The sequence below is a fragment of the Thermobia domestica genome, chromosome 6, assembly GCF_964235325.1.
Source record: "Thermobia domestica chromosome 6, izTheDome1.hap1.1, whole genome shotgun sequence".
In the NCBI taxonomy this organism is placed as follows: domain Eukaryota; kingdom Metazoa; phylum Arthropoda; class Insecta; order Zygentoma; family Lepismatidae; genus Thermobia; species Thermobia domestica.
The window spans coordinates 195,509,972-195,582,060 of record NC_137459.1 but is presented as its reverse complement, the minus strand read 5'-3'; the positions used below and the strand labels follow the sequence as shown (position 1 = coordinate 195,582,060).

The 72,089-nt window shown below is 36.5% G+C and overlaps 1 protein-coding gene across 3 annotated transcripts; it reads left to right on the top strand.

Moving 5' to 3' along the window:
• The first annotated feature begins 14,879 nt into the window (after nt 1–14,879).
• Nucleotides 14,880–69,231, top strand: Dbct (Dihydrolipoamide branched chain transacylase E2). Of its 3 annotated transcripts, none has more exons than XM_081762547.1 (8): nt 14,880–15,066; nt 19,423–19,628; nt 25,403–25,674; nt 30,353–30,429; nt 35,373–35,663; nt 48,544–48,930; nt 54,548–54,619; nt 64,885–69,231. In XM_081762547.1, exons 1-8 carry the CDS (start codon nt 14,995–14,997, stop codon nt 65,050–65,052), a joined length of 1,545 nt encoding a protein of 514 aa, XP_081618673.1. In that variant the 5' UTR covers nt 14,880–14,994; the 3' UTR covers nt 65,053–69,231. The 3 variants fall into 3 exon arrangements, with proteins under 3 accessions (XP_081618673.1, XP_081618671.1, XP_081618672.1); XM_081762545.1 differs by having other exon boundaries at nt 30,350–30,429; XM_081762546.1 differs by lacking the exon at nt 64,885–69,231 and adding an exon at nt 63,820–64,286 and having other exon boundaries at nt 30,350–30,429.
• Nucleotides 69,232–72,089: the final 2,858 nt, after the last annotated feature.

The following is a 72,089-nucleotide window of genomic DNA, read 5'->3' as shown; positions in this document are numbered from 1 at the left end:
TTCCAGAACGTTGGCAGAAGATCATCGAAGCTGATGGGGACTATTTTTGATCTTCCAGGTACGTCTGAGGTGACATATCGATGTTCGAATGTGGTGGGTGAAAAAGCGACAGAACTTTCTTGGTTACCTTTATACTAAATCAAAATGTAGTTTTTCCGGTATCAGTGTTTACAATTAAAATGTAACATTAATTTATTAAAATTTCAACGTAGCTACATGGAAAGACACATGACATTTAGGACGCGCAGGAGGTAGGTTCTGGGGGTTAAAACTCCCCCTCCCTTGAAATTCCGACTTTTCTGTAAAGTTTACCTAATTTTAGGTTCGATTTTACAAATGCTAATACAATTTGTCCTCATATTGAATTTGGACTACTCCTAAAAGCTTTGGACCCAGTACCGCGAAATAAATTTCTGCTTACGCCTCTGCATAACACCATTGAAATTCTATGGTTAATCAGAGGAGAAAGAAATATATTTCATTTTTAAAACTCTTTTATTCTTCACATAAACTACTGCGAAGAATAGAATGAAGAGTAAAACAAGATATTTCCAAAAGGAAACAAATTAGTATTTTGTTCTACTTAGTTGAGTAACAATAATAACTTAAGTCACTGGGCCCCCAATGGGCAGAGGAGGTGTGGCGAAACAGTGACGTATGACTTCACGATTTTGTTGTATTGGCAGATCCTCTATTTTATAACATCCTTGTGTTTCATGTTCTTTGTAAACGTCCCATAGACTTACGAAGAACATACCAACTCTGTAAATTTAAGACCGTGCATGCTTCGTCCAGATAAATTAATCATCATTCCCTTATATGTTAAATATACATTTCTTCTTTGCATATACGATAAAAATCATAATTGTCTCCTTCTAATTCTTGAGTACAGCGTCGTGGTAAAATCACTTTTTGGCCTTCTTCAAATGTCACACATATTTTCGTTCCATATATCGTTGTAATTATCTCACAGTTTACAATACGAAATGGTACGCCAATTTCTAAATCACGCATCTTTGTAAAGGTTTCCGATGATGACATATTAAGATTAATTAATAGATTCATTTGCGATGCCATAATTATTTCGATGTTTCTTACTTCACAACAGCTTACATTTCAGCACGTGATCTTACTACTTCATGTATATGACGTCATACACACACACATCACGTGACTCGATACTTCCGTCAAAAATAGTCACGAAACGCTATATCCCCATAGCAACAAATCAATTTCACGTGGGAACCCAAGGCCAAACTCGATGGAATCTGTTAACAAATCCAGTTCCCATGTGAACTTCTAGTCTTCGAAGGTTACAGGCGTTTACGAGTATGTGTGTGTATACCTCTTAGCAACAAACTGGTTTACGATTACTCTAAAGGTCCAAAGGTCAAATTAGGCCAAGCGCGGGGCTCTACTCCACGTGGGTCATCCTATCCAAGTGGGGCTTAGTGTTGTCCTGTAGCATTAGGACCCCTTTGCGATTCGGAATTGCTGGCTCCAGGTTTTGAGCTTTTCTTGAATACGGCTCAACTACTGACAGTACACAGCTGCATTGATGTTCTCACCAGTTGGTAGCAGTTCCCGATGCACGATGGGAGCAGTCCACCAAACACACCGGAGGACCTTCTTGTGGTGCAGTGCTGGTTTCGGCTGTTTTGGAACCCGTTCATGGGATGCTATCCAATGATGTCGGCGCCGTGGAGCTTGGTACAGGACCCATTTCTCATCACATGTGAACACTTTGTCCAGAAATGGCTCTTTCCTCAGAAGAGACAGCAAAGAAACACAAGTGTCTGCTCGCGTTGCTTTCTGGCCCGGAGTCAAATCATGTGGGACCCATCGACCCAACTTGTAGTGGTTCCCAAGTTGATTGAGGTACTACCGAATGGTTTCTCCACTCAGAGTGAATTGTAGTCCCAGTTTCCCACATGTCTGGCCACTGTTCACCTCAATTGCTGCCTGAAGAACTTCATTTCTCACATGTTGATCTTCCGGCAAGGGTGAGTCTTGGAGTGTTTCATCACCGTCCGGAAACTGGTTAAACCACCGCTACACTGTCCACAAGTCATGACACCCTCACGAAAGATCTGGCATATCTTCCGCCCCGGCACCAGCGTTTGACTCCAGTTTAAACTCGTACAGTATACACGCCCTTATGACGCTCTGTGAAGGTTGCATATTCCCTCTGTCTTTACGCAAGTTCACGGTGTAACTGAACTGCCACAATCAGGTAGTATGTTGGTTACACCCATAGCAACAACTGACCTTCGCTTTATCTCTATTCCCATTCAACTCACGGTGTGAGGGCCAATGGAACACAGACCTCCACAAAAAGCGGCAGAACTTTCTTGGTTACCTATATGTATGTTTGATTCTTTCCATTTATTTATGATACAAAAATATGAGAGGGGGGCCTCATGTTGTTAATTAGTTCCAGGGTCTCAACTACCTACGGTACGGCACTGTATATATACTTTTTCTTGCGCCTAACGATATGAATAGTTAAAAATTGCTTTCGTGTTTGTAGTGGAGCAAACTGGACCTACTATAATTTTGGATATAATTACCAAGATTATGCTAAATAATAAAAAGAAAGAAAATAAATTTTAAACATGAAAATTGTGTCTGTTATTACTTAAGCATTTTTTCTTTGTTTTCCGTTCAACATTAACTGGCTTTGTATTATCTACGTAAAGCAGAAATGTCTTTTGTCTTCCATCATGTGAGCAGTTATAGAAAAACAAGAAATCTTAAAAATTAAGAGTATATTTCTTTAAATAATTAATGAGCTGTGTAACAAAATAATCTTGGAAAATGTAGAAATTAAAAAAAAAAAAAACACTAGTAGTTAGGTTTTACTTTTCGAATTGAAAGTTACAGTTTTAAATCATTTATTTCGAAGAACTTTATAATAATAATAATAATAATAATAATAATAATAATAATAATAATAATAATTATTATTATTATTATTATTATTATTATTATTATTATTATTATTATTATTATTATTATTATTATTAGCGGCTTTAGCATAACCGTTCGACGTTAAACTAAAACAATCCAAACCAAATCAACACCTTGTTTATTACTAATCGTAAGTATTATTAGTTTATCATTAATTGTATTACAAATAATTGTATATACCTATATGATATGAATCGAGTTTGAGGTGGTTAAACTAAAACAAATGAAATGTAATTAGGATGTAATAGAACTTTTAATTAAGCATGGTTAATCTAAAGTGTACACCAGGCCTAAGGCTTAGGGGGAACAACTAGTGTTACTGAAAAGTTGTGAGTTAAAAATAATTTCAGTTACAATTTGCATTTACATGTATTGCTGGAACGGAAACGTTGACATTAACATTATAAGTAGCCCAAAGACTATGAAAAACGTCGTCTTTTGAAAACATTCTTGCACTATAAAACAAATTACAATTTTTAAAATATTTTGCAGTATAACTATGTTATTTGTACTATATTTAGAATAATATTTAGCAATTTATTTAACTTGGCAACATTGCTAAAAATAATGTAACTGCAACTTCTTGTTATTAAAACCATCAAAAACTATTGTTGTGATGTTATAGAAACAATGGAAAGTAACAATCATTATAAAAATTTAACACAAATACATCATTTTAAGCAGTATAACAATCACTACCCATATGTTTGGTATCTCTGAAACAGTTTGAAATAACAATTGTTGCTAATTGCATTATGATCGTTTAAGTCTTTTGGAAGCATCTACATGATGAGACGTGATATATCAGCACGTTTTCAAAGTAAATGTTTATAAAAAGTTAAATTTTCAATTTCTTGTATCTTTGTTCTTTCATTCATTCGAAATACATTATACCATGATCATAGTATTTGACGCTAAGATACAATTGATGCACATTGCACCGTTCATGCCATCTGAGTTATTAGAGATCTCCAAAATGTTGATGTTAGTGATACTGTATTGTACTTTGTTACACTAAATACTGTAGCAGGTGGTATTGTGGTTTTATATAATATCTAAATTAGAAATATATAATACCTTACGCAATTTGAGAAAATACAACTTCATGTTGCGTTGGTAACACTCTTTGTTTCCCCAGTGGTATTGTAATCTAGAAGAATTTCTCCTTGAATATTTCACACAACATGGTATAAAATTTCAGCATTTTTAATATATGTGCAGGGACGGATCTCTGGGGAGGCTATAGGGGCTATAGCCCCCCTTGATTCTCAGGTATACACATGATAAAATGGGCTTCAATCCTACTTTCTTTTCACTGGATAAAGCGGAAAACTATGTTTTAGCCCCTCCCTTGATCATATCCTGGACCCGCGGCTGCATATATATATAGTGGCGGCGTAAGGCAAACTGGGGCCCGGGGCCAGTGAAGTAGATGGGGGACCCCTTTTCGAACAATCGCGATTTATACACTTCTAATGTTGACATTCATTTACATAATCATTTTTTGTGTTTACTCCTCCCCCTTTCCCGTTGGTGTGTGTGTTTAGGTCATTTTAATTTGATTATATATATATATATATACATATATATATATATATATATATATATATATATATATATATATATATATATTAAACAAATAGGGTGACATTCAGCATCCCTGTCTATTTTTTTAATACTTAGAACCGTCTTCAGGCTGGTATCTAAAAATAAAACTGGGCCAGGACTATCATTCCATATTGTTTTCTTTTTTATTCATTTTTAAACAAAGGACACAATAGAAATATGATTAGGGATACAAGTGTAACGGAAACTACAACCGACGACAGAAATAACATCATCTTAAGAACAAACAAAACTTAACAATCAAGAATCCAGAATTTATCCTACACCTATACTATCTTACAACGCGTACTGTAAGATATCACTGTTAGTTAGACTGTTAGTATCAACGCGTACTATAATTAGATAGAATATTGGGAGTAATGCTCCTATTAATACATTTAGAGACAAATTTACCTACAAAATGTAACAATGAGCTGATATTGCAAAAATTGCAAATACTAATATAATTGATGCGATTTCTAAATGTAAGCTCTATGTTTTCTAGAATTCTTTGTTCGGTTCTCGCCTTTTGTGTTTCTCCTGTGCAATTTCTCATATGAGTCAGTTTATTCATAGATTCTCCCTGTCTGAATTTGCGCTACATGGGTTTTATTTGATTAGATTTTTCTTGAACAATTAGCCCCATTCACTTTAACATTAGGTTTCTTTCCAGTGATCATACACAATACTTAAACACTTTTTTTCTTTACCGAACTATCAGTAAATAAGGGCTAGAATAGATTTCTCTCCTGTGTGTCTTCATTTATCTTTCACTAGGTTTCTCTCCAGTGATAATGTACGATCTATTTAGTCCCACTACTTTTGCCGAAGTATCAAAGAATAGTTAAGGACTAGAATATTTCTCTCCTGCTTGTCTATTCTACTATTTTTTCCAGATTTCACATTTGTTTTATGATTATATTATTTTGTATTTAATAATTCAGTCATGTTTATATTCTGTCACTTATGACTATTTCCATTATCTCTTACTAACATAGTATTAGAATATATTATAACAAAAAAATCCTGAATGTATTGAATAATTGGGGATATATTATAGATTAAATATGTAAACACAGAATTCTACTACGGGTTATACCATCCTACTTTCCATTACCACCTATCACCAGTCAATTGACAGATCTTGACGGCTTTTTATTACTCTTTTGGTACTTTTGTATTTTTATTGCCTTTACTTGAAACATGAAACAACTTTCGACAGTAGTTTCACTACCATATTAACCTGTGATCCACCAACATTCAGAATGATACCTTCCTTGCTTTGATAGCAGCGAAAGTCTCAACTATATTATCAAAATCCAAAGTGTATACTAGTTCATTTTCGATAGAAAGAATGTCCAGATTCGTGAGTCTTTCTTGACTCATTGTGGGACCAAGTATGATTTTATCAATTTCATTTTGCTGAAAGACCTTTCACGCGATGCGACACAGTGCAGTGTTATCAAAATCTGAAGAGCGGTTGGCAAACTCTGAGCCACGAGGAAGCTCTGCCTATATTTATATACCTAAGTAATATTAACGAAGGTGTTAAATGTGAACTTTCAATAGAAGCTACGGGAAAAACGGAGAAAATCTTTAGGAATATTGTGATGATTATGACGAGAAGAATATCATATGAGTTACTGAATGAAGAGTTACAGAAAGGACTCAGATGAAGAGTATCGTATTGTACGAAGCAGAAACATGGCATTCCGTGAAGACATAAAAAAATCGTTCTCGAAACTTCTACTTTGAGATGAACATAAAACTTGGAACAATGAACCAATGAGAGACACTGAGAATAATGAATTAAATGAATATATTTGCAAATAATTTAGAAAGATATGAATACATTGTATGAGAAGAAATTATATTCCGAATGACTTGTAGAAGGTATGATAGAAGGAAAACAAGGGTGGTAAAAAATATTAAACTAATGGATAGTATTAAAAGTATAATTCCTATGTCAAGGAGAAGAATGTAATAACTATATTTTATGTAAACTTAAATTTATGGTAAGTAGCCTATAATGGAAGAAAATTACGGCGAATTCTATTGGTAGAGGTAGGAGGAGGATCCCGTTAGCTCATAATTCAAGTAGATTCTCATGTGCTTATCGTTTGGACGTAAATTTATTTCAGGTTTACTAAAATTCTAGTCGTCCCCCCAATTTTAATATACCAGGGACACCCATGGTCTTAGGGAACTATTTAAAATAAGAACAGTCAAAGTTTTTTTTTTTTAATTCATAAACCATTTATTTCCATACATTATTTAGGTCTAACAATTATGGCCATACAGGTATCGCAACTCGAAATATTTTTCAGGGCGTAAATTTCTTGAAGACTGGTAGGGAATTACCCTTTTATGCTAACAAAAAGGCAAAACGATGGACATGCTGCGGGTGCTGCGTCTGTCTAATATCAAGCATGCCAATGATGGCAAGGCCTTACCCAGTTGTGCTATTCAGCCAGTTCGCACCGGTTCGCTAGAACCGGTTGTTAAAATATTTCGAGTTCACAAAACCGTTTGTTATATCCAGACATAAACACACATACACATGACCTAACCAAGAGTGAAAGAAAGAAACCAAACAAATTACTGAAAACACTTCTGTACTTTTCCCGCTCGTTTGTATTGTGGCGAAAACAAGCAACTTTCAATTGTTTCAATGGGCTGACAGAAATTTCAAAGGGCAGATAGAAATTTGAATATGAATTCCGGGATTTTGTCCGGGATATGGAGATCTGAGAGCGTAATGAATGTGATACGCATCTAAGGGGTCATCCACATATTAAGTAACGCGGCAAAAAGAAAGCGGTTCGGTCTTGCGTTACAAAGTATGACACGAGGGAGGAGCGGATTAACGTCTTCGTTACGTAACGTGTTTTTTTTCTGTAATCTTTATTTTATTATCAGGTTTATGTGCAATCTTTTAAACAAATAATTTCATTCAGTTCTTTTCATTTTTATAAATAAATATTGCTATTGTTTTGGAAAATTGAGAGCATACAGCCAGTATAATTTGAATCATGCAGAAGGGATTTGAAGACGCTACTAGACACCAGCATGATTGGTGACGAAGCCGGAGTGTATTACAATATAACAAAGCTCTGTTTTGTAGCTATCGCCACAATGCATTTACGGTATACGCTTTTCTGAAGTTAGTTGTTAGCGATCGTAACTACCGCTTTAAAATGCCCTCGCGTTCCCATTCGTATCGCTAGTTCTGAGAATAGATATAAAACTTTTGATTTGAATCATTACCTACTCTATTCTTCCAAGGTGTTTCGCATGTGAAACCGAGGAATCTCTTTTTCGTGAAATAGTATTTTTCGCGACAGAACGATGCAAGCAAAATAAGATATTAAAAACCGAACTCGTCATATATTCATCTCATGCTGATTTTTTTATCTTTAGATTTGAATTTTACAAGAGAAATCGAGTTTATTTGCATTCTGGCACTGATTTAGGACAAGAAGAATTTGAAAAAGTGTAAACTGAAGTCCAAAGAAGATGGCCGAAAACTTGTTCACAAACTTCTCCTTCTCCTGTGCAGCCACATCGAAACTGTGATCTACGGGCAAGAGAACTCCTTTGTATCGTCGACACTGGGAAATTTCAAATACAAGAAGCATCTTGGATTCCAGAAAAAAGAGGTTAATGCCCTGTTTCACCTGCATCTTCCTGCAGCACTTCTTCCTTGCCAATCATCGGTGAGCTAAGTTGTTGGGTACGATCTTCTTGGGAAAACGACAGTATGGAATTTCGAAGAATTAAGACTGGTTAATTAAACAAACTTATGGGGTTAAAATATTACTACGGTACTACCATTTTCTAATACTTTGATTTGTTGGCGAAAAACACTACAAAAATATTCAGAATACAAGTAATTTGCAATAAAAAGTCCTGCCATAAATATTTTTTATTGTGATAACTCCCAAAGTAAGCAAAATTGATGAAAAAAAAAAACAAAAATCAAAAAGCGTTTCGTAATAAAGGGGAGGGGTTTAGCCTTGTATTACGAAGTGGGACAAGAAAGAGGGAGGGGGTAAAATTGATTAAAAACAACGTTATGTAATATGTGAATGGCCCCTAATGCCTTTTACGTGTGCTACCTATCTGCAACATGTTTTTGAATGACTCCAATGTCTTCATTAGTTCTCGAGATATGTACTTTCGAAGGAATGTATACAAAATAAAGTAGTCTTTTCATCAATATCTCTATCGATTGTTTATCATAACCAATGCTATCAATCCTCAAAATATGGCACTTTCCTGGTGAAACACCCTACACACACACACACACACACACACACACACACACACACATATATATATATATATATATATATATATATATATATATATATATATATATATATATATATATATATATATGTATGTATGTATGTATAGAGAGAGAAAGAGAGAGAGAGAGAGAACCGGTTGTTAAAATATTAGAATTGCACCACTGGCCTTACCAGAAGAACTGAAAGTTAAGAATATAATTCAATGGATCTTATTACTTGTCACCAATAAGGAGCTCATTCCGTACCAGTCTTCTCAAAAGTGTGTTCCTATTATTGGAAACTAAAGGCCTTATCCAGAGTCGTTTTGACGTATGATTAGCGTCATACTAAAGACCTGACTACTGCAGGAAACATATGTTAGGCGAGCTCTTTAGTATGGTTCTAATCATGGGCGGCGATTAGGGGGGGGCAAGAGGGGGCAGTTTCCCCCCACTTTTTTGAAGTGACCACTTAACTCTTTTAAATTAGGGTCTATATCATCTATTTTTCGGTGATAGGCTAGAATATTCATTATTCGATTTTTAAAAATACCAAAAAACTTTTTACTTCTTTTTTCTCAAGTCTGGGGGCACTGTAGAACACGTTACATATGCTTTCACGCCTTTCTGCGTCTAGACGTAGAGTGTGGTGACGTGTGATATATTTTTTGTTATGACTTTTTTATTACTTTTTGCAGGGCTTACTTTTGTACCTAGAAGATTGAAATTTTGCCCACACATTCAGTGCACCCCTTGATATTTTCCAGATTCTTTTCAGATTTCTGCGATAAAACAGGGGAGTCCAGAGGAGCAAAAAGATGGGGGGGGAAAAGGATATCTTTTAACAAAGATCCCTTTTTTCGCGATTTTCCCTCCTCAGATACATGATGGAGACATGTGAATGGTATCGTTTGAAAGGCTGTTCTGTTGTAAAAAGAATGATGTACGAACCATGATTTTAGTATAAATAGGGATGTCCCATGGAATTTTTACCTGACAAGTAACACTTCACATCGTTGCTGCCGGTCTGACGCTAAACTATACATTTTCGGAAAGCACTAGTCCTAAATAGGATAACTACACAGTGCGACGGTCAGACGTTGCCGCGTTCAGGACTTATGGAGCGTCAAACATTAACATGGGGTTTATGAGAGTTACAGGAAACGAAGAAGAACACAAGGTTTGTGACGTTTGAATCGACGTTGTCTGATTGAGCACTTGTTTGCGTAAGTTAAAGGGTACAATCAATGTGCAAATCGTCGAACAGAGCATGAGAGATGCAAAGAGTGCGCTCACAGTGTGCACACTTGACGAACGGTAGTTCGCCGCACGTGAAGCACACGTCACCTTCGTCGAGGGAGTCAAAGCAGTACTCGTGCGGAGAGATCCACATTCCCGGCTCCTCGTCCAGATAGCCAGCCTTGTGGAAAGCGTACCGGATCAGGTTCTTGAATCGGGGTGCGCTGAACTGGTAGAGTGAAAACGACTGTAGTGCCAGGAATCGATCGCGATGCCAGATATCCATGACACTGTCCATGGCCAGTGTGTCGGTCACAAAGCGTACAAAGGACTTGTACTGACGGAAGAAATGCACATCTAAAGGCTGAATCTTTCCAGTGCAACCACCAGGAATCAGTCTCTTGTGCAACGCAACGTCGGCAGGCTTCAGTGCGTTCGATAGATTGTCGTCCTTGTTCAGAGTCCACGAGTCCAATAGCAAAACGATCTTCTTCCGATCATCAGGCATGCTTGGCCAGAACACTTGCTCGTAGAAGTCCTTAAGGTCGTCCCTGTTCATGTTGGACGTTTTGCCAGCAAATGATTTGATGTTCGGTGGATCTGCAGGCTTGTTTCCCGGAAACTTTCCACTTGGTTCCGACACCAGTACATACATCGGCCGCAGAATCTCTCCGGCCATGGTGATCACGGGCATGATCATGTAGCTGTGGGTTGTTGCGCTCATGGATCCCACAACCGCTCGCACGACTGTTGTTCCTTTGGTACGGAGAGTGCGAGTACTCTGCAACAACTTCTTGAAGCTACTCTGATCTGCATTGGCAACCTGCGTTGGTGGGATGCTTTCGCTTGCAATGAGCTCGCGAGTCGCTAATACGAAAGCATCAGCCTGCTGCTGCAAGTCCAACTCTTTCAGTTGCCAGGTCCTGCCGACCCTGTGGGTGATTGCACGGTCCACGATGTTGTTGCGCTTCTTGAATCTGTACACCCACGACGGTGATGCCTTGAACTTGAGACTCTTGTTAGGGTCCAGTTCATTAGCTGTTTGCCTAGCCCAAATTCGCAACGTTCGATCGTGAATGATAGCAGTGTGCTGTTTCTCCGCGAACATGCCCCGAACTGCCTCATTGATCTCTGCCATCAGCGTCTTCTTGTCATCTTTGCCTTGTGTTGCCCCAAAGTGACGTAGCACGCCAATGTTCCGAATATACCTGAACTGATTCTGCAGAGTCGAGTGGGTAGCACGACCGGTCTTTGTGTTCCAAGGCCTACCTGTTTTTGGATTTACCGTCCAGTAGGCATAGGCTTTTGCCTTGTACTCGCGCCACTGCTCTGGTGTCATTTTGGAGTCTTCTGGAGGCTGATCCTGGAACTTCGGCTTCTTCACAGGAGAGGGCAGGTATTCTGACGCTGATGAGCCAGATGCGGAAGACGTATGAGACTGCTGCGATGACGAAGGCATCTCTGCATCCTCCTGCTCTTGGTCTTCCTCGTCTCCAAAATCCATGTCTCCGTCCCCCTGGTCACCATCACTGTCACCGAAGCCGAGCGTACGAATCTCTTCAACGACTTCCATCCCGCTGGTCAAAAGAGACTTGATGTGTGCCACCATCCTTTGCTCTTCCAAATTTGGATTGCGCTCATTTGTCCCGATCTCGGCCACCAGAGCCCAAACGACCACTTTCGGATCCATCTTACAACGCATACCTAAAAAACACAAAAACAACACAAATGTTAGCACAGAGTACAAATGCAAGACGAATTAGCATGAAATAATACGACTGCTACAACACAAATGTTAGCACAGAGTTCAAATGCAAGACGAATTAGCATGAAATAATACGACTGCTATGGTTACTCTCATAAACCCCATGTTAATGTTTGACGCTCCATAAGTCCTGAACGCGGCAACGTCTGACCGTCGCACTGTGTAGTTATCCTATTTAGGACTAGTGCTTTCCGAAAATGTATAGTTTAGCGTCAGACCGGCAGCAACGATGTGAAGTGTTACTTGTGAGATCCTTTTTTAAACAGGAATCTGGAGTATTGTAGAGATATTATTTTTGACGGGCTTACTTTTGCACCTAGAAGATTGAAATTTTGCACACACATTTAGTACACCCTTTAGTATTTTTCAGATTTGTTTCAGATCTCTGCGTTAAAACAGGGGGTACAGAGGGGCAAAAAAGTACAAAGAAGGAATATTTTTTAAACAAATAATCCAATTTTTCATGATTTTCCCACCTCAGGTACACGATGGAGACATGTGAGTTGTACCATTTCCAGGGATGCGCACGAGACAAGATTTGAGACTGTCTCGACTCGAAAATGTGCTGTAAAAGTGATGTCTCGACTCGAAAAATATATATTTTTCTATTGGAAGAGCTGTGTCTCGACTCGAATTTTGTCAGGAAAATTCTGACTCGACTCGACTCGAACGCATCCCTAACCATTTCAAAGTATTTTCTATTCTAAAGGGAATGATGAACGAGCAATGATCATAGGATAAATAGGGATGTTTCAGAAAAATTTTATATTACATTCGGGTCATCTGGTGCATTGTGGGAATGTTTTTAGCTCATTGGTAAACATTTTCCCGCACTTAGTTTTCAAGATAGAAGCTTGAAATTTTTTATACACATTTAGTACACCCCTTCGTATTTTTCAGTTGATTTTGAGATCTGTGTGTTAACAAAGGGAATCCAGAGGGGATCAAAGTTTGAAAAAAATCCAAATTTCTCTCAAAATTTCCCCTTCTTTGGGATACGATAGGAAAAAGTAAATGGAACCGTTTGAAAGTTGTTCTATTCTGAAGAAAATGAGGTACTAACCATGATCCTAGGATAAATAGGGATGATGCTGTAGCTGGTTGACTGAAATTCAATAAATTTACATTTAAAAAGCCATAATTTAAGAAGTTAGTATACAGGGTTTTCATAAAGTATGGACGGATTTAATTCGCTTATAATTTACATAAAAATGCTCATATTGAAATCAAATAAAGTGCAAACGGTAGCGGAAGGATTAAATTTTTACCTGTAATCTGCACCAGTTCAATTCATTCACAACCATACCTCCAACTGGGCGCCATTTACGTCCACACATTCGCGTAGGCGGCGCTGGAATCCACTCACAGCGTTCCGCCGTGTTTGATCCGAAATGGCAGCCACAGACGCCCTGATTTTGTCCTTTAAGTTCTCCAAACCACTTGGCTTCTTTGCATAAACTTCCGTTTTCACATGACCCCAAAGCCAGAAGTCGCAGGGGGTAAAGTCGGGTGATCTTGGCGGCCAAGCGGTCGTTCCACCGCGGCCAATCCATCGGTTAGGGAATTTCTCGTCAAGGAACTGTCTCACCTTGATTGCATAGTGAGGGGGTGCCCAGTCCTGTTGGAACACGATGTCGATCTGGATTCCACGTGGATTCCACGAACTTTCGACACACCAGAATTGGTGATTTTAGCTCTGCGTACCACAGAACACATTGCGCTTTCTCTTTCACCGACGCCATCTTTGATACGGTAAAAAAAATAGTCTTCTCAGAGGAGTTTTTCATTTATTTACTTCTTTAAAAGGCACACACACCAATACAGCTTACAATTTACTTTTAACAGTCAACATTGAAACAACAATGGATGGAATTTGGTAAGAAACTGACCCTTGCTCTCCCTCTCCCTCTCTCAACGTGTTCAGAATTGCCGCTTATCTAACAGTGTTGCCAACTAAAAATTTAATCCTTCCGCTACCGTTTGCACTTTATTTGATTTCATTATGAGCATTTTTATGAAAATTATAAGCAAATTAAATCCGTCCAGACTTTATGAAAACCCTGTATATAGTTTCATTTGGAAATGTAAAGTTTTTGCATATATTACTGGTTCATAGAAAAAAAATGGTACCATATAATATTTGTCGTTGCGTAAGTGTGTATTGGTTATTTGTCTTTCCGTGGAGTTAAGACAGCTACAGGAATTGCGTTTTAATTGAAATTCAAAGGAATTAATATTACAATTGTGTCGTAGCATATGCTTGTAGTATTTACTGTCTTTCATTTTCTAAGAGTAATAAGATACATTTAATGGCAAGTGTGGTATTAAAAATGTAAGTTGTTCATTAATCCCCAGTTTCAATATAACTTCTACAAAACAAACCTCATTATTTATTAGGGTGATTAATAATATCCTTTCTATTTATTTGTTGTACAAATAAGTTATTAAATAATTTGATCACACAATTTTCCTGACAGAATTTTAAGATGTTCATGAGCAAGGAATCAAGGGTTAGTACCTATGTGCGTTGCTCTTGTCAATTTACCTAATTAAATATGAAACACGATATACGGTATTTTAACTGAAAAATATAGTATTCTATTAGTTATACAACCTTTCCTCAAACAAAGTGTTAGAAACAACCAGTAACAGTAACATTGATATACACATATTCAGATCATATCTTGCCCCCCCCCCCACTTTTAACGTCCAAACGCCGCCACTGGTTGTAATCACGCTTCAGAACGACTCTTCATAAGGCCCTAAGAGGCTGAAATAGCGTTGCTTTGACGCAAACAGTTACGGAATTGGGCCGTGAGGGAGCAAAATATATTTCTCTAAATATTTTAAGTATGTGATTTGAAAATATCAGGAATAACATTTCAATAAAATTGAAGATAGTACATAAATCTTAAAACTATACTTTTAGTTGTTTAGTTATTTTAGCAAGCGTATACTCTGGGTCGTTCTGCTACTTTGCTACTTTCTGAATGCATCTGCTGGCAACAATGCTCCAGTGCATCATGGGAGTTTAGATGTTCTGCTTTTGAGTAGTGCAAGTTGTAGAATTCGTTATAGTTGTATTTATAAGTGAAATTTGGAATGCCAGTTTTCAAATATTAAAATGAATCTATTTAATGCGGGAAGATTATCCAGAAACGTTATCAAAATCATTGAAAGCTATTCCATATCGAAGGTACGATATATCATGAATTGACTCTATACTGACCTCCGAAGAATGATGACTAGTCTTAAGCAAAGTATTAAAAGCATGCTGATCAAATTATCTGTCTATTCGGCACTGATCAGAATGCACAAATAGTTGAATTAAATACAATGTTATCTCCTTTTCATTGTACTTCAACCTATCTAAATTCCGCCATATTAATAGATTTGATTCTATTACATGTTCTTATGGTTTGTTGTATGCCTAATTTTACTTTTTATTAATACTTCCTTCCATACCTAACCTAATCAGAATGAAACTAGTGATTGTTATCAATAATGGAAGATTTATGTATATTTATACCTTTAAAGTTCTACATATCTATACCATTGCTGACTGGACTTTTGTTGCTCCAAGTAACTTCATTCCATCCCGATGACGATTTTTAGTTATTTCTACGTGCACGTTGAGAATGGATTTGTCAGTATATTAAAACAAATAGAGCGTGGCTGTTAAATTTTAAATACATCACTATGAGTAATTGTTTAAAAGAAGCTGTCGTGTTTTAGATCCTCATAAATATACTAAATTTACGCTTCTATCGTGCCTATGTGGATAGCATACGCGCCCTTCGCATAGGAGACGTGGGTTCTGCAGATTCCACGTAAGCAGGTCCACGTCTCATAAAGCCTTGCTGCTGAACGGGACGCAAAACTTCAATCCAGTAATACGTTTTATTTCAGAAGATGTCTAGGTAATAAAAATATATGGCAATTTTAACACTTTAACTGCTCCCTACTGCTGAGGCGCCTGCTGTTTGCGCACCTCCATACCAGTCTTTCCGCTGCTGTTGTGCCTTGACTCAGTGGTATAGCATTTGTGCCTTTAAGTAGCCACATAGCATATGTTGGTTTGTGTTTTTCGCAGTCATTTTAGTGGCATACTTCCAAACGCTTATTTATACACATAAAAGTTAGTCCTTCTAAGGTGAATCTGCACCCAGTAATGCAACTCGCACCTTAAGAAATTCTGAGTTGTTAAGATTGAATTTCCTGATCAAAGGAGCGGGCGTGAGATGAATTTAAGTATGGAAACCTAAAACAGAACAGCACGCAAAGATTCTTACAGCAATTATATAATGTCTTTGCAGAAAAATTTGCATGACATGACATTACCCCTATTAGGTATAGAATAAATTGAAGGAGCTACCACAGACTTTGTTATAAATACGTAGTCTTTTTTTCTTTTTCGCACAAAATCGTCAGTTACTACATTGAAAGTTTATGTTTTATAGTGATTGCTCATTTTGTTGATGAAATATATTTGCAAAAACATAATAATTTCGAATCCCATCAGAGGTTGATGTTCCGCTGTAAAAAGTACCAGTGTTTTGCGAATGTGTATACGAGATCGTGTTTTGTCTAATCCGTGTCTGGGCATGATGAAGCTGGAGTGCCCTTGTGAACATGTGTCAGAAAGGAGCTGGCACATTAGTGACAGCGAGTATGTTTCGGAAAAATTGTTTCATTATTTTGTAGTATGGCAGTTTGTTCTCGTAGATGAAGGCACTGCCATTTTCATGGCTGCATAAGGATTCCAACCCTTTGATGCTAATGTAAACTGATTCGATGAAGCTACATTTAGGCCTAGCACTATGAACATAACTGTTACTTTAAAAGAAAGTTGGATGCAATGTAGCAGAGACGTTCCCACTGCACTTGTTAACAATCTGCGATATATATAACACAGCCAATACGCGACCAAGAACGAAATTCTTGTTTTAGCTTAGTAATATATGCCATGTAGAGTGGAAGGAAAGTTTTTGTAGAATGTGCAACTCGAGAAATTGTTTCTCAACTAGAAGCAGTTTCTTTGTTCCTTTTTATTTTTGTACGGTTTGCAGAGTACCTAGTACGGCAGGTTTTTAGTTTGATTTTCCCATTTATACTCAAAGCACTTTCATTTTTCAGTCCTTGCACGCTTACCAGCCGAGTTACCTATCTACGTTATATGTAATTTTAACGTTCATTATTTTGGAATGAATTGATTTGTTAGTAGGAACTCATGTGGTTTGCTGTCCCACCTTGAAATGTAGGTCCATGTATACCTTCTGTGCTTGAAAGGGACGCTAAAAGCCAAAACAACAACAACGAAAAGAAATAGATCGATTTAAACAGTTTCTATGTTCTCAAACTTTGAGTGATGATCTCTATGCTTAAAAAGAACCTGTTCGTTCCAGTGTAATTGGCAAAAGAATGTATGGATGTATCTTTGCTTGATGCAGTCTGCAAGGGAGTATTGTTTACTTTGATTACGTACATAATAACTTGTACTAGTACTCGTGCGTTGGATATCTTTCTCTTGCTTTCTGACGGACGTGAAACATAATATTTCAGAAAGTCTTGGCTATCGACCTTCACCGAACAACGTAAGAAACAAAAAGCAATACATTTAAATTATAAATATTTATTCTCTTTAAAGCAGTCCTTACGTCTGTAATTGAGGGTATATTTGGAAATGAGAGCTGTACTAATTCCGTGGATATTATTGAAGTAACCGTAAGGAGTCTTCGCCTTCCGACACATGAATTGTGTTCTAGGAACCTTTGTTGTATGACTGAGTATGAATTCTGAGCCAAATATTCAAAGGAATGGTGCAACAGAGATTAAGTACTGTCTTGTTTTACGTAATGAGATCTTTAAAATTTATAGAAGAAATATCTAATGTTATTTCAAATATAGAATATACACGTAATAAAAATATATGGAGATCTTATGTTTGACATGCGTAATAATGTAAAAATCTTTGTTCTAAACGTATGCTTCAAACCCTGTAACAGTCCATAAGAAAGCAATGGTGCACTGAATTTGTATGTGAATGCGGTGTGTCAAGTCATGATCCGGTAAAGCTGTCTGACAGGTAAGGCATCAAGTAACATTAGGAACTGTGCATTTCTACTATCCTTGCTTGCGCGCCTGCTCCTTACGGACGCAACACTGCTTAGGTCAACTAGCTTCGCTCTTCACTGACTCAGTTAGATACACTTTTTGCTTTTAGTGGACACCTAGCACAGGTTTGTGCGTGTTTTTGCGCTGTCATTTTTATGGTATATATCCACACGCTATGTTAGTACCCTTAACTGTCTAGTCCTCTTAAAATGAATCTGCACCTAGGAATGCAACTTCTGCCATAAAAAGCAAATTGTAAGGCACTATGAGTCGATTTCCTGGTGAAAGAAGTATTTAAATCATTAATTCATGTATGATTCTGTAAAATAGAATAGTAAGCAGAGAATAGTATACGATGAGGAGTTTTAGTGAATACCAAAAGATACAGGTTTGTACTCGTTGCATTTGGAAAGACTAAGGGAATTATTTTACATTACCACAGGCAAGTATATTCACTGTAATGCATTATGAAAGTTCAATGTTGTAGTATTTCTTGTTAAATACTGTGGTTCAAATGTTAGTTTGATCGGTGCCAATATGCATTGAATACTGTTCGACATTGTGTTTTAAAGAGAGTCGTTTATTATATATTTTTAGACCGATTATGTTTTTAGAGTTGATTGATTTCTCATCAATTTTCGTGGAACACTTCTTTTACCTACGTTTCTCCGGTACTGTAAGGTACAGGCATATATTAAACTGAAAAACGTTATAGAATTAATACTGCTTTTGTAAGGAATCTTTGAGGAAATGTAATCTCTCTCTACTGGAATGATCATCTTCAGAACTTAAACGAAGGATATCTGTAACAGATCTTACATAATTCATATGCATTTTTTAGAGCCAGAATCACGTCTTATCATATCATAATTCAAGCATACTTTACGATTTATCTTAGACATATGAACACTTCATTTATTTTTTTTTTTTATTTTTATTCTTTTAATTAAAGACTATGAGGTAGCAGACACATTTTCCTTAAAATTAGAATTTAACATTTGTTGCGTTTGCACTCTTGACCATTCGTACACACAGTAACATCATCGTTCTTTTTCAGTATTACACTTTACATGACATACAACCAGTGCCCTTCAAAATAACATGTAGCAATGACTGTATATTCACATCATTTAGGGTGTTCATTTCTATTATTATTCTTTCCTGTAAAGTATTGATTTTAAGATTTTGATTTGAGATTATGAGGCTTCAATGTACAAAGTTGTAAGGTTATTATGAATTGAAATGAAGATGTCTTTATTGAAGTAGACGAGGTTCAGCTATGGCTGCTCTAGTGCAAACTGGCCGTACATTTTGTTATTCTTTACTGATTTGAACAACTCATTTATTCTGTTTGTGGTAAATGTGAATGTTTTAGCAGTAAAAGAATTCCAGTTGGTATAGTATTGTCAGATGCATTCATTATCTTCATTCTTTCCAGGTTATCCTTATAGAGGGATCGAAAAGTGGCAGATCATGCCATCACATACTCACTAGACAAAACAGCAGTGGCGCTCAAGTACTGAGATTTAATAGGCATCTGATATTTGGTCCAAGATTTCATACCTCTTCACATAATGCTGGAATAACTCCAGTCAATCTTGCCGATATTGGTGAAGGCATCACGGAAGTGACTATCAAGGAGTGGTTAGTATATATATGTATTAATTGTTGTTATCTTATTTAATTTTTTTGTTGTTTTAAATAATCGGCAGGTGGCGGGCTTCAATTTCAGTTAATTTCTCTGAACATTAATATACAAACATTTCCAAGTAAACAAACAGAAATAAATTGTCCAAAGAAAGAATTAGAAAAAAATAAAATAAAAAATAAAAGTGGCTAAGAGTCCCATGACTTTTTGTTTAATGTTCAGTGAAAATGACGTATAGACAAAAGGATGATTAAATAGTTGATAGAATTGTAATAAACTGGAATGAATGGGGATTACTCTGTGTAAGCTCAGGCGCAATTTATATCTTATGAAAGGTTTTAACTCTATATATTTGTGTGATATGTTTCGAAATTGTTTGACTGAGTGGGATTCGGAACTCGCCTTTCCTCTTGTACTAATGTTTTAGCTAACAGCTTGTGATATGTCCTCATGATTCTCCATCAAAGTAGCGAAGTTTTATGTATCAGCTAATGAACTACTTCCGGACTTACATATGTAGTCTTCATAACGTAAGCAGATAGTTAATGTTCTTAATTTCGTTAAGTTTACAATCAGATGGATTATGCAGGGTGGGCCACGAAAAGGTAGCCATGGAAGTCCGAGTAGGGGTGGGAGGAATAATCATGTGACTTACGAGAGGGGAGTTCTTACGTAGGAATGTAGTCCCCTTCCTTTGTTCCAGTTTTCCATGCCAATGACCTGTGCGAGAATATATGAAGATCCATATTCAGATAAAGTTACTTTTTCGTTCTATTTTAGTACTTGACTCATTCATTGTTAGGAATCAGTTACTGTTTTAAATTCATCCATAAGAAAGACAGAAATCTATTTTGTCAGTCTTGTTCCTTGCTCACACAGGCTAGCGTGGTGTCTAAATGGAAATATTTGGTGACAGCTAAACTGCAAAGTCATAGGGTTTTTTGGCCTTACTTGTATACAAAAAAGAACAGCCTCTGTGTACTTAGCACCTTACTTTGTTTCCTGTGTAACATATTGACACTCTTGTTTTCACAATTAAATAGTTTACGTACTATTTTTGCATGATGATTAATTGCGGAGTCTATCTATCTATGCATTTATTTGTTTATTTATTTATTGAGTTGACTTGATTTTATTTTGAGTTTAACGTTTCTTTCAGCAGCGAAGCAATATAAGACGGGACCTACTGATTAATGTGGAACCCACGCCAAAGGCGCGTAAGCTAACCGCTTAGCCACGAAGGAGCTCCATAGGGCTATACCCTAAACCATGGGCGGCGATTAGGGGGGGCAAAGGGGGGCAGTTGCCCCCGCACTTTTTTTAAGTAACCAATTAATGTATATAGTTTCATTTGGAAATGTAACGATTTTGTATGTGTTACTGATTAATAGGAAAAAATGCTGCCATATAATATTTGCTCTTGCGTGAATACGTATTGGTTGTCTTCCCGTGGAGTAAAGAAAGCTACAGTAATTGCGTTTTAATCGCCACAGAAAATAACCCCAAAAAATAACCAATTGGAGCACAATTTCAGCATACTTTCATTTCTTCTTACAAGGGCTCGATATGTTAGTGAGCCGCTTTGAAGCTAATCGAAAGAACATTATGCAAAAAAGTAGGGCCTATTTCACAAGTTATTCTTTAATTGCACAAAAATTGACAGTTCCTAAAATGTCTTTTCTTCTTTCTAAAGTAAGGAATATCGATTAAAAAGAGCGTGATAAGAAACAACTTCTACCTTTTCCATTGTTTTGTAGTGTAATATACGAGTGAAGTGTTGTGTTTAAGGATGTACGAGTGTATATACAATAAAATTTAGTAAATTGAACATAATTCTAGGTTTTAAGTTTATTTTGTATAACTGAAGTGTGGATTGTAAGTATTGTTGTGTTTTGATGTGTTCCAAGAAAGTGAAATCTGCACCTAATGGCAACGAACATATTTCAAGAAGTTGCAAAAGCAAATATTTCTTTAAATATCGTAGCATATGCTTGTAGTATTTACTGTCTTTCATTTTCTAAGAGTAATAACATACATTTAATATCATGTGTGGAATTAAATATTTTCATTAATCCTCAGTTTCAATATAACTTTTGCAAAACAAGCATCATTATTCATTACTATGATTAATATTATCCTTTCTATTTATTTGTTTTGCAAATTTATTAAATAATCTGATCACACAATTTTCCAGACAGAATTTTAAGATGTTCATGAGCAAGGAATCAAATCTCTTCTTACACTTTCGTTGTTTAAGAGTACAAAGGGCTAGTATCTACTTGCGTTGTTCTTCTCAATTTACTTAATAAACTATTATATACGATATACTGTATTTTAACTGAAAATATAGTATCCTATTAGTTATACAACCTTTCGTCAAACAAAATGTTAGAAACAACCAGGAAAACTAACATTTATATACAAATATTCAGATCATGTCTTGCCCCCTCACTTTTAACGTCCAACCGCCGCCACTGCCCTAAACTATAAGTTTCTTGTAATTTCAGGTTTCTATACTTATCCAGCTAATACAAGACTCGAGAGTTTAGTTTTGTCACACTAGAGGATTTAAGGATTTAGTATTTAGATTTCTGAGCGTTCGGCATCTAAGGCCAATTAGCACGTCACGTTTGAGGGATGACGTCCTTCGGCGAGCACACTATCCGGGAAAGGGAAGGAGGCGGCCTGGGACCTTGCACCCCAGCATTTGCCTGATGTGAATGAGGAAAACCTCATTCAGGGTGGATGGCCTGAAAAAGCGTTTTACACTTTTTCAACTTAGTGCCCCCTCCGGGAATCGAACCCGGAACCGCTCGCACCGAACGCGAGAGCTGTCACACTAGAGATGCCAAATCTCGATGACACTTTGTAAAAATAAAGAACCATAGAAGTTTTTGCCTGCGAAATTTTCAAATCTATATTTATTTTTCTTTCTTTACCCTATCAATTTAAGTAAGGAAACAGTAGTTTGCTTACACTGAACATTGAGAAGTTATAGAATCGAGTGCTTTAACTGAGATCACAGTATAAGCGTACAGTTATTGCTAGAGATGAAAAGTGTTTCATACTTTCATATGAATTTCTTCTTTCAAAGGAGTATTGTTTTTCTTTTCCTCAAGTTTAAAGTTTAGGCAACGCCACCTTTGACAAATTATGTTACTTTCAGACACAAGTAAGGTTGAACTGATGCAACCCAAATTACATAAATGAGAAATTAGGGTGCTTAACTAATCCTACTTCTCCAGTAAATGTAAAGAAAATTAGGGATGTACCCCTCAAAATTTGGAAGAAAGTGTTTTATTATTTTTTTTTTCTGTTTGGTGTAGTCAATAACTGAGTAAAAGTTGGTCTAAATTTGAGAACTGCAGGATATATATATATAAAAAAAAAAATCATGCTTCATTTTCGATACAAATGGGTAGTTTTCACGAATTATTTTGGATTTTCATTCACATGCCTTGGTTCATTTTATAGTGCTTTTATGTTTCTCCCTCCCAATTTTTTATGACTTAGTGGTGTCGTGAAACAATGTTTATTTTCATGTATATACGAGACATCAGTAATAAGATTTCAAAATACTTAAAAGATAGTGATTCAAGTCTGTGTGACAATCATTATCTTCAAAATTACTAGCAAATTAAGGCAATTCTCTGGTAGTGGCTGAAGTTGGGGAATTACAGGACATTATTACATTTCGAGAAAACACAAGCACAATGTTACGGGACTACTACATATAACAAAACAGTGAGCATCCTACGGCAAATGAATTTTGTGTGTAATCCACACTATGTAACGCCCCTATCCACCTATCTCCTCAAACGAATGCAAAGCAATCTGACAAAAAAAGATCGCCTGATTACTCCGGACTCACTCAAAGAGAACGTTTCATCGACTGAAAAGACGTCATTCCTCATATGTGTGATGGGATAACATGGCCATAGATGCCGAAAGCCCAGAAATCCTAACCCTAACCTAACCTAACCTAACCTAGCTATCTGAATTCATCGACATAGAGTTCTTATGTATAGCATTCATTTGCAATATTACAATCATCTGACTTTAGACGCTTTTCAAAAACATAATTAGGCATCAATGGAGCTCACATCGAATATCTGTTTTTTTTTTGTTTTTTTTTTTGAGATCGCATATAAGTTCATCATGACATTCTCCCTACCTTAACATGAACCTACGGTTTGCCATTGTCAATGAATTTTTTAACGCTTTCAGTATCCTTGGTATTAGCAATCTTACTCCGAGATTTTACATAGGGCCGCGGTGGCTCAGTGGTAGAGCGTTCACCTCTGGTGCATTGGGTCCCGGGTTCAAACCCTGCTCTCGCCAAGTGAACTTTGTGGTGGACAAACACCGTGTGCATCGGTTTCCTCAATGTTCTCCAGTTTCCTCCCACATTCTTCATTCCACCTTTCATTCATTGCTCATCATCACCGTCTCCTTTAGCCTAGCCGGCATATCCGTGGGACGTAAAACTCAAAAATTTCATTTCATTTCATTCTCCGAGATTTTACAGGTACATTCATAGATTCTGGCCAGTATCTTTCTTGAAAAATACTCCTCAACTTCCTTTATTCATGTTCCCGGGTAAAATAGCGATCGTATGAACTTTCAATTTACTAATGAACAAATAATAAACGTGTTTTAGTAAATAATAATAGCTCATACAGTTATGCGTCTCAAAATCTATCACTTGTTTGGCCAGCTATATTAACTTTAAAATAGAAGTTACTGTCTAGTCTGAATAATTTCTCGTGTGTTTAATGTGGTATTGTATTATTATCCTCCTTTTTCTACTCATTTTGTATAAATTGAAACTTGGTACTATCTACGATTTAAACATCAATCCTTTCCACAGCCTCATGAAACTGTATATTGTATATGCCTTTTGACTCCATTTGTTCTTCAACCAGATAATAATTACATTAGTAAAATTGGCTTGACCAACTAAACACACTTGTATACTAATTTGTCTCTCGTGTGGAGCATTGTTGGGAAAAGAAATAATAATAATAATAAATAGCAAGAAATAGCATTGAATTTTCGTGCATTTTCGGTAGTGTCTCATCATTAGATTACTACCGATACGGCCATCTTATCTTCTTATCACTCATCCCTGTTCTTATTATCCATTAAGCCTCAGCTAATTAATTCTTTATGGTAACAACCATTCTGATATATAACTTCTTTTATTTTTAAAGCAACGTGCCTTAAAGATACTTTAAAATATTTCGTTTCCACATAATGACGTGGAATAGTGTTACAAAATTTTGTGTTTCTTGTAACTCAGTTATAGAGTGACTGTCATTAGCTAGAGCCGAGTTCATCGATCAGATCTCTGTTTCTTAATGTTCTAGTGGTCACGTTCATTACAATCGTGCTGTCCAACGTAACAATAGTACGATTATTTCTGTTTTCAATGTGAAGTGATTGTCGACCAAAAATTCAATGGGCAAGTTTATCAGCAATTTGTGAAGGTCAATGGAATGTCATGTTTTATGTGTAGTATACTTATTGGCAATAAAAACTGCCAAGTAGGCAGTTATGTATTGGAGAAAAAGTTTAAGACCAATTTATGATACTTAGTATGCCCTTGATTTTCAGTTCCGTGTTATTCATCGTCAAGAACTTTCTGTTCTATGATCCTTCTATAATGTTGGTATTAATGTAAAAGGTACATCTATTTTACCATTGCCTTTCGAGTTTGTGTATTATATGTATTACTGCATGATAATCCAATTCTTTCTTTGATGACAAGGTATGTGAAAGTGGGAGATGAAGTCGCTGAATTCGATAGTCTTTGTGAAGTACAGAGTGACAAAGCCTCGGTGACAATCTCAAGCCGATACAGTGGAATTGTTAAGAAGCTTTATTATGAAGTGAACGATATTGCAGTCGTTGGGAAGCCTTTTGTTGATATAGAAGTGCAAGGGGAAGCTCCAACGCCAGATGCAGAAGCTCATGACCTTAGTCCACGCGAAACGAAACCGGGGCCATTAGTGCCTACCCCAACACCGTCAGAACCAAAAGGTAAAATGCGAAGATGATTATTTATGTGTATATGTGTATTTATTATTATTATTGTTTCAGTTCTTACGGTTTCAAATTCCTGGAATCTGTCGTACGGAATATAGTTTAAGAGTAGTATCTACGTTACCTCTAGTATTGGCATGAAAGTCAGTTTTGGGCACCCTTGAAAATACGAACAGAGTTGTAACAACCAAAAAGAAAATCACCGTATCTTACTCACACAAGCAAACAACTTTGGTCTGTCTAGGGTAATTTTACTACAAATTACTGCATCATCAGCATAATACACGTAACCACAACCGAAGTTTATTTATAAGCTTTGTTGAAAAATGCCTCTGTTGGAGGGTAAGTTCCTTTTGTTGAGCAGTTGGAGGGGAAAAAAAGCAATAATGTTACTTAACAGATCAATCGGTAAACTGTTGACTTGGTTACGAAGTAATATACGAATATAAACTTTTAGGCAATATACAGGGTGTCCGGAATGGGACTGACTGTTTTTAAAAGTATAGTTTTAATATGGTCAGAGATACAGGGAAAAAAAAAACATATTGAAGGAAAACTCAAAAAGTTTTGTTCAGCAAATTTCCATACTTGAACAACTACCGGTGACGGCGCTAGTATAGCCGATAAACAGAAAGGGGGCAATGGCGAAAAGGCGCAATGCGTGCAGACACACAAAGTGTTGTTCAAGTTCAACGAAACTTTTGACGTGTTTACCACAAGGATCCTCCATCACGCAACAATATCCAGGCGTGGAAGAATCAGTTTTTATCAACGAAGAGTGTAGTGAAACAACAAGCGGTGGTAAATCGCGTGTCTCAAAAGAAAATGTGAAACCAATAAGAGAGTGCTTCGAGCGAAGCCCGAGGAAGTCAATTCGCACAGCGAGCAGGCAGTTGGCAAATCCAAAATCAACAGTGCACGTTGTGATACACAAACGATTACATTTGTGCACGTATAAGGTGCAATTGATGCAAGAAATTAAGCCCAATGATAAGCCACAGAGAGCAGCATTTGCCACTGAAATTCTGGACAGGATTGATTATGACCTTAATTTCCTATTGAACGTTGTTTTCCTTGATGAGGCAACTTTTCACTCGTCTGGCTGTGTTAACAGACACAATGTTGGGATATGGGGATCTGAGAATCCGCATGCGTACATAGAACATTCTAGAGACAGTCCCAAATTGAATGTTTGTTGTGCTTTAACACATAATGCAGTTATAGGCCCCTTCTTTTTCATAGAGCAAACCATAACAGGAAATGTGTTCTTAGACATGCTTCAACACTTTGCTGCTCCCCAGTTACAACATTTGCAGCTTCAAATGATATTTCAAATGGATGGTACCCCGCCACATTGGAGCCTACAAGTGAGGAAGCACCTTGATACTGAATTTCCTGGCCTTTGGATAGGCTGTGATGGGCCAATTAGGTGGCCTCCACGCTCTCCTGATGTTACCCCCTGGACTTCTTCCTGTGGGGGTATGTGAAAGACCTTGTGTATTTTGGTGAAAAGGTGCGTAACCTTGATGAACTGAAGAACCGTATTAGTAATGCGATGGCTTCAGTAACACCTCAGATGTTATAGAATACGTGGAGAGAGATTGAGTTTGAGCTAGATATTGTAAGAGTTACAAATGGAGCTCACGTGGAGTTACGCTGAGTTAGAATGACTTATAAAAGTAAGACCAAATAAACTTTTTGAGTTCTCCTTTAAAATGCATGCTTTTTTCTTCTGTATCTCTGACCATATTAAAACTATACACTTTTAAAAACCGTCTGTCTCATTCCTGACACCCTGTATATTTAGATAATCATATTCTGGTGCTTATTCGTATATATACGAAATATTAAAGCTTAGGCCCTTCTAGTCTATTAAAACCAATAGAAAAGCAGGAAATTGTCGGAGAATTTGTTTTGATTGCCTGTCAGCTTTCGTGAAATGAGTAATATTCTTAAACAAAGCATGCGCTTGGGTTTATAAAAGTTCGGTGTAAATTAAAAAAAATGTATAAGGGAACACAAGTTTAAAATTTGGAGAGGAGAAAATTCACCGAGGTTCTTGATTGACTTCAGCCTCAAGCACCGGTTATAGTTGGGAAACCTGGAAGAAAATATACGTCTATTGCATATTTTGTTTTCTTTTAAATCTAAGTTTCATAGAAAATTGATCATCTGAAGGAAGGATCTTACTCTTTCTTTCTTCAAGGTAGGGTGAATTGTCTCCTTGCTTCTAACCAATTTTAACTCCAAGCAATAGGAATAAGTCTTAAGCTCTAAACGAAGTTCACACAGTGTTTCATAAAAATAGGATAGTTTTTACTAAAAAAGAAATAATACTCGAATGTCAATCCCGATTTCCTAATTTCAATGTCAAGCAGTGAGAGTAGTTGAGAAGCCTCAAAAGAAATATTCACCATATTGCATCACAATCAAATCATTTTTACGATGAAATAAGTGGTATTGACACCTAGACTCTCTCGAAAAGGAAATTTTCTGAGATAGTAGTTCCTTCTGTGATATTGTCAGGTATTTAAAATTAATGGAAAGCACTTGACGCGACAATCGGTGTGAATATCAGAATTAAGTTAAACCTACTCGCCTGCATGTTCCGTGAAGTCAGATAGATGAATTGTAGCTTCTGGATATTTCGAGAAACAAAACTGTATTATTTGTCCAACAGACAAGGCATCCATTGGTATATATTGGTAATTTCTTATCTCTCTCCTTTTTTCACCTGTGTAATTACCAATGCATGATTAAGTAGAAGCCTTGACCGTTGAAAAAAATGAAAAGTTGTATTTTTCGAAATATCCAGAAGTTATAGTTCATTTACATGACTTCACGGAACATAGAGGTACGTAAGTTAATTTAATTTAGGTAAGTATGACTTAACATTCATTAAGTAATTAGTTAAAATATCAATTGTTTAATCAATGGAAAGCGCACGCATCAGTTTCTTTCCATTGGAATTCAGTAAATACTGGTGTTAAATTAAGCATTTTATGACCAGATGATTAAAAAAAAAAAAAAAAAAAAAAAAAAAAAAAAAAAAAAAAAAAAAAAAAAAACGGCCTGAGATGTAATATCACAACAAAAGTTATAAACAAGTTAGGCAGTATTCAAGTATTCATGCGATGCTGTTAGAAACCTCTGGTAATTTCAGTTTTACTGGTACAGGCTATCAACGTAATATTAGTATTTTAGGGTCTTTCGTCTAATAGTTTGGATCCGTATATTTTTCTTCATTTAACACCAGTTGTGTTATATTTTTCTTGAAGTATACTTCTGTTTGCTGAAATGCTGTTTGCATGATAGACTAAGACATTCAAGCACCTTTCTATTCGATTTATCGTTAGGTATTTTGAGTATTCGCTTTTTTGGAATACTCAAATCTTGTCAAATGCTTTTAAAAGGTATCCTTGTTTGGATTCATACTAGACACCATACAGTTTGAAACATGAAAAAAATCAACCAATTTCCTGCAGCTTTCACTGTTAGCTGAGACTGTCGAATACCTCTCTTCCGGTTTAGTAGGAAATTGTTAGGTTTTCTTTTACTCTGTTTCCAACACACAACATTTCTAAATTAAGCGCGGATTGCAACACACGAAATGTATTCTTTCTCGGGGAATTCATAGGTTATGTCTGATTTTTACTATATGTTTACTGATTCCTGTCCTCCAACATTCCAGCGAATTATTTCATGAGCACTGGAACATAATATGTCAATGTTTGACTTGGTTCGATTAAGAAATTAAACATGTCTTGTACTTTCTTCATTTCTCTTTTATCATCGCAAGTTAGAAAAACAGCGGTCCATTTTTCTCATAAATTGTGTCAAGGTCCAAGATTGCAGAGCGTTCAAGTTAGACTTTTGAGTACATAGAAGTGACTAAGGGTTCATCCAATTTCAAGAAAATGTGTCCAATATAAGGAGGTGCCCAAGTCGAGACTTAATGCTGTAGTTTCCATAAGAGACTATCCGCAACGTATTAAAAGAAGATAAGAAGATTAACAAATAAATAAATAAAAATAAAGTGATTCCCACATTATAGCTTGCACTGAAAGAGATGATAATTTATTATAGAGCTATAGCTGAAACTCCGTCAGGGTTTGGCAGAGAAACTTATTTTCCTTAATGAGGCTATTTTCATGTCATTAATAACAAAATTTACGTTGAGGTTCTGAAAAATATGTGTCGAGTATCTAGTTAATCTTTACTGATAGATTTGAAACTATCTTCATGTGTGAAATTTTGAGTCAATGTAGCAGTAGGTCTAGGTGTCAATTTTCATCTAAACTTAGTTGAATACGTTATGGGTTATTCTCTACCTCAATATAGTTCAGAATTGATTTGTGTGTGTACACGCACGCAAGGTAGCCGAATTGTATAAGGAATTATCTAATGTAAGTAGCAAATTGTAGTAATGTAGTAGTAAGTGTTCTAATCACTTTACAGTTTATGTTGGTGTAAATACTTTCACAGTATTTATTAAATATTGAAACGATAGCAAGAAAAATATCTACAACTGTTGAGTCATTATTTCAAATCATATTACCTTACCAACTATTGGTTGTACATAAATTCTTTACTATTTTGAACCATATTTATACATGTTCGTAGGTTTTTGCATTTTGTAATTCAGTTTTCTCTTATTTTATAACTCTCCAAGAAGATGCCGGGGAAAAAGTGACACCTAAAGGAAAACCTTTGGCTACTCCAGCAGTTCGTCATATAGCAATGCAGTATAATGTGAGTATAGTTTAAATGCTTTAGAATATTATATACTAGCTGAATATACCCATTCTTCGTATGGAGGCTGTATTTGGAAGTCAACGCCTGTGGGAGTATCACCATTTGTTTCAGCGACCGCGAAAACTATGGATTTGACACTATTATCGGTCATTTTGGATAACCTTTACATATCTCGGTATTCCCCCCCCCCCCCCCCCCCCGGTGAGCCCCGGCCCTCAGCCAAATAGGGTGAATTTGGAATTTAATGCTATCGGAGTTTGATGTCAGTGTCCGCGAAAACTATGAATTCGAAACGAATATCTGTCATTTTCTGTTACATGTTCCCGGTAAACTTCCCCCTGAGACCTCCCTGGTTCGAAAAAAAAAAAAATCCGCTCCTCCTTATCTGGGGCCTGGACCAAGGTATCCGTGACCAAAATTTGGTAACTCTCATTCAAATTGTCTGGTCCCCAGGCCGGTCCTGGTACCCCCCCCTGAGACCTCCCATTGGTTCGAAATTTGAAAAAAAAAAAACGTTTCGTCTTGATCTGGGGCTTGGACCAAGGTAAACGTGACCAAATTTTGGTAACTCTCAGTCCACTCGTCTGGTCCCCAGGCCACACACACACAGTCAAAAACAAACTTTATTTTATTTATATTAGAAGACAGAAGACTAGCTGAATATACCCATTCTTCATATGGTGGCTGTATTTGGAAGTCAACGCTTGTGGGAGTATCACCATTCATTTTAGCGACCGCGAAAACTATGGATTTGACATTAATATCGGCCATTTTGGGATATATTAACATGTCTCTGTATTCCCCTTGCCCCGCGGCCCGCATACAATGGTAGCTGAATTTGTTAGTCAACGCCTGTGGGAGTATCACCATCCATTTCACCGACCGCGAAAACTATGGATTTGGCACTACTATCGGTCACTTGGGGCTAATTTTACGTCTCGGCTAATTTTGTATTCCCCCCCTCCTCTCCCGCCGACCCCCAGTCTGCATACAATGGTAGCTGAATTTGGAAGTCACCGCTAATGGAAAGTGTCACCATTGATCTCAGCGACCGCGAAAACTAATAATTTGACACTAATATCGGTAATTTTCCATTACTTTTAGGTCTCGGTAACCCCCCCCCGTGACCCCCGCCCCAAAGGTTAATCGGGTGAATTTGGAAGTTAATATGATCGGAGTTTCACCATTGATCTCAGCGACCGCGAAAAGTATGAATTCGACACTAATATCGGTCGTTTTCTACTACTTTTATATGTCCCGGTAAACGCCCCCCTGAAACCGTTCTGAATCAAATTTTGATGAAAACGATTCGCCTTGGTCTAAGACCTGGACCAAGATATCTGTAACCAAAATTTGGTAGCTCTCGGCCTGGTCCCCAGGCCGGTCTGGGTAAAGGCCCCCTGATCCCCCTGGTTCGAAATTTAAAAAAATCGCTTCGTCTTGATCTGGGGCCTGGACCAAGGTACCCCTGACCAAAATTTGGTAACTTTCGGTCCACTCGTCTGGTCCCCAGGCCGCACACAAATAGACAGACAAATATACAAACAAACTATTTTATTTATATTAGATAGATTTCGTAATATGCCTGTTTTCATACTTAAGCAATTGAAGATGAATATAAGTCAAGTCTTATGGTTTATCTTCGAAGTACTTTTTTTTTTTTTTTTTTTTTTTTTTGGACGGAGGGGTGTGTTGAAATGTTTGTCGTCATCTAAACGGAAATTGATGATCTATCGTCCTTCAACGTCATTTAAGGTACAATTGTGTCTTAGAGTGATGTCGGTGATGATCATACTGATGTATTCAGTCTGTTATATTTTGAAGTACATTTTTTTATATTAGATTGTTAGAAGTAGATGCAATAAAATTGTTTTGTGTGCCTTCAAATTAAGTGAACATTTTTGTTTCCCATCAGTTTCTTGTGTAAGCACTAATTCTACATAGTTACTAAATTGTTGTCTTAGGTACATCTTTTTAAACTCAAAATCTTATCTTACACCCCCAACTGCCACTCGTGGTTTTTCACAATATTCCAATCCTCTCTCTCTGGAATCATCTGGTGTAATGCAAGTCGGAATCTGTTTTTTGGTAGTTGCTTAAAGCTGTTTACGGATTTGGAAGATTGGAGAAAAAATATCCCTTGTGCACTCAGAGCGCTAAAATTGTAAGTTCAGTCATTTTTATGTTTGAAAACTTCCTTGTGCAATATTCACACGTGAGCACTTACACTTTTTATTCTATGATTAACCATTCTTAATCTAGATAATTCTAACATGTACGCTAGTACTTTGTTTCTTTGTTTCAATTTTGTATTTTGCTGTTAATAGTTGCACTAATTGTGATTCCGTTTCCTTTTCTTCCAGAAAATATCTTCCCAAACTATGGCTTTCACACTGGGTATGAAGATTAATGTTGCCACATCAATACTGATATTCGTTTCCTGTGTGAAAACCACTGTGTATTCAAACGCCTATGTACATTATTTACATTTAATATACTAATATAATAATAATAAAATGAAAATGTACTTATATTTGGTTGTAGTTAACTATTACATTGTTCCCCCAATGTTCCAGGTTCCCGCAATCCATGTTCAGTTCACGTCTTCTTGACAGATTCTAAGAAATATTCCAGTACCTCTTTCGCGAAGAGTTTCTGAAAGGATGAGGAAAATAAACAGTATTTTCTGTATCAAATTTTCAGTCACATGTGGACTAGTTTTGAAAATTCGTTTTTTGCTTACAAAAATTATTTCAAAGATCAGTTGTCTTCCGCAGGGATTTATACAATCTTTTGTACTTGCGATAAACACTACATAGGCATAATGAAAAGGAACATCGAAGTGGGGATTAGGGAACACATAAGGGATGCGAGATATGGAGAGCCTCCCCACATCATGCATCTCCAGACATATTCAGATAACAGACCAAACGTCAGAGTCTTACGCTCTTGCGCAAACAATATTGATAGAAGTGTTTTTGATTTTTTTCTTTTTATCAGATATTTATTTCGTGTCACCAGAACCGGAAGACCTGAACTGAACGTGGATTGCGGGAACCTGGAACATCGGGGGGACAATGTAATAGATAGTTAGCTACAACCGAATATACTTTTTTAATTATTATATTAGTATATTTTCAAATGTTAATAATGTACATAGGAGTTTTAAATATATTATTAACAGAGTGATTTTCATACAGGAAACAAAGATCAGTATTGATGTGGAAACGTGGATCTTCATAACCAGTGTGGAAGCCATAGTTTGGGAGAAAAGAAAAGGAATCACGGTAGTGCAACTGTTAATAGCAAAATACAAAATTCAAATAATGAAACAAAACAATAGTATAAACGTTAAAATGAACTAGATTAAGAATGGTTAATTACAGAATCAAAGGCGTAAATGCTCAAGCGTGAATATTACACAAAAGTGTTTTCAAATATAAAAATGGCTCAGTTGACATTTTAAACAAGTGCTTAATTTTGGATTTTGGATTTGATTTGACTTTAGTATCCATTAAAACCTCCTAGCCAATTTCTGACGGGTCATTAAAATATGTATGCGGTCTGGCGTTGTCAGCATGGTATACGACAACCTCTCTTTAAAGAGTTTCTGTCGCTTTTTTTAAATTGGTAGATAAACTCACGCTAAAAATGGATAAACTCACAGGCCCGATTCTATCGTTTTGACCGGCAGCACTATGCCTTTCCAATCCCACCAAATTCACAACGTTACTTTCGTGGGCGTCAGTGTGGACTTAGCCACAGACTGTAGAGTTTCTCGCTTCGACCACGATACTTTTTGCGCATTGTTGTCGTAGATTATCCATTTTTCGATGTAGTAAATGTTTTTGAGTCAGATCATGCAGCATCCAAACATGAATATCTTTTTTCTATCCAGCTTTCTTCAGGTGATTTAACAATTTTGATAATGGATGTTTAGGTCATTGGTGGTGTCATGACTCCTTAAATGCCTGCAGTGCTCGACCTTTGCCAGAATATCATCCATATTTTCTGTGATTGGTCATCCACTGCGAGAAGCATCTTGGACATCGAAATTTCCAGAACGAAAGTGACTGAACGATCTTTTGGTCGTTGCTTTTGATGATGTATCTTGGCCATAAACAAGAAAAATTTCTTCACTGGCCTGTGCAGCGTTTGCGCCTTCGTCGAAATAAAATTATAAAGTATAAAATGTGATTCATCTTCACCGCGTCATACCTTACGTCTGATCATAAGAATTCGAACACTTCTTTGCATATCTACTAACTTCAACTGTCAGCTCTCAAATAATGTTTGTCCTGACCTGCCGCGACTCATATACCCTGAGATTTGTGACACTAACGCCATCTGTGCAAAAGGCTCAATACTGTTTCGACTACCTGATAAAACAAAATGAAAAGTATTCTTTCTTTCGAATCCATACCTGCTGCTCGTCGTAGTCATTTCAGCATTTAGGATTCTACAAACTCAAAGTCTTTCACGATAACTTCCGAGAATTTAGGGAATAAATTGCGAAGCAAGAACTTGTTAAAGGATATCTTAGTTTGTAGTTGCTTATATAGTTGATACCACTATTCAAAGTATAGCGTGCTGCGAGTGACTGGCGTAAGGGAAACAGATTAGATTGTAGAACTGGAGTTTTTCAAAGTATGTCCGAGTTTCTAGCTTCTTTAAATAGAGAATGAGCTTAATGTATAAAGTCCACACAAGGGGCAAATGATTGGTATGTGGAACAATAAGGAAAGTAAGACTGAAAGAACTTCTCTCTGCCGAAGATAATGCCACGCAGAGGGCGTGTCTGCAAAAACGATGCGCGCAAGCTATATCATACTACCTACGTGGTAGAATGTATAATTATGGTAGTCGTCTATTTATTGGCCAACTTAAATTCAAATAATAGTCTGCGTATTGTTTAAACATAAATTATTTGCAATTTTTAGGTCCCACTGAAAGATGTCACTGGTACTGGAAAAAGCGGAAGAATTTTGAAGGAGGATATAATGCAGTACGTATCTAGTATGAAGCTGAAACCTGTTGACCTTTCTGTGAAAACACCAGCAGTTCCACAAGAGCAGATAGTTACAGAAGTTCCTGTTTCTAAGCCTCGTCCAGCACCAGAAGCTTCTACTGGGTCACGTCTCGATCTTAGTTCATTAAAAAGTGGTGATGAAGTTGTTACACGAATTCCGATGTTCACGAAAGCCATGGCTAAAACAATGACAATCGCAAAGGTAAGTAACCACAGATTATATTAAACATGCAAACGAAATGCTTAATTATGGTACATTCACTCACAAATGTGGGTACCTTCCTGTTTATTAAAATGGTTTCTTTATAAGTTTTAAAATTATTTAGATGTCAATATAATACCGAATATATAAGGAATAAAAATAATGTATTGTGATATTAGGCAAAATTAAGGAGAGTTATGTGTAAAAGAAAGAGTTTATTAGAAAAATCCTGCAATCTAGACATGAACATTTGTGAAAAAGTTCTCCATTCGCGTTCTTTCAGGTAACTACGTTTCAACTGAGAAGGATGTATTAATGCTGCTGAATGTCTTTGAAACAATAGAAAATCAGTATACCGTATTTGCGCGAATATAGGCCGCACCTAACCTTATGACACGAGATTATAGAAAAAAGCAAATCTCGAATATAGGCCGCGGTACTAAATTTAGACAGCCCCCTACTTTGTTTTTGTTCTAGCTCATTGTTCATTCCTACACTAACGAAAATTTTTGTTGCATATTTCTGCACAAACGATTGACACCATTTTCAATCAATTTTGACAAGGTGGGAGGGCTACCGTTTAGGCAGCTCAAGATTTTGTTTTTGTTCTAGCTCATGTTCATTGTTGCACAAACGAAAATTTTTGTTGCACATTTTTGCAGAAACGATGCGCAAGCGATTGACACCATTTTCGATCAATTTTGAAAAGGTGGGGGCTATCGCTTAGGCAGCCTGAGATTATATTTTTGTTCTAGTTCATTGTTCATTGTTCATTGTTTCATAAACGAAAATTTGTGTTGCGCATTTCTGCACAAACGATGCGCAAACGGTTGACACCATTTTCGATCATTTTTGACAAGGTGTGTGTCGGGGGAAGGGGGGGCTATCGCTTAGGCAGCCCAAGACTTTATTTTTGTTCTAGCTCATTGTTCATTGTTGCACAAACGAAAATTTGTGTTGCACATTCCTCCACAAACGATGCGCAAACGATTGACACCATTTTCGATCAATTTTGACAAGGTGGAAAGGCTAATGTTTAGGCAGCCCAAGATTTTGTTTTTGTTCTAGCTCATTGTTCATTGTTGCACAAACAAAATTTGTGCTGCACATTTCTGCACAAACGATGAACACGATTTTCGACCAATTTGGACAAGGTGGGGGCTACCGTTTAGACAGCCCCCACTTTGTTTTGGTTCTAGCTCATTGTTCATTGTTGCACAAACGAAAATTTGTGTTGCACATTTCTGCACAAGAGATTGACACTATGTTAGAGCAATTTGAACAGGGTGGGGGCTACCGTTTAGTCAGCCCCCACTTTGTTTTTGTTCCAGCTCATTATTCATTGTTGCACAAACGAAAATTTGTGTTGCCTATTTCTGCACAAACGGTTGACACCATTTTGGTCCAATTTTGAGAAGGTGGCGGGGCTGTCAAAGTGAACGTGGATCCAGGATATGATCAAGGGAGGGGCTAAACCATAGTTTGCCGCTTTATCCAGTGCAAAGAAGGATTGAGGTCCATTTTATCCAGTGTATATCTGAGCGTCAAGGGGGGGGGGCTATAGCCCCTGTAACCCCCCGTGCTTGGATCCCGGTCAGTATGTATGTATAATCTCAACACGCAACACTATATCGAAACTGGAAGTGGTTTAATTTACTGTCAGATTTTCATAGAGCAAAAACTGTCAGATATATCGAGAAGTGTTTTGCAATAAATTCAGCGTTCCAATAATAGGTTCCATATTCTCCCTTCATTCAAACTGGAAGTGATTCAATTAGACCTTTGTTTTTTCAATCTTTGTTGCCACAGAACGAAACAGTAAGGGATAGCTAGTAATGGTTTTTTGATATTAATTCAGGGTCCGAGAAAAAGGTTCTGCGTTTGATCTTATTACTCTATTGCAACCAGTATTTACAGATGCACTACTTCAAGTTTGAGTATTAAGTTCGCATAGTTTGGAAGTTTCAGTTTCACACTGTGAAACTATACTTACTTGTTTGATTCTAGAATCCACTGCAGGAAATCAAAAATGGTACTTGAATAAAAAAAAAGCGTGTTTCCGTTTTTTTTTTTCAAAAAAGTCGGTTTTCTTTGGGGAAAAAGCTCCGTTCCGAAAAAGCTGGCTTTTTTTTAGCAGCTGTAGTTTTAACTTAATCGAAAGACGTGTGGTTTGCACGTATGGTCAGCAGGTAAGCTTTTGTCACAAGCAACCCAGTGATTACTAAAATGCTATCTTGCTTTTGATAATGCTAAGCTTGGTCCTTTCAGAGAGAGAGTGGAGGCAATCCTTGAAATTATTTTCTAAGAAAACAGGCAAATGAGCAAAAGAGTGCATATATAGTACTTATATGTTCTTTATGTACTTGTCATATGAATTTATATATGGAAATATATATATATATATATTCTTCCCACAGGTGTCATTCCATTCAAGGCATTTAACAACCAGTTCTGTGATTATAGGGTTACCTTATGACATACTTAATAAAAAGAAGAATTTTAAAATTTATAAAGAATTATGCTACTCGACGAATCTCTTAATAGCATAACGAGAAAATGTAGTTTATACAGGTAATCTTTCACAATATCGATTACATAGTATACATTAGGATTCTTGAAGCTTAGGCAGTCGGAAGTCTTATAGAACGGCTATGCCGGTCCGTCTATCTGTCGACATGTATTAAAGTACAACAGGTAAAAGATATCGAGAAGCGGTTTTTAGCAATCAATTCAGCGTTAACCCTCTATTCAAACCGGAAATGGTAGAAATTAACCGTTTCCGGTTAGAACGTTAATCGCTATAGGACAAGAACAATAATATAAAGGACAAGCGGTATCTTGGAATCAATTCAGCTTCTCAAGAGCCGCCGGTAACACTCAACCAAAACCGATATTGGTTGACATTTACTAGAACTTCCGGTTTCAATATTGATTTACATAGAACAAAAATGGTAAGAGATATCAAGAAGCTTTTTTTTTTAGCATCTCCGTTAACCCTGTATTCAAACTGAAAGTGGTAGAAATCAACCGCTCCGGTTTCAGCGTTGATCGCCATAGAATAAAAATGGTAATAGATAACGACAAGCGGATTTTTGTAATCAGTTCAGCGCCTTAAGAAAAGATTCAATCTTGTTCCGTATCTCTCTACTAAGATCGCAAGTAATAGAAATTTACTACTTATATAACGTTTACTCCATAGGATGGTGATCCAAATAGAGCAAGCATTATATTTGATAGTCGTAAATAGAACGTTTGCCCGAGCGTTGACGATGAAACAAGTAATTATATGAAAAGACTCCCTTCAACGCCAACTACACGTAAGCAAAAATTCTACGTACAACCTTTAGAGACACAAAAGATTCAGCATCATATTTCCGAAAATTAACAAATTACGCAAATAATAAGTAAAAAGTAAATTTTGCACCATGTACTCAAATAGACAGCCACGAGGCATAGGAGATGACATGCACAAGCGCAGAAAATACTCGTCAATCGATTCGAAAATTTTAATTATATTGATACTTACATAGCTTTAAACTAGGAGATAACAATTAAGATAATAATATATATAGATGTTTCTTATATTGTGAAAAATAATTCGATTCGACTATGTACGGAACATGATTACACAGTGTCTTGTTGCAGCAGGGTAGGAGAAGCTGTTACACATTCGTCTCTTAGGCGCCAAGTAGTTTGTCTCCCGCTAAATCTCTTCAGCTCTCGCTGTTCGCGTGGGTTTCACGCGTTAAGTGACGTAAGAGCGGACAGAGCTGTGATTGGCTGAAGAAGTGCTGATCAAGGTCACTCCACCCACATGCATCCGCTGAGCGAGAACACACACACACTCACACATAGAAACGTCGTCTGCTAGTATATGCTAGTCCTTTTAAATTAAAAAAGAGAATTAAACTGCTTAAGCTGCATATTACCAAAATGATGAATAAATGAGTTTATGACAAATGGCACCCGAACAGTTGATAGGTAAAGTTCTGATGAGATACGTTTATCCTAAGAACCCTGGCAACATTGATAGTTTGTGTCTGCGTATGACGAGGACACACTGTGTAAAGTTTTGACGTACACATGGGTTGAGTTACAGTTCACACAAACACTTCACTTCACTTCACTTACTGCTGTAATTACAACCATATAAAATGTTTATTCAGTCCATAAATATGTAATATATCAATAAATGCATAGAAATATATTTATTATAGTCCTATTAGTTCAAATGTAAATTCACTCAATACTTAAAGAAATTGGATATATAACACATACACTAAAATATTGCAAATAATGTAAATAAAATGAGAAAACACTTCAAGCAATGAATTAATTTCAACTTTTAGAAACACTTTCACCTTTGCAATTAATTGAACATAAAAAGAAAAATGAATATTGAAATAAATATAGATATATTTTCCAGTTCGAATAACAACACTTCATTGTTCATTTATAACACACTGTTTATACTTTTACTATCTGCACACGTTACACTGTCCAAGTTGTCCACTATTCACAATCTACACCATGCTCCAGAACAATGTCCAGTCCATAGGCCATCCTCTTCGTTCATTCTCTTCCGACTGAATGAACACTCGGCGATTAAATCTTCTGCTCCTATCCTCTTCCCATTGGATAGGGCTAGGTCCATCGGTGGAAGTTCTAGAAGGTCTCTGCAGGCTTAGTCCCTTTTTTTTTTTTTTTTTTTTTTTGACACAGGACTATTTTTCAAAATTCGGCGCCAATATGAAGATGCATGGAATACTGTAACTTATTGCGTATAAACTTATTTAACGTATAAATTGCATCTTTCTTCTTCTTCTTCTTCTCTTTTTTTTTTGACTTAAAATGTGCTGCATTTGCTACTGCTGCATTCGTGTTAAGTGGAAGTGAATAGGATGTGTGTTCTTCTTATTGTTTGGACCTACGTGTGTTCTTCCTTGTGTTGTATTCTTCGTGTATGGATATCAAGTGTATGTTTCTACGTGTTACATGTAATTACTATAATAAGGTTAAAATAACATAATTATGGTTAAAAGGAAGTTGACTTGGGATGGGTTAACAAAAGAAATGTAAGTATTTCTTCTTTCATTTTTTTTTTTTCCAAATCGCTTCACGAGCATAAACCACGACAAGCACGCCCCAATCCTCAACGCCTTCGTGCAACTTCATCAAATAAGTACATGGTACATGATAAATTAATATTGAAATATACCTATATAGGACATGATGCTGAATAAAATATATATATATATATATAGATAATATAATAAGCCTATAGATATAACCTTAATGATGACTATTACATGAATACTATAATGAAGAGAGAAATAAACCAATATAAGCTCGAATGATGGAGAATTATATTGAGGCAACGTCAGATGTCTACAGATGCCAACCTGTATCCATCTTAGGGATGGTCTGACGACTAAATGAAGAAGAGCCAACCCACAAAAAACATATAAACCTACCCACTATAAATACGACCACGAAGACACACAGAGATGTGGTTAACAAAAATAAGTTATACTAAGGAAACCCCATAGAGTTTTATAGAAGACAAAAAGAAAACGATGCACATGAAATTCATGGCGAAATGTGGTCGTAGGTCTTAAGGTAAAACTTCAATGTTGTTCCAATAACAAAAGGAATACTCTAATAAACGTGTATATTACTCTAATATCTCCTAACATATCTCTAAATTCAAACTGACTTCTTCGAAGTGCTAATGGTAATATTTCTCTAATAAACTCAACAACTTTCGCTCATCTAAATAACCATGTCGTACATACCACAAAATATTTTCGTCGACAAAACTAGAATGTACTCTCACTTCTTGATCTTTATTATTGATGCTACACAATTGGTCTTCTTTACTTTCTTCTTCTTCTTGGTTCATATAATCTCCGTTGGCTTCCTTTTCGGCTCTCTCTAAAATGTCACTGAACTGTTCTTCATCTGCATGCTTCTTCAGAATTTCTAGCCATTTCTTCCTAGTGGCTGGTGTTGGTCTCCACAGCTTCATTCTAGAAACATTCTGAAATCCGATATATTTGCCACTTTGCGGATCTAATACTTCAAACACATTTTCACCAACTTGTTTCCACAGTAAGTAAGGTCCACGGTACACTTCACACAGTTTGGCTATACGTTTGTCTACCAAGCTACTAATATTATACTGACGTAAGAAAACTAAGTCACCTTCACATAAAGTTCTTCGAGCTCTCTGATGAACGTTCAACTTTTCGTTTCGTTGCTGAATGATTTTCTTTCGCCGTAAGTCAGCCATTATTAATTTTCCATTCCAATCTATACCTTCTTGCTCATCGACTGTTTCGTTGTTTTTCACAATTCCAAAATGTGACAATGTAAATTCTTCTGGCTTGATGTTAAGATGCAACTCTGCGGGCGCTATTCCCAAACTGGCACTAATAGTATAGTTCAACAACAAACAAGCTTGCACAATATATTCTGGCCATGAAGAATGAGAATCGCGGCACAACACACGCAAAATTCTTTCTAAATCAGCATGAAATCTTTCGATGACATTTCCTTGTGCGTGGTAAGGCGTAGTATAATGTATTTTGATGTTATATGCTTCCATAACTTGTACGAATTCCTTGCCAATAAACTGTGGTCCATTATCTACCAAGATGTTCATGAAAATACCAAGATGAAGCATGTATGACTCAGTAAGACATTTTGCTACACTTGCACTTGTAGCGCGACGAAGTGGATATGCTACTAAATAACGCGAATATACATCACACACTGTTAACAGGTAAGTTTCGCCATGTTTACCTCGAGGTAGAGGACCAACCAAATCTGCTGAGACCAAATAACGTATGTTTTTCGCTGGCACTGATTGCATTAACATTTCACTGGGTGATGGTCTACCTTCGTCCTCATGCAGACTTCACAATCAAGAATGTACGATTTAATGTCACTACGCATGGTTTTCCAATAAAACATACGGGAAATGATATTAAACACTTTCATAAATCCAAAGTGACCGTAATGATCATGGTAGCCAATTAAAATATTTTTCACTAAACATGGAGGTACACACAATTTTAATCTGTCTGGGAAGTGAAAATCTCTCACCATCAGAATACCATTTTCCAAAGTGTAATTTTGTTTCCAATTTCGAGCACTACTACGAAAAGAATTCTTATTTGCACTGCTTTCACTTTCACTTATATTACCTTGTAAGTAACTAATAATAGGACGGTACTCGTCACATTCCCATTGTAATTTCGCAATTGTAGACGGATCTAAATCGAACACTTCTGATTGAACAGCCTGTATAGGATTCACATTCACCATTAGATCTTCCTGTGTTGGTAACATACGAGATAAACAATCACTTAGTGTGTTAGTCTTGCCTTTGATGAATTCTATTTCATAATCGTAAAATTGAAGTTCTAAAGACCACCTCATAAGTCTTGCATTCCAATTACGCATACGTTTTAACTGCACTAAGCCTTTATGATCTGTTCGTATGTATATTTTCGCTCCTTTAAGCCAAACATGCCACTTACGAATACACCACACAAATGCAAGACACTCAAGCTCAATTATGGCATAGTTCTGTTCGTGTTTATTAAGAGTACGGCTTGCATATTCTAATACACACTTCTCTCCGTCTATAATTTGATAACACACACAAGCCAACCCGAGTTTGCTCGCATCACTTTCGAGATAAAACGGCTTATCGAACTGTGGATGGTGTAACTTCACATCTTTCACTAATTCAGCCTTTAATGATTCAAATGCCTTTTGGTGTTCTTCTTCCCACTTCCATTTCTTTTCCTTCCCTAAAAGTTCATAAAGGGGTTTGGCAATAACAGCATGACCTTTGATTGTTCGCGAATGCCACTGAACAGCACCAAGAAATGAGCATAACATTTTTAAATTTTTGGGCACTGGTAACTTCTCGATTGCTTCAGCTGATTTCGGATCCTTTCGTATGCCTTCTGAAGATACGTAATAGCCTAAATAGTTAATTTCACTTACACCAAAAATGCACTTCGATAAATTTAGTGTCATGTTCGCATCACTTAACAAACTAAGCACTTCATCTAACTGCTGTAAGAATTCTGGTACGGTTGTACAACCAAGAGCTACATCGTCCATATACCTGATTAATTTCTCTTGTAGCGGTAAAGGGAACACTTTATTCAGGCACAATTGCAATACAGATGATCCATTTTTCACACCGAACACCATGCGTGTGTACTCATATAACGTTCCTTCAAACAAGAAGGCTAAGTATGGCATAGAATCTTCTGTAATTCCACATTGTTGATACGAACTAGTAAAATCAAGAGTACCTAGCACACATTTCCCACTAAATTTAGCAAAGAGGTCGGACAACTTTTCTACACGCAGAGCTGGATTCTTAATGTGCACATTCAATGCTCTACAATCTGTTACTATTCTCAACGCTCCACTCTTTCAATACTACGTGCAACGGTAATAGATGACATGATGAACTAGGTCTAATGACACCCCACTTTAACAATTTTCGGATCTCTTCACGCACTCCTTCCTTATATTTGTGCGGAATATCATAAGGACGAGCAACAATGGGTTCATTTGTATCCACTTCTAATCGGTACTGAAATTTGTTACACAGGCCAGGAAAACGGGCGAACACTTTCCTATGTTTCATTAACAACTGAAATAACTTCTTTCTCGTTTTCACTAAACAGCGTAGCGCGTGTAACTGCATCTCTTATTTCATCTACTGTGAAATATAGATCCGGTGGGAAGTCCTCCACTAAGTCACTAGCTTCATTTTTTTCTAAAGGCTCGGCGCACCCACTGCGGAACACATTCACCGTTCTCGCATAAAAATCATTAAGGTCCCTTATCTCGGGCAACACAACAATAGGGGCTACGTTGCACTTAATTTCACTTACATTAGCTACAATGACATTTTCACTATTTCTCTGTATTAAAGGCACTTCACCACTAATTCCTTGAAATTCAACACACAAGTTACTTCGCTTAAAATCAATGACACTGTTTAATTTCTCGAGAAAGTTTGCACCGAGTATTAAATCTTCGTGCAGTTCTGGTAACACAAGAAATTCAACTGGCACTTCCACATTTTCAATTCGTACCGGTAAAATAACCTTTCCTTTCATGTTCTTTTTCTTTCTTCCTAGAAAATCGCACAAAACGATATGCTCTCCTTTCTGCAAATGCACATTTGCTACACACTTTGTTACTTCTCGAAAAATATTGTACCGTAATAGGCATAGTTCTGATCCACTTTCTATCAGACAGATTTTGGGTTGATCGTTTAACAAAATTTTTACTCTCATTGTATTATGACCTAATTCACATTTAATCACTTCTTCTTCATTATCATTGCTTATATCATCTTCTGCTTGTAAATCTTCCTCGTTACACATACGTGGAAAAGTAATCCGGTTTACACTACTAAAATCCCTCCCCTTTGCAGCGACCAAGTGGGAGGGCGCTACTAGTTTAAAGGCACAGAACTCTGCGGGTAAAAACCACTTTGTTGGTATGGATATTGACGTTGCTGATTGTTGCCGTTATTTACACCAGGACCTCTATTGAATGTTGGAAACCAATTATTATTTTGATTCGGACTACCTTGAGAAGTCGACGCACCACTTTGATTTTCGTTTGCCCTTGCACCTTGCGTTTCATTTCGATTTTCATTTGGACTTGTGTTTTATCGGCCATTGCCTTGCGACTGATTACCACTGTTTGAGTTGTTATTATTTCTGTTAAAATTACCTCGACGTCCACGTCTATGAAATTTCCTTTTCCATCCCTGTTTGAAATTCGGACGCGCACTATTATCACTGCTCACTTCACTACCGTGTTCTACTTTTACATTATTCACACTAACGCCGGCACCACCTTGCTGTTTTTGTTTATTACGCTGATTGTCGTACATATTAGTAATTCCTGACAATCCTTCAATCGACTGCACACTCGCAAGGAACTGATTTATGTTATCAGGCATAGAGCCCATCATAGCTAATTGGTACCGCTTGGGCAGGAGAGTGATGATGTGTGACAACGTAATAGTTGGATTTTCGTATTCTTCCAAAGCTTGAATTTGACTAAAACGCTCTGTTACAAAATCAACAACACTACTATAACGTTTTGGGTCAAACGGAATAGAACGCAAGTTACGCAGACGTGTGGCTTTTACTAAAGGACTCTCAAATGCATTCTGAAACTCTATCACAAATTCTTGAAAAGTTTGACACTTCTTACCATGTAAATCGTACCACTTAAGTGCACTGTCTTTAAGAATCAATGGCATGATCGTCAAATATTCACTTTGAGGCACTCCAGCGAACGACATTTCTCTACCGATATTTTCTAAAAATGCACTTGCACTTTCCTTCATCATATCACCTGAAAATGTAGAGAGTTGCTTAATGTCTGCTAATCGCAACGAACAACGCCTTGCTTTCACTTCACTATTTCTTGCACGCTTAATACGCGGACTTTCTCTTTCGGTTTTGATTCTTGACACGGTTCTCTTTATTACGTCACTTTCCACCTCTGTATCGGACGCCGTTGGAGACTCACTGCTCGATTTTCTCTCACGCTTCACACTGTGCACGGAACCTGTGTTTCTTTGTGACATATTACTTCCAGTATCATGGTGCTCATTTGCTAATTCTATACGCTGCACACGCTCTGATAATCGTTCCACATCTTGCTTAGTTTGTTCACTTAATTCACTGGCGCGGAGACACGTTTCAAAACACTGTTGGTTAAATTTACTCTGTTCATGACACACTTGAATACACTCTTGCACTGCTATGCCGTATTCACTTTGTTTAGTCTCGCACTTCTGAATTCTGCTTTCACGGTACTTGTCGAGACTTTCGACCAAACGCAACCTTTTTTCATAATCATCCACTCTATTGTGACATTCATTTAATTGACGTTGTTGGTCGTTTACTTGGCGCGTATTTTCTTCAACTGTGCCTCGGATATCATGCACGGCCCCAGCTAATTCACGCACACTTCTACGTACGTCTTCACTTGTATTAAAACACTTTAATTCCACTGCTTCAATTCGTTCTATCAATTCTTGCCGCACTGCACTAATACACTTATTCACATTGTTAATTTCACCTGACAAATCATCTTTACATTGAGATATGTTTTCACGACACTCGCCACGTAATTCATTGATATCGTCTTGCATTTTCTGTTGGTTTACATTTATCGCCTCAACGCTTTCACTCACACGCTTTTGATTATCACTCAATTCATTTTGGCTTTCTTTAATTTCATTAATTGATGCACTCAGTTCCCTTTGCATAGATAAGAGAACTGTTCTAAGATCACCCTCAGCCATGATATTGCAAATATAACAAACTCGCTAACACAAATAATTGACTAATTTCTGCAAAAATCTAAGAATGCAAATAATAAAAATATTCTAATTTAGACAGGATTTAGGCTTCAATATGCAAGGATGAATGCACTGGATAAGGATACAATGACACGAATTTCATGTACTTATTGACTCTGAGATGGCGGCAAAAATTACGCAGCAAGTTTTGAACATCAAGAATACCTAGGCCTATGATCATAAACACAAAAACTGAACATTTATACAAAAAGAAAGGTTTCTGCCTCGACATATATATCCCGGCACCATTTTATAACGTTTACTCCATAGGATGGTGATCCAAATAGAGCAAGCATTATATTTGATAGTCGTAAATAGAACGTTTGCCCGAGCGTTGACGATGAAACAAGTAATTATATGAAAAGACCCTTCAACGCCAACTACACGTAAGCAAAAATTCTACGTACAACCTTTAGAGACACAAAAGATTCAGCATCATATTTCCGAAAATTAACAAATTACGCAAATAATAAGTAAAAAGTAAATTTTGCACCATGTACTCAAATAGACAGCCACGAGGCATAGGAGATGACATGCACAAGCGCAGAAAATACTCGTCAATCGATTCGAAAATTTTAATTATATTGATACTTACATAGCTTTAAACTAGGAGATAACAATTAAGATAATAATATATATAGATGTTTCTTATATTGTGAAAAATAATTCGATTCGACTATGTACGGAACATGATTACACAGTGTCTTGTTGCAGCAGGGTAGGAGAAGCTGTTACACATTCGTCTCTTAGGCGCCAAGTAGTTTGTCTCCCGCTAAATCTCTTCAGCTCTCGCTGTTCGCGTGGGTTTCACGCGTTAAGTGACGTAAGAGCGGACAGAGCTGTGATTGGCTGAAGAAGTGCTGATCAAGGTCACTCCACCCACATGCATCCGCTGAGCGAGAACACACACACACTCACACATAGAAACGTCGTCTGCTAGTATATGCTAGTCCTTTTAAATTAAAAAAGAGAATTAAACTGCTTAAGCTGCATATTACCAAAATGATGAATAAATGAGTTTATGACACTTAATGGGTTTCATCTCACACTATCCTCTATTGCAGTCGGAAGTTATAGATCTGTTTCAATATTGAATTCTCATTATTTTAAAGTTTACCATAGTTTCATAACTGTGAAACGAAACTCACTTGTTTTATTTAAAGAAGTCTTGTATTTTTGTCAAGTCCTGCGCATGTAAATTTTCTGTTCATAAACACTATATTGGATTGAAATTTAAAGATCTTGGGAGGTGGGAGGAGACAAGTTCTCATAGCCTTTATGCTCTGAATTTCTTCGATAATAACTGAGGAAACTATGACCTTAAGAAGTACAGTAAAAGAGAGAGAAATAATGCTTTTTATGTTTATTTTAATAGTCTGTTGCACAATATTCTCTGTATATTGTTGAACTCACCATAATTATAGGATTTTAATGGGATCTATTTAATTTCAGCAAATTCCTCATTTTGGATTCTTTGATGAAATTATTGTGGATCAACTAAGCGATCTCCGAAAGAAACTGGCGAAGCTCACAGAATATAAAATCACCTATATGCCTTTCTTCATTAAAGCAATTTCACTTGCCTTGCGTGAATATCCGATACTCAATTCTTCTGTAGATGCTGAATGTGAGAATATAACGTACAGAGGCTCCCACAATATAGGGTTTGCTGTAGATTCTCCTATTGGTCTCATCGTTCCAGTCATTAAAGATGTCCAGGATCGCACCGTTCTTGAAATTCATATCGAATTGAGAAGACTGATTGATTTGGCAAGTGCAGGATCACTGAAGAGGGAAGACCTCACTGGTGGCACTTTCACCATTTCAAACATAGGTCCTGTAAGTATTAACTCACATTAACTTCTAAATTTCTAATTTACAAGCTTTAAAAACTATTATTTATGTATTAGATTTTGTAAATAATCTTCGTATCAGTCTACTTAAATGTTCGTTTTCTCAAAGTTACTCCTGGGGGGGCATTGATGCCTCACTGCCAGAACACTCGCCTCTGGTGTGAGAGTCCCTGGTTCGATACAGGTCATGTTAGTTTGTATTTGTCAACTTGTATTTGAAATTAAGAAGTGATGATTTGATGATTATGAAATGAAATCTTTCAGTATTACGTCCCACGGTTATGTCGTGTACGCTAAAGGAGGAGACGGTGATGATGAGAAATGAATGAAATGGTAGAATGAAGGAAGTGGGAAGAAACGGGAAAACTCGAGAAAATCCACGCACATAGTGTTTGTCCAACACAAAGTTCACTTGACATAAGCGGGGATCGAAAAAGGGGCTCTACGCGCCAGAGTTGAACGCCATACCACTGAGCCACCGCAGCCCCTTTTAATGATTATATTTTATTTGTTGATGTTTCTTTCTAGAAAGGAAAATAGTTAAGTGCTTAGGCGTAGAATTGAGAATGCGATATATACATGTACGTTACAATCCTTAGATCATTAGCTTTAGCACACTCAAATTTGACTTTTCCTTGTGATATCGTTAAATACTCATTAGAACATGATTCTTTCATTCAAGATGTTGCCATATGCTCCATTGACTGATTTCAAACATCGTTAACAAGCTAACGTAGTACATGATCTAAGCATAGGTCTCTTGTGGTTATATTTACGTACGCGCCTTTGGCACAGGAGACTCAGGTTTAATTCGCGGTAAGAGCTCATGTGGTTCGAATCTCAAGCCACGTTTCACGTTTCATATAGCCTCGCTGGTTAAAGAGACTAAACTCCAAATCAACAACAACTGAGCATATAGATTGATAATGCTTAATCTGTTCTGTAACTATCCTCTACATTGAAACGAATGAACCACTAATAGCATTTTGTTACGAGATTTTACGCTTCAGAACTTTATACTGTCCTTTTGTGTGTTACCCGTCCGGGAATATTCAGAAGCCTGAGAGTTTCTATAGTGCAGTTCCACTAACCTCCAGCTTGGTTTCTCGTCTCATCTTAGATTGCCATTTTTGGTCTGTCATATGAAAGAGAGCACCGGCTGCAGGGAATGGTATTTGGAGTTCAGAGAGTTTTAGAAAGTTTTTCTAATTTAATGTACCGTATTTTGTAGATTGCTAGAATTCCGCGACTTGACTATATTACATGAGAACAAATGGAATGCAGTCTCTGTCGGTTGTGTTCATTGCTTATCTCTGAATTATCAGCTGTTAAGCATACCGTTCGTCTTCCTCTGCGTCGTGGCATGCATGAACAACATAAAGCGAGACAATATAGCGGCCTCTGTTGAATGAACGGACATGTCGGCATCCGACTTCTGATCTCGCTGAGATAGCTGCTCCGAAGCAAGGTTGGCAGATGGAATATTGGAGCATTAAATACGAGCTTTGGTTCTTGAAGCTTCAACTCCGGTGCAGTCTTGCTGATAAATGAAGTGATTAAGTAATCCATAGTAAACTTAGGTGTTCTGAAAGATGAAAAGTTAGATGTAAAATAGGTTACGTGGATAATAATAGAAATAAAATACAAGAGCCACCTTTCGATACTCAATGAATCCGTTAAAAACATGTTTGCTCAAGCTTCTGCTGGATAAAATAAATCCATGCTTTTGTCATTGACCTACTTTCAGTAACACCGTTAATTGTATTCCTCTCTTACTCTTCGACCAACTTGTACAAACATGCGCCAAATTTTCCCGTAATTTATTCTACTGGCCATTATCAATATTTAGATGATTAAGACAAAAATAAATTGTGACTCATCATTACCTATAATAACAATAATAATAATAATAATAGGGCTCATAGCGAGTCACTTTTTTTAACTAAAAGTTACTTTTTTTTTCAAATTTGTCACTAAAAGTTACTTTTTTGGGGAGTTAAAGTGACTTTTTCGTGTGATTTATGTTTTGCATTGGCAGTTTTCTAAGAAAAATATAGAAATAAATGGAAAAAGGCAGAAACTTGTTACTCATTACTCTTCCGAAAGCTTCAGTACTTGCTGCCACATGTAAAACAGTCAGCTTTATTCTCACTTCAGCTTTTATTCTTTCTAAAGCACAGTGGATGGTTGGTGGATGCTTAGGCTCTCAAGGTGGAGTTCAGAACCCTTCTGTGTTTATTCTTTCTTCTATCATAATAGTCTTTTAGTTTTCTCTCGTAAAAGTTAACGCTTCGCTCAACGTTGTGTTTTATGATGCTCGTCTTGTGTTATGCTTCTTGTATGGTCTTTTTAAGAGTAGGTGATGAATTTGAATATTTCATGGCTTTGAGAACTCTCAATACTAAGTTAAATATAATGTCTGGGATGAAGAAATTCAGAAATAGGCCAGAACTGGTTCCACTTACTCAGAAGCTTCTTACATCTGCTAAGTCTGCTTACCGTAACTACAAAGCATACTTAGTAAACCTAAGAAAGGAGGAAGCTCAAAAAGAAGAAGTAAAGAAGAAAAGATGAAACAAAACAACAAACAAAGAGAGAGATGATGGAGTAATTGACAAAGGAGAAAAGGGGCATGGTGTGATTTTGGGCACTTTTTCGTGTGATTTTGGTCACTTTTTCAACTATTTGCAAGAGACCAGACCGCTGTGAGCCCTGCAATAATAATAATAATAATCTTTTTAATTCCCCTATAGAGTAGAATTTCTCAATACTTCGTTTCATCTATAGTCTAAGATATAACGAGAACATTTGTACAAAATTTTAGCTCTCTAGTTCCAACCATTTTGGAAATATGTTGAAGAGCGAACACATACTTAACCCCTTGTCTGCCTTAAATGTTGAGTTTTCAGAATTTCATCTTACCAATATTATATTAGGGTTTAAGAACATTTTTAAAAAAGAAATCAACTTCCCACGGCCAACGATTTCGGAGATATGATGAATGAATGGTGAGAGATGTTCAATCCATCTCCCTTAGGGGTCACGTTTTACAAAACCTTGTCTTATCCACAGCCTAGATTTCATAAACAATTCCTATAAAATATCAATTTTGTTTACATCAGTTTTCTGGGATCCGGTGAACGGTGCCAAAAATATTTAACTGCTGCGCCTTTTTTCCCCGTTAGGAATCGAATTTTGCAAAACTCTGTCGTATCTACATCTTTACCTAATGTCTTAGCTTTATCTGATGTCTAGGATTCGAGATAACTGTCTGATGAGGAGTCGTGCGTAAATTTAAATCATAGTGTCTTTAATATTAATGACTAGAATGGTAAGTGCAGGAATATTGTCGTGATTCATTTTGTAAATGTGTTTTTTAACAAATGCAGTTGGTATCAAAAGGTAGTTCTTTTATTTTATTCCTGCATTTATTATTATACCATGTTTTACATAATATTTGTATCCTTCAGAAGAAAAGCCACGAAATCGCTTGAAATATTGTATCAAGGAAAAATTTGACAACGTGTATTGGGCGGGAAATACAATAAATATGCGAGTACATATAAGAAGCACCAGCACATACCTGACAATCTAGTTAATTTAACTTTGTTCATGTTGGGACCAATGTCAAGATTGAAGCGTATATCTTTAGCTAGCGTCACTCGCGTTAAACGGCAGTCAGTGAGGTCATTTTTTAAAAAGTAAATTGAAAGAAAATGAGTTAATTTAGACTTGAGTAATCTCAGACATCACAAATTTTGTTATTAATTAGTTTCTGAATTCACAGTCATTCTGTACCGTTATTATTATTATTATTATTATTATTATTATTATTATTATTATTATTATTATTATTATTATTATTATTATTATTATTATTAACAAATTTTGAATGTTGCAATATGTCAGGGGTGCCCACAAGGGGGGGCTATGATGCAAAGTGCGTCATTGAAATATTTGGGGGGGGTAAAAATCTGTATAAATATGTTTCAGGGAGTGTAAAAATTAATCGAAAAGAAGATTTTTTTTCATGGAAGAACACTTACGGGTAGACAATTGGGGGGTGCGTCATGGATATAAGGGGGGGTGGGCACCACTGAATATGTTGTCCATTAGTGCTTTATAACCATTACTTGTTACTCACAATGTTGTATTAGAGACATTAATTAAGATGAACGTTTTAAAACCACATTAAAAAAGTTAATATACAGTGCGGCAATTTGAAATGGAGATTAGACCTGTAGAAAACAAGAGAGTGAACATGTAAAGTTTTTTACCTTGGATCCAAAGTACTACCCTCCTGCATCCATACATCGTTTCTCCCTGCTTGTTAGTGGATAGAAGGATTGCTGGAAGTCCTGTTGTGGAATCCTGTTGAAAACTTTTGTCGTAACCTTCTTGATGGCCGTTGCGTTATCCAAGTACGAATGTTTGAATGCAGATTTGAATTTAGGGAATAGAAAATAATCACACGGGGCCTGATGTGGTGAATAGGAAGGGGAGACAACACACTGATCCCTTTTAGGATAAAAAGTCTTGCACAGTCACGGTCTTGTAACTTAGGGCATTGTTATGGAGCAGACTCCACTGAACACCATTTTGATACGCAGGCCTTACACGTGTGATACGTTGCAGTAACCGCATAAATACCCCAAGATAAAAGGAGGCATTAAGTGTCTGTTCTGTAGTCACAAATTCCGTATGTACAATGCCATTACTACCGTGAAAACAATGAGCAAAAGCTTGATTTTTGATTCTGATTGGCGCAGTTTTTTTGCTTGTGAAGAGCTAGGAGACTTCCACTCTGCTGATATTGAAAGATGCATGTCTCATCTCCAGTAACGTTACTCAGGAAAAAGTTACCTTATTTGCGGTAGCAATCGGTTCTTTGCAGTGATCAACCCTGTCCCTTTGTTGATCATTTGTTAAGGAATGAGGCACGAAACAGGCACAGACCTTCCTCTTGTTGAGATCGTGGGTTGTTATTTGCCGCACAGTTTCTTTGTTCACGTGCAACTCCTCAGCAACGATTCGCAATGTCTCATTTCGGTCTTCCGTGATCGGTGTCCTCACTTTCTCGACCAATTCCTGTATTCTGACTACCTTCCTACACCCGGATGGTCGTCGTTTTCAATTGACTCCCGTCCCCCTTGAAACGCCTGTGCCATGCATATACACACGCACGGGATAAGCAAGTGGTCACATGCACTTGTTGCAACATTTGGTAAGTTTCTGTAGCAGTCTTATCTATATGCACACGAAGCTTGATGTTCATTCTTTATTCCGACACAGCTTACCAACATCTGTCTACACTCACAACGTGTACACTCGTAACTGTCAGTCAAGATTAGTGCTTTTTGTATCAGTTATTCATGAAACATTCTTCTTTTGTTTGCACCGCTGCTCACTTGCACAGATGTGCCATATGTTGAGAAAAAAATCAGTATCGATTTCAAATTGCCACACTATATATATATATATATATATATATATATATATATATATATATAAATAAATCAAGTAAAGAAATATAATGAAGCCTCAGCATATATGAACATTTACTAGGCATATTTTTTTTAAAGAATGTTAAATTTACTTTTCAGATTGGTGGTTCCTACGCAATTCCAGTGATAGTTCCTCCACAGGTTGGAATTGTTGCATTAGGAGAAATTCGGGTAAGGAGTTACGTTGTGATACAAATTGTGGAAAAGTGCTTGTTGAGGGAGGATCAAATCCAAGTCTTCAGCTTACCGTGCCGGTTTGCTACACTACTTAGTCGTACCCCAGAACAACTACACACATTCGCATCTGTAATACTAGCCAATATCTAATATATTAATGAACACTTATGACGGTTGTAATAGATGGACACACAGGGTATTTCAGTGACGCGCAGCAAAACTTCAGGATTGAATATCAACATAGGTGTCAAGGACTTACTTTCCGTTCTAGGCTCCTTCAAAACTTGAGGCTCCCTATTCTTGAAACAAGTATATATTTAAAAACATGTATTAACGCCGAAGAAACGGTGAACTAACGAAATCATACATAAAGAATTGCACCTCGGAGGGGTCTTGTGTAAGAGAGTTCTGCAGGAGTGAGGGACCTGCTTAGGCATAGAAGAAGGTACTAAGAAAAAACTCTGGAAGGTCAAATTAAAAGTTTACGTAAAGTGATTCAAAAATGCGTAGCTACATTTTACTTGATAAATTTCTCAAGATGCAGGTGAGAAAGAAGTTCAAATTACGTGTCTATGGAAAGACGTAATATTCTTTAAATCACGAAATTGTTTTGGTCATTAAAACAGGATCTCGTTACCTTACAAATGATCAAAATATCCACCATCTGCACGTATACAGACCTTTGAACGTAGTATCATATAACCTTTTTCACGCTCCCAAATTCTAGAGAGAGTACGTGTCTTCTGAAGCAGTCACTCTCTGGTTGCGGGGAATTTTGTTGCCATAATTGCTGACGAATACATCAAAAATTTCACATGATCCCGTAAAAGAAGGTTTATTGGGTGTAAATCGGGTGATTGAGGAGGCCATCTAATTGATAAATTCGACCAATCCATTTTCTCAACTGCAGCCCTACATTTTATGAATACGTTGCACATGTTAAACTGAACAATATGTTGTCCACTCAGTGAATCACAGCGCGATCTCTTCCTCTGTTCTCTTGATCCACAAATGTTACTTCTATATTCCAGTAGCTCACGAACGTCGATACATGACGTTAAATATATATATATATATATAAGTAATTCCTTCAAAAATTGAATCCGAGACCTTGCGCGAAAGGCGAGCACGCTAACCAGTTTTTCTAGGTTTGCTTTAGTTTTCTATATCTTGCTTTAGTTACACAGTGTACAGAGTCCGTTAAAAAATATGGACACACTTTAAGAGATGATATATGTGGGCTTTTTTGAAACTAGGATTGAAGGATGGTAGCAACGTGTAGTATGGTTATCTCGCAAGAGCTGTCATTACTTACATGAACTGTAAAATGAACATGTGATGTAAAATAGTGAATCAATATGGCTGGCACACGGTTATCGTTTGAAGAGAGTAAGAATATTTTAAAGTGGTATTTCAAGTTTGAGAACGTTGGGTCATGTTTTACAGTCATGCAAGTAACGACATCTGTTGAGAGATAACAGTACTACACATTGGTACCATCCTTTGATCCAAGTTCCAAATAAGTACCGAGATATCATCTGTTAAAGTGTGTGACAGACTGTATATAACCTTCACTTTGATTTCCAAGGCAAACCAAATGATCGTTGACCTGATTTGCTATCAACGAAACGAATGTGAACGACCGGAACTTTTTTTTTTACATTATATATATATAAACTGTTAGAGTCTCATTGTAGACGTTTATGTTACGCACAGAAGTACGTACAATTAGATACATATCACTTTAAATAATTTATCGGATTGTTCTGAGATTAGAGTGCCACGGATCAAAAGACTTCGTAAGTGAAACACTGCGCGTTTCCGAACCCTTGATACTTTTTCTTTCTTTGTCTACGTTGAGAAATCCATCAAACGAAATGTTGCTACGCATTTCGGAACCATCCTGTTTACTTTAATTGGACATTCCAGATTAATTGTTAGTTTGCACTTTCTGTAATCGTGAAGTTTTCAGACTTTTTGTGGGAAATTCCTTTACACAAGACCATTTCCAACTGCCGTTTCTGCTATTAGTTGTGTATAATATGCTTAGCTTGCCATTTGTTTGACATAAATACGTGCGATATTTTGAGAGATATGCTAGTTTAAAAATTGGGTACTAAAACTGTTAAAGGGCCCTAGCTCGAAAACGGCCCTTGCAGCCTATGTTGACATGAACTTCTTTACTTACGTATCTTTGAGAAATTAAATCTTGATTTTTTTGTTGTCCCTTATTGAAACATACTGTATGTATCTAGAGAATGGTGTTCCGGAGCTGGAGATCTTGGTTTGATCCTCGTCTCACTCTCACTTCTTTATCCATTAAATTTCGTTGAATTCACACCTAGAGAAGACACCGTCATTATTGTAAGTATTCTTCAAGTACCGGGAGGTCACTTGCCGCAAACTGAGAAACTGTCATGCACGACGGTCCTGAGCTAATCTCTTCGTATTCACATAGCAATTTTCTGTTTTAATACCTATCCATCAGTTGTAGTATCTTTTTCCTACAACCGTACGTTATATTATTAATATGTTCCTCATGATGCAGTTCCTTCCCAACCGATGTCCCACTTCACACCCATACTTTAAAAGCCTTCAATCGTTTTTTGTCGCTTTTACACATTATGCATGTTTCTGCCCCATAAAGTTCAATACCCAACACAAAACATTCGATGAATCATTTTCGTAACTTATCTTCAAAGGCCCACAAAATGTGTTTTTCATCTTCCTAAGTGCTTATTTCGCTTTTTCTCTTTTTCGTTTATACTTCTTGTCTTCATTATTAGTACTTGATACCGAAAACTAGACGCTCTACTTCTATATTTGAAAAAGGCAGCTTCATTCCAGTCACCATTGCTTTTGTCTTTCTAATATTTATTTTCATCCCATATTCTTCGCAGCTTTCTTCAAGTTCTATATTATTATTAGCTGAAATACTCCTTCTTCGCACTAGGAGAATAGGTTTATAGGAAATATTTGAATCCCCTTCACCCTTAGAATACTTATGTCAGTGAAAGTGTAATGAAGAAAATAAAAGATTCTCTATTTTTGGCATAAATATTAAAACAGTTTACCACCACGAATACGCTTTTAATAAAATTGATTCAAAACCCCAGCTTGAAGTGGGTACTTTATATCTTCCAAAAGTGATTTCAAACGGGTCAGACGTTTTCCCGATCCCGAAAACTTGAATTCGACACAAATCTCAGTCATTTTGATATTTTTTCACCTCTCCCTCTTCTGCCGATAGGTGTGAACTTCGACTTAAACGGCATTGGGGGCGTCACTATTCATATAAGCAGCTCCGAGAACTACGGGTTGCATTATTTTTATATGTCAGTAATTCCACCTCCCATCTCTTCGGGTGTCTTACTCCCACAGTATTTTTTCCTGATTTAAAGTCATATATCTACCAGGTTTGGTTAAAATTGCTCCAGACGTTCGGGATTTACGCTGGAATATACATAAATTCATCTATATCTATCTATCTATCTATCTATCTATCTATCTATCTATCTATATATATATATATATATATATATATATATATATATATATATATATATATATATATATATATATATATATATATATATATATATATATATATTGCCTCCAAATTCCAAATCGATCTGCCATGCCCGTGCATGCAAAAAGCTTGGGATTAAATGTCATTATGATTGTAACCTAATAGCTTCACAAGCATAAACTATGGATTCGATAATAATCTCAGTTATTTGAGATGTTCTATTTTTCACACTCTGTCATCCCCAGCCGCTGGGGCTGAACTTGGACTTTAACGGTATCGGGAGTGTAATTAATAATCTCAGCAACATCGAGAACTATGGATTCGTTTTCGATTATTTTTACATGTCAGCCCCTTCTCACCACTCTACGAGTGCCATTGAGAGTTGAATGTAGACTTAAATGGTATAGAGAGTGTCACCAATCAACTCAGGGGTCCCGAAAACTAAGAATTCGTCACTAATATCGCTCGTTTTATATTATGTTTTTATGTTGCCAATCCTCCTCCTCCCAGGGTACTAATGGAGGCTAACTTAAATTTTAACCGCATCAGAAGTGTCGCTATTTATTTATTTATTTGTCATCAACATAACAGGCATAAGCCAAATTATAGTGTTGGTGTATTACAGAATAAATTTACAGTAGTTTTCTTAAACATATAATTCATATTACAGATGTCAATTTCTTTGTGCTCGACACATATTTTGTTAAGAAGAGCATATTCTCCAAATTGTCGACTTCAATAGTACGTTAGCCCTTGCTCCTTTTTTTTTTTTTTTTTTTTTTTTTTTTCAACAGAACAGGCCAGAGTTATCAGCACGAGTTTTAAATGTCGGGACATGAAAATTTAGTTTTCGACATCAGATCTGTAGAATTAAACTTGTTTTGTATTACTTTATGAAGAAAAATTAGATCTATCACGTTTCACCTTTTGTTCAAGTGTAGGGATATAGAAGTTGTGTATTAGTGTTAGTTTTCATAAGACGGATATATTCCAGTTCTCTCGTATACCAAATTTAGATTGGACTTTTTCCAGTTGGTGTCGGTATTGCTGTTGCAATGGATTCCAGATCACAGCAGCATACTCCAGTTCTCATCGGCCATAGGAATAATACATTTTTGTTTATTAAACTCCTTTCCAGTTCTAATTATGAACCTTAACATCTCGAGAGATTCATTAACTATATAGTTAGTAAGTGTTAGTTTCGTATCAAATGTAACTTCCAAGATTTTTGACTGAATTTAAATTATTAGTAAGTTCTGATTAATTGAATAAGTAAACTATACTTGATTTTTGTTTCTAGTAAAGAATAAAATGTTACATTTGTTTATGTTTACACTAAGTTTATTAAGAGAATACCAGTTAGCAATATTTTCCATGTCATGGTGTAAATTGAGACAGTCATGGATGGTCTGTATCCTAGCGTATATTTTGAGGTCGTCCGCAAAAAGCAATTGGTCACTTATAATGATATATGATCAGGGAGATCGTTAATGAATAAAATTAACAATAACGGACGTAGGATGGAGCCCTGTGGAATTCCAGAATATGCAATATAATCAGTTGATGTATACTGTTTGTAGATAAAAGTTTGTTTACGATTGCTGAAATATGATGAGAAGAACTTGAGCAATGGAGAAGAGAAATTATATTTACCTAGCTTATGCAAGAGTACTTTGTGATTGACTCTATCAAAGCGTTTTCAAAATATCTATATATATTACATCAACCTGATATCCTACATCTGACGAATTTGATACAAAGTCTATGATAATTACAAGATTTGTTGTTCTTGATTTGTGTGGAGTAAAGCCATGTTGATATGATGAGATTACGGGTTGTATATGGTCAATTATCCGTCGGTTTAGAATTTGTTCAAATATCTTTGCGAAAGTACATAAAATTAATATAGGCCGGTAGTTCTTTATTTAATATTTATTATTGATCTTTGGTATTGGGCAAACCATAAATGATTTCTATTTATCTGGAAAAAATATGTTTTTAAAGAGAGGTTGAATGCAATCCGTAGCGCATATGTAAATGCATTTGTACACCCCTTTATAATATGAGATATTCCATTAGGTCCAGGAGTAGTTTTGGGCTTTAATTTTTTGATTGGCGTTTCTACTTCAGATTGAGTGATTTCCTCTACGCTAAGTGATCCCAGTTCACTTCAGCGACCCCGAAATCTATGGACTCTACACTAATATCGGTCGTTTTCTATCATTTTATGTTACCCCCCTCCACTCTTCCTAGATGTGCTAGGGAGTCTTACCCTACTGGAGGCTCCACTTGAAGTTAGAGATCATCAGAACTGCTACCAATCAACTCAGGGACTCCGAAAACTATGAATTCGACACCAATATCTGTCGTTTCTTTATCATTTTTGTGTCTTCCCCTCCCACTTCCCCTAGGAGTGCTAAGGGGGTATTACCCCTACTGGCGTTGAACTTGGACTTAAACGACACCAGGACTGCCACCAATTAAGTTAGCGACGCTGAAAACTAATGATTCGGCACTAATATCGGTCGTTTTCGGTGTTTTTGCGTGACCTCACTTCACTCGCCTGGGTGCTTATGAGGCTTAAATCGGACTTAAGCGGCATCAGGAGTGTTACTATTTATCTAAGCGATCCTGAAAACTGTAGATTCAAGACTAATATCGATCGTTTTTGATCATATTTGTATATAACCTCCTCCTTCTAAGATTAGTAGGGGGTCTTACCCTTACTGGAGGCTGAACTTAGACTTAAAGGGCATCGAACTGTCATCAGTCAGCTCATGGACCCCCAAAAACTATGGATTCGACACTAATATCGATGATTTCGATCATTTTTTTTTATATGTATTCCCTCCCACTTCGCCCTACGTGTGTTAGGGTTGTCTTACCTCAAGAGTACTCTTCCGCAGAAATATGTGTACCAAGTTTGGTTAAAACTGCTCCAAACGTTCCAGAGTTCTGTACCAATGTATATCATCTGCAGACCATACACTCCAATCCATCTCCCTCTTACCGAAATAATGCCTTCCTTATTTCCTTATGCAAACTCTTCGTCATTATCTCTTCTAAACAGATACGAAATAACATTAAGGAGAGGCAACATCTCTGTCAAACTTTCCTTCCAATTGCACTCTCCTCTGTCATTTCTTCTATTCTAACACATAATTGTTTATTCGGATAGAAGTTTCTTACGAGTCATCGTTCGTTCCATTCCAACTTTTTAGAACTCTATTCAATAATTCCCAGTTTACCCTACCAAAAGCCTTTTCTAGATCAACCACATCATGCTCCTCCTCTTTATAAACTTTCATCGTTTACTTTGAAAAGCCAGTAGCATCTTTTGTACTCTCAATAAGAAATTAAAAACATTCCATTGGTGTTATGTTCAATTTTACTCAAATGTTTAAATTTACAATATGCTCAACGAAAACTCATCTTTACCGCGGCACATAACCTGTAAACGTGGCTCACAATCAACTTAATGGCCAAGGGTGTTTATCATTCAGGTTCACACACTTCATAAAAAACACAACCAGAGAGCTGACAATCAGCTCTCATTATCACGAGGTAGAACAAACCTCTTTTTATTTAATACCCACCCCTCATATGACGCTAAACATGATACTGTTTAACTCGAAACTTAAATAAACCTGACTTCTAATTATGCACATAAAATAAGCTAACTTGTGCATCCTATTTATGCGAACCGAACCCATATTAATTCTTTTTAAAAATTTCGATCAAATTTAAGTACAAAAGCCATGCTATTTTCGGTATCAGTGTGATCGTGGAACAGTAACCAACAAAGCACTGTCATTATGTAAGATGTGGCAGTTCTAATTTCATCTGTCTCTTGAAACTCCTCTTGTTCGAACCTATCACGGTAAAACTTCAAATCACTAATATTTCTGTAAAACCTAGGTTCGTCGTTTACGTCTATTTGAACACATTGCAGTAGGGAACACTATTCTATGTTAAGCTGGGGGCCGCGGTGGCTCAGTGGTAGAGCGTTTACCTCTGGTGCATGGAGACTCGGGTTCAAACCCTGCTCCCGCCAAGTGAACTTTATGGTGGACAAACACCGTGTGCGTGGGTTTCCTCGGAGTTCTCCCGTTTCCTCCCACTTTCTTCATTCCACCATTTCATTCATTTCTCATAATCACTGTCTCCTTTAACCTAGCCGCAAAGATTTCATTTCATTTCATTTCTATGTTAAGCTGTAGGTTTCAGAGAGAGGGAAAGGAAGCTCCAAACAACAAAATCCAAGCTCAATCTTTTTTGTTTCCATGAGAAAAAGATGGGAAGACATTTCTATCCTGTTAATCACCCATAAAGTTTCTACAATGTTATGTTTCTTCTCTTTCTTCGTTTTATTATTATTTTATTATTACTAGTTGTTGTGACCGAACCTTTGCCCAGTTGTACACTGTAAGTTAAAATCGTGCTTAATTAATAGTTATAATTGTTTAACTTTTTTTTAGTTTGCCCACCAACTAAGTTGTGATTACACAAATGTTAATGCTCAAATGTAAATATGGCTACGACCCTAGTCTTGATAACAGAAACGTGCTTTGCCGTTTGTTAAGCATCATCATTACAATTCTAAAATAATTGATAAAATATATTATTATAGAAATACACAAATAGTAATATTTATTGTCCTTGTTATATTTTCTTCTACTACTACTACTACTACTACTACTACTACTACTACTACTACTACTACTACTACTACTACTACTACTACTACTACTACTACTACTACTACTACTACTACTACTACTACTACTACTACTACTACTACTACTACTACTACTACTACTACTACTACTACTACTACTACTACTACTACTACTACTACTACTACTACTACTACTACTACTACTACTACTACTACTACTACTACTACTACTACTACTACTACTACTACTACTACTACTACTACTACTACTACTACTACTACTACTACTACTACTACTACTACTACTACTACTACTACTACTACTACTACTACTACTACTACTACTCCTCCTCCTCCTCCTCCTCCTCCTCCTCCTCCTCCTCCTCCTCCTCCTCCTCCTCCTGAACGTATTTCCTACTAATTTCTTTATTCAATCTGATTTCATTGTCAAGTTCCCATCCACATTACTATATGATCATGCTTCTGTCTCCTCTCTGAAAATACTTAGCTATTGGCTCTCCCAAAGGTAATTCATTTGAAGATATTGCACCACTTTCTTTATCCGCTGTTTGTTTCATCATTTTCTTCAGACCCATCCTTTTTTACCACATCAAAGACACATTATGGTTTGTGTTATTATTTATTCGTAATCTATAGATCTACAGAAAATCGAAATTTAACAGTGTAAATTATATTTATGCATGTAGTCTTCAAGAAAATTGTGTTAAATATCTTCTATTATATACGCATTATTTTACAAGGTATCGGCAATGTTACGAACTGGACAAGGAAAGGGAATAATATGTGTAAACTGTTCGCGATTTTTCATTTTTCAGTTCCTCCGAGTTCCAAAGTAGTTTTTCAAAGTATTATGACAATTGCTATATGGGCAGTTTTGTAACAATAAGCATTGTGGCGTAGTTAGATTGAGTAACGTTTTACTAAATATTTCTTGCTTGAAAGTAACTATATTTCGTGCTGTTTCAGCGCCTTCCAAAGTATGATACCAAAGGGAAATTGTTTCCACGTCAGGTGATAGGTCTTTGTTGGTCAGCAGATCACCGAGTCATAGAAGGAGCATTAATAGCTAGAGTTTCGAAAACCACAAAGAGATACTTAGAAGACCCTGGACTTATGCTATTGCATTTGAAATGACACGCATAGTTTTACATTTTGTCGAAAATTATATCGTGATAATTTGATCATTGAAGCTGTGTTATTGTAAAAGAAAGAAAAATAATATAAATTTATGTTGTTTCTATATACTTATAATTAATTAAAAAAAAAGAAGTTTCTGCTATTTGTGTATGTAAGGGAATTTATTCTGCATGTATGTGTTTGTTGTAAAATCTGATCGTGTGTGTAAAACAAATTATATGCATAATGTTGAAAATTCAGATAATTGAATTTAATTCATTATTTATAATTAATTTATTCAAATAGCTTATTATCAGTTTATTCATATAATTTATTATTAATTTATTCAGATGATGTATTGTTAATTTATTCAGATAATTTATTATTAATAATTCAGATTTGAAAGAACCGATTTGGTTCTGTTTTAGCTTACTGTTAAGAAATTAGATTTTTCGTTTCTTTAGAAATAATCTGTGCTTTAACGCTGATTTTGTTGAATATTTTCTGCCCAATGATATTATTGCGTAACTTAGTTGCTTGATACGTATGAGAATCGATCTCGAATGACCAATTTGTTTTTCTTGGTGGAATCGGTCAGAGAAACAAAGCCAAGAATTGAGATCTGAAATATATGTATACACAATTGTGTTTAATGTTGGACTCGAGTTATCATTATTTTAATCCCTGTTACATTCATATTTCACAATGAAAACTGATCGAGATATAAAATAAATGTTTTGTACTGTATCCATTAGATGTGTGAACTTGGTGTATGTCCAGGGCTTGAAAGAAAGAAAAAGAGTTCCTCTAATCACTGTACATTATTAGCGTTAACTTTATATCTATGTATCTCTGCTCATGAGTTCAACATTTATCTGTAGAACAAACCCATAACAGTTTTTCTTACCATTTCAGCGTTTACCAAGGTATGATGACAATGGAGAAATAAAACCACAACATATAATGGGTCTAAGCTGGTCTGCAGATCATCGAGTTATAGAGGGAGCAGTGATAGCTAGATTTTCCAATACTGTAAAGAAATACGTAGAAGATCCAGGAATGATGTTACTGACTTTGAAATGACTGGTAGCAGCTATGTAGCCCATGACATTCCAATATTTATGGTCATTCACTATATACATTTTTTTTCTTGATTTTCGTAAGCATTTAAGGAGTTGCATTATTGAGTTTAAATGAGGTTTTCTTAATTATTGAAACAATAGTAGATTTAATCTTTCAGAATGGGCATTACATATTTTTAGTACATGAGGTGTAGTTGAACTATGCATCAATTCTGTGTATGGTTGATTTGCGTGAGAGACGTAAATGTGATGTTAATTAGAAGTTATGTTAGAATGCTTTCTGAATACTATTTGTGATGTTACTGAAATGTGCTATCTAACTAGATTTTAACAAAATATCAGTTGTTGTTATATTTATGATATTCAAAATGTTAATACCTCGTGAAACCATATTGTTTAATCTCTTATATGAAGGAATAACGCCTATCGATTGTCTTCTTTATAGACATAGGCATAATTTTTGCATTTGTAAATATTGTTACCCATTGAAAGTTTATATTTTTATGAAATGTCGATACATTTGTTGCGTTAGAAAGACTGCGTTCCATGTTAGTGTAGAAACATCTGCATCGATTTTTATTATTATCTTTTATGAAAGACTGCTACGGGAGTGAGTGCAGATGCTTATTGTTGCTCAAGAACAATCTACCTGATATTGTGCCAACCTTTCATTCGCAAAGATCTGAAATAACTGTTTGTGACGAATGAGCTATGTGCCACGAAATCATTATATTCAGTAGTTTTAAATGAACGTATGCCTGGTTCAAGAAGCAGTAGCCTTGAAATTATAATATGTGTACTTTATGTGAATTACTGTTCTCCCTTATTCAAAAGATTACTCATTCGTATTAATCATTCACTCTATCCAGTAGAATGTCAGATATTGTTTGGAAAGCACTGCTAGTCTTTCCAATTCTGGTGCAACGTTTTTCCATCTGATGAAATCTGTGATGTAAAATAATGTTTAGTAATAAGTACATAGCCTCGTTTACAGGAGCTTGTTGAGAACTGAAACTTTGGTAGATCTACCAAAGTAATTGGTAAGAAATGTTAACATAAAGTAGTACAAAGTTTTTTTCTTTGTTTGTATGTTTCTTTTCTATTGTGTATAACAAGTGAGTTTTTTCTATATTGAATATTATTTCATAAAAGTGACGACTTTTTAACTTGAAAAATTGTGCATAATTCAACTCCACCGTAGAAATGGAAAGCGGAGTAAAGAAAACAGCGGCTTATTTTAAGTAAATTGCGTAACACATTCTACAGTTAGTCCTTGAAAACAAATTTCGTTGTTATCCGAAGTAACTGAATAATAGATGTATTTGAAATGCTTAATCTGTTTGAAACGTGAATAGCTGCATATTGAACTAAGAATAAAAGCAATCATAGTAGGTTGATGTGTAATCTGCACGTAGATACTCATCATCATTATCTGACTTAGTAGATTTGAGTTCAGTACCTTATAGTTCAAGTAGTTCTTGATTGACTCACGATGCTGAGTCAGTACCGAAAATTTGTACCCTTACCGGTGTTTGAACCGGATAGCAGTAAAGACGTGAAAGAGAAGTAAGTTATGTATTTGTTTGATACAGTTCTAAGTGGAGATCGTAAAATATGTCAAAAGAAACTATCTACTTTTAGTTAGCTCAATTTTCTTGCTAAAACCAATTGAGCTGTACATGTTTACCCTTGTAAATACAGATCAAACCTATTATAATTGAATAGCCAGCCAACTTCTACGATTCGACTCAGCCGGCATTTATGTCATCTGTTTGTTCCACGATTACTCCTTGCGCAATTTTAATGAAACTTTGTTTTTGTTCCACCCTCCGAAATAAACCTTTTGTTTTTGGTTTCCATTCGTCAAGAATAAGGGATAAACTCCGTCTCATGTTCTAAGTTTGTACGTATGGATACAAAATAATTTCCAAGTATAAACTACTTAAAAATGATCCGATTTTGGTAAAACGTAGTTCATAGTTTCTTTTGATTACGACCGTTAATTACACTTGAAAACAGTGAAGGATAAATGGGCAAAAGGGGTTAGTTCTCCGAACTTGTAAGTTTCCTTATTTAAATAATATAAGAAACTACTTTTTCTCAATAACTCGTACCAAACTGATTCGATTTTGGTGCAGTGTGGTGCTTTGAGTTCTTACAATCCCCACTAGAGGACTCAAGAAGTTACTGGATTTTAATAAATGCAGTATATATTTTCCTTGACTTCTTCCCACAATCCCCATTGCTTGAGGTTGAAATCAGTCATGTATTGAGGGTGGATTTACCACCAATTTCAAAACAAATGTTCCACAATAACTTTTGTAAAAAAATATTCAATTTATGTGGAATATTCAATATTCCGATATACTCCCACTTCTTGTGTTTAGAAATAAGTTGGGAATGAGAGAATGAATTATTCCTCTCCCTCCTTCCGATTTAGGAGATAATTTCCACGATAGTGTCCGTAAAAAAAGATATTCGATTTTGGTACAGTATGCTGTATGTTTGTGAGTTGATATCAGTCAATAACGAGAAAGTGAATCTACCCCTCCTCCATTAAAAAAAAAAATAAGCTGCCCTAGAATTTCATTTACAAAATCCGATTTTTGTAAAACAGTAAGATTTGCAAAGGGTAAAACAGTGAAAATTTTCAATAAATAATAATAAAAGCTTCCGTTATCTTAAAATACACAGTTCACTAATAACTACTAGTTTACTCGGTGAGTTTTAGAGTAACGTTATGTGCCATGTTTTCCACGTAAAATCATGATCGAATATAATGTAATTGTGTGCTATTGAAAGGTAAGAAAATGATTAAAACGAAACAAATTTTCATAGTTTATAGTTAAGTACAAAAATGCAATCTTCACTTAAACTCTACGCAATCTGTATGTATAGTTACCTGGAGCGTATCTGTGAGAACTAGTTTGTTTCCATTGTAAAAGTGATTTATAATATGAACTAAAATTTATACTATAAATATATATTTATATTATATACTATAAGATTTATAGTATAAATTAAATTAATGTAAATATTAATTAAAATAGTTAAGTTTTAATTAAAGTTTAGAGATATATATATATATATATATATTTTTTTTTTTTTTTTGCAACACTCCTATTTCGGGCATAGCTCTACGGATATTCCGAACAAACCACATGTAGGTTACTTTGGAATATATTTCCCTGTGAGAGTTGCGTCAATCACATGTTAGCGATTTTTTTAAATCCATACATATAACTTTATGAAAACAAGTACCAAATATTTACTGTTTGTAATCTAGTCACATTCGTGAAAAATCCTATTAAACTTGAGATGTAACTGAATCACTTATTATTACTTTAAACAATTGTTTTTTCACTTAAGATTGGCAATTGATTGCATTATGGTTTAGTACATTGCTTGTGCGACGTTTATAATAAGTGTTGTGATTTCTGTTGCACCATTTTGCTATATGTTTTACTTCATCTTGTTTCGTATGTGCTTAAATGACTTCTTAATGCACAAGTAAGTTCCATTGTCAGTTCGGATAGTGTGTTTAGCAGACAGATATGGAACATTAAGACAAATATATTGTAGAATAGATTTGTATTTGTGAAATATTGTTCCTTCTCTTCACCATTTCCTTAACAAATTCACTCTGTTATTGTTAAAATTGTACTGGAGTATCAAGGTTGTTTTATGAACTTACTGTTATGTTGATTTTTAAAATCCAAATTGTACCTGCGGTATATTATAGTTAGTTGAAACGTGTGCACATACCTCCAATGGGATTTTATATGTTACTTGTAAGGGAAAAAAATCCTAACGTCTAAGTGTTTTCAGAGAGATGCACGAGACTTATGTGTCACGTATGATGGACTGCAAAACTTCAAATACGAGCTGTTAATGCAATGGAACTTTGGTTTGTCTGGATGATAGATGCATCATGTATTTCTGTTAAATAGCTATTGTAAAATTTTAATGTTGATACAGTTAAGATGTACTTATATATATAATTAAGAACCACAAATAGATCCAACATCAAGGGTACCACCATACTTATTTAAAAGATATTTGTACATTTGTATTAGAATTTTATACTGAAATTTTATTTTCATAAACGGGTGTTTTTAATTGTTTATAAACTCATGAAAAATTGTTACGATTGTTTGAAAATATATATTTTGATAAATTACTTTTGTCATATATTTTTTCTAATCGTATTGGCTCCCTTACATCCTTTTCACAGGCTTAGCATTCCAGTTTCATTTTTCCTCGATATAAATTTGGAAATTGTGTAGATTGAGAATGTCATAAAATATAAAATGCAGTAGTTTAATATATTTCGTTGTAAGGTTGAGCAAAACTGCTCTCGCAAATGAGAATTCATAAGTTGCTATTACTATTTTTATTAAAATTCTTTCCTGGTGTCATGACCAAATACCGATGTATTAAATTGGTGAAAATGAAATGTCCAGTCAGGTGAATCATTTCCAGAGGCAAAAAAGATTACACAACACTATCAACGGCCGGTCGAACTCCCTTTCACACTATATTGGGTGTCTGACGACAGTACCAAACTCGTTTCCTAGACATGCTATTCGTTTCGTTGGTTAACGGCTATCAGCTCGTATACAAAATTGTTTCAACCAACAAAAACAGCAAATGAAGTCGACGTTGATCTGAACCCACAACCCTACGCTCCGGAGTCAACTGCCTCTACCATACGGCCAGTACAGCAACCGTTACTCTTGCTTTCGTCTGATATCTTCACGCTTAGACATTTTCCCTTTTCTCGCAATCTTTATTCATTCTGCACAAATTACTTCTCATTTCTTGTACAACTCACTGAACCCTTCTCAGCGTTGTATATTATGTATTAGATTTATAACTCCTAGTTGCTTCATTCCCGTGCCAGTCAACACCTTAGCTTCTTGACGCTATATGAAGTCAGAGTGCCTTATGTCAGAAGAATGCTACAAATGGTGATAAGAAAAATAGAAACACCTGAACGAAATTGCAACTTACCAGGTTAATATGGTGTCGGGCCACCTTTCGCCTTCAGAACAGCCTTGATGCGACGTGGGATGGAGACATAGAGGTCGTGAATGGTAGCAAGTGGAATTTTACACCATTCCTCGTGCAGGGCATCGGCCAGTTCTGTGAGAGAGGATGGAGGTGGAAATCATCGCCGGAGTCGTGTTTCCAAGATGGACCACAGATGTTCAATTATGTTGAGATCTGGGGATTGGGCGGGCCAGGGGAAGTGTTGAACTTCATCCCGATGTTCCTCAAACCACGCTGCAACAACGCCAGCTGTGTGAATGGGTGCATTATCATCCTGGAAGATGGCGTCATTGCCCGGGAACAACATCCGGACCATAAGATGCAAGTGGTCTCCTAAAATTGCGACATAATCGTTGGCAGTGATTCGTCCGCTAAGTGTGACCACAGGACCCAATGAAAACCATGATATAGCGCCGCCGCCATGTTTCACAGTTGGGCGGAGACACTGCAGATCATAAGCTTCTTTGGGCGTTCTCCACACATAAACACGGCCCGTGGTTGGGAATAGGGTGAAGGATGACTCATCCGACCATATCACACGTTTCCAGTCCTCAACGGTCCAAGTTGCATGGTCGCGGCACCATTTGCGGCATGCGAAAGCGTTATGGTCCCTGATGAGCGGTTTGGCCCGTGCAACACGACCCCGTAAGTTCATATCATGTAATTCGCGGCGGACTGTGATTGTCGAAACAGGGTGGGGGAGGTGCTGATTGAGTTCATCCGTCACTTGCTCTGCAGTGGCACGACGGTTCTGCGTGACAATGCGCTTTAATACCCGGCGTGACCTGTCACTCATGATTTTTTCCGCCCACTGTTCCGCTTCCCGGATGTGGTTTTCTCGTGTGTTGTGTAGGCCGTCATCACCTTCGACACTGTCCCACGCGACACATCTAACACAGTAGCCACTGCCGTCACACTCACTCCACATAACCGCGCACCAACAATTTGCCCTCTTTGAAAATCTGAGGTCTCCCATTTTACACTACCTCCGTCTGCTGCAGCCACTGGACACTGCTGTTCCACTTCGCCTGACGTAGTATGGAGACCGACCTAACACACCACCACCAGCGGTCCGGCGCTGCGGGCGCCAGGACACCACTGCCAACCCATACATCTGACGTGTTGCCAACTACAGGTGTTTCCATTTTTCTGATCACCATCTGTAATTGTCCTGTGCAAATTAATACCTGCGTAATGAATTACTTATTTACTCCAGTTTTCAAAGTGAAAAGAAACTGCCTCTCCTATCCTTATTGTAGTCAGCGACAAAAGTTCTTTTCGTTTGAAGAAATTAACTTCGTACATAACTTCAGAATGAAGGACAATTTGAGTAGTTTTCAGTAAATTAAAAACAATAGTTTTCTATATGTTTTAGCCATTACCACCGTTATTCCCAAAATAAATTTACCAAACAGAATAGGATGAAGGATGACTCATCCGGCCGGGTATTAAAGCGCATTGTCACGCAGAACCGTCGTGCCACTGCAGAGCAAGTGACGGATGAACTCAATCAGCACCTCCCCCATGTCGTATTAAGGGAGGTATGGACCCTTAAAAGTTAAGTTTTTCATGTTTTCGGGGGCCTATAACTCCGAAAGGACGCATTTGTGCACCAAAGGAGTGAGGTCAGGAATCACTCCCAAACGTTGTCGGTGTTGTTTTATATATATATATATATATATATATATATATATATATATAAACGAAGAAAATAGATTTTTGATCATAGTGAAAAGCTAAATCTCAATCTAATTACAAGGATAAGTCATAATTTTTGCAACATTCTGGTACACGACATACCTGTTTTTATCACAGTACAATGAAAAGCAGGTTAATAATCGAAGTATAGCCAATTGTGTTTAACTGTCTGCTGCCACCTTCCTGCCAGTTTTTCGATTCCACGTCTTTTCCTTAGAGACAAAGACGTCAGTCACTACTCTTTCCACCTGCTGCTGGTTGAAGCATCCTGATTTCAGTGTGTGTGTC

Coding starts and splice junctions, on each gene's coding strand:
- Dbct (XM_081762545.1), top strand. CDS start 14,995: ATGAATCTATTTAATGCGGGAAGATTATCCAGAAACGTTATCAAAATC. Junction 35,664..48,543: donor AAACAATGACAATCGCAAAG/GTAAGTAACCAC, acceptor ATTTAATTTCAG/CAAATTCCTCATTTTGGATT. Junction 48,931..54,547: donor CCATTTCAAACATAGGTCCT/GTAAGTATTAAC, acceptor TTTACTTTTCAG/ATTGGTGGTTCCTACGCAAT.